We start from the raw sequence: 72,089 nt of genomic DNA on the forward strand, positions 1-72,089 counted from the left end.
CTACTGATGAAGATATTAGAAACTTTATGGAACCATTAGAACTCCTTAAACTGACGACTGAGCAAAAAAATTCTCTTGATTCTGAGATAACCTTAGAGGAGCTTGGCGAGGTAATTAAAGTCTTGCCTACAGGCAAGGCTCTGGGACCAGATGGCTTTGCCGCTGAGTTTTTTAGATCTTATGCTACAGGATTGGCTCCACTTTTGCTAGAAGATTATATGGAATCATTAAAGAATGGAAAGCTTCCGCCAACCATGACACAAACCCGGATCAGTCTGATTCTTAAAAACGACAAAGATCCAAGTGAGTGTAAGAGTTACCGTCCAATTTCCCTGATATGGAGTTAATTAACAGAGGTTCGGGAGGAGCATGTTAATTTTAATCTGACAAATCACAGCCCACGAGCAGGAGTATATAAGCCGCTGCTTACCTGCTTCCTGTGACAAATCTCCTGACATGAGAATCTTTCCGGCATTCAGCCCCACCCTTTTCCCCATGAACAGACCCAGGCAGACAGATCATCGGATGCAACTTCCCTGCAAAGCATTCGGCTCCACCAGAACAGCTCTTCCATCCAAACAGTCTAGTTATTCAACAGAAGCTGCTACAGCAGCTCTTTGTTTTTTAACAGTATTGACGGCTGCCATGTTAAGTGTTATATATATATATATTTATATATTTTTTTATCCTGTCTGTCTTTCTATGCTCCATTCGATGAAGCAGTTTATAGCGCGAAGTTGCTGCCACAAACTGGCTGCTCCTGCACTTTAAAAAATGTGAAACAGCTCTCTATGACTGCTCATATGTTCTGTTATCTAAACTTTCCACACAGAAAGCAGTGCCAGCTGCCTCCACGAATGGGTGCGGTTCCTGCTTCATGCCATTAGAATTCAATTTTATTTGAAAGCGAAAGGAACAAAGATTAACTATTCAGTCCAACCTCCATTTCAACCCCCAGCATTTTTAATCAGGTTCTGCCGCACAGGAGATGCCTGTCAGCCTCATTACCACGCCACAGCTTTTTTAGAGGGCGTGCTTTATTCAGCGATCGTTCCTCATCTTCTAACATGAATATCACGATTGTTTCTCCCTGCAAAGTGCCCTTCGGAGCGTGACTTATTTCATTCTGAACACAGGGACATCATGCAACACAGAACTCCTTTCAATCGACTGATAATCTAATGCACCTGTGGAACAGTCATTAAGACACTAACAGCTTACAGATGGTAGGCAATTAAGGTCACAGTTATAAAAACTTAGGACACTAAAGAGACCGTTCTACTTACTCTGAAAAACACCAAAAGAAAGATGACCAGGCTCCCTGCTCATCTGTGTGAACGTGCCTTAGGCAGGCTGCATGGAGGCATGAGGACTGCAGATGTGGCCAGGGCAATAAATTGCAATGTCCGTAATGTGAGACACCTAAGACAGCAATACAGAGAGACAGGAAGTACAGCTGATCGTCCTCGCAGTGGCAGACCATGTGTAACAACACCTGCACAGGATCAGTACATCCGAATATCACACCTGTGGGACAGGTACAGGATGGCAACAACAACTGCTTGAGTTACACCAAGAACGCACAATCCCTCCATCAGTGCTCAGACTGTCCACCATAGGCGGAGAGAGGCTGGACTGAGGGCTTGAAGGCCTGTTGTAAGGCAGGTCCTTACCAGACATCACTGGCAACAATGCTGCCAATGGGCACAAACCCACCTTTGCTGTACCAGACAGGACTGGCAAAAAGTGCTCTTCACTGACGAGTCGCGGTTTTGTCTCACCAGGGGTGATAGTTGGACTCGCGTTTATCGTCGAAGGAATGAGCGTTACACCGAGGCCTGTACTCTGGAGTGGGATCGATTTGGAGGTGGAGGATCCGTCATGGTCTGGGGCGGTATGTCACAGCATCATCGGACTGAGCTTGTTGTCTTTGCAGGCAATCTCAACGCTGTGCGTTAAAGGGAAGACATCCTCCTCCCTCATGTGGTACCCTTCCTGCAGGCTCATCCTGACATGACCCTCCACCATGTCAATGCCACCAGCCATACTGCTCGTTCTGTGTGTGATTTCCTGCAAGACAGGAATGTCAGTGTTCTGCCATGGCCAGCGAAGAGCCCGGATCTCAATCCCATTGAGCACGTCTGGGACCTGTTGGATCGAAGTGTGAGGGCTAGGGCCATTCCCCCCAGAAATGTCCAGGAAATTGCAAGTGCCTTGGTGGAAGAGTGGGGTAACATCTCACAGCAAGAACTGGCAAATCTGGTGCAGTTCATGAGGAGGAGATGCACTGCAGTACTTAATGCAGCTGGTGGCCACACCAGATACTGACTGTTACTTTTGATTTCGACTCCCCCTTTGTTCAGGGACACATTATTCCATTTCTGTTAGTCACATGTCTGTGAAACTTGTTCAGTTTATGTCTTAGTTGTTGAATCTTTTTATGTTTATACAAATATTTACACATGTTAAGTTTGCTGAAAATAAAAACAGTTGAAAGTGAAAGGACATTTCTTTTTTTGCTGAGTATATATATATACAGGTGAATCTCAATAAATTAGAATGTTGTGGAAATGTTCATTTATTTCAGTAATTCAACTCAAATTGTGAAACTCGTGTATTAAATAAATTCAATGCAAGCAAGTCTTTGGTTCTTTTAATTGTGATGATTTTGGCTCACATTTAACAAAAACCCACCAATTCACTATCTCAAAAAATTAGAATATGGTGACATGCCAATCAGCTAATCAACTCAAAACACCTGCAAAGGTTTCCTGAGCCTTCAAAATGGTCTCTCAGTTTGGTTCACTAGGCTACACAATCATGGGGAAGACTGCTGATCTGACAGTTGTCCAGAAGACAATCATTGACACCCTTCACAAGGAGGGTAAGCCACAAACATTCATTGCCAAAGAAGCTGGCTGTTCACAGAGTGCTGTATCCAAGCATGTTAACAGAAAGTTGAGTGGAAAGAAAAAGTGTGGAAGAAAAAGATGCACAACCAACTGAGAGAACCGTAGCCTTATGAGGACTGTCAAGCAAAATCGATTCAAGAATTTGGGTGAACTTCATAAGGAATGGACTGAGGCTGGGGTCAAGGCATCAAGAGCCACCACACACAGACATGTCAAGTAATTTGGCTACAGTTGTCGTATTCCTCTTGTTAAGCCACTCCTGAACCACAGACAACGTCAGAGGCGTCTTACCTGGGCTAAGGAGAAGAAGAACTGGACTGTTGCCCAGTGGTCCAAAGTCCTCTTTTCAGATGAGAGCAAGTTTTGTATTTCATTTGGAAACCAAGGTCCTAGAGTCTGGAGGAAGGGTGGAGAAGCTCATAGCCCAAGTTGCTTGAAGTCCAGTGTTAAGTTTCCACAGTCTGTGATGATTTGGGGTGCAATGTCATCTGCTGGTGTTGGTCCATTGTGTTTTTTGAAAACCAAAGTCACTGCACCCGTTTACCAAGAAATTTTGGAGCACTTCATGCTTCCTTCTGCTGACCAGCTTTTTAAAGATGCTGATTTCATTTTCCAGCAGGATTTGGCACCTGCCCACACTGCCAAAAGCACCAAAAGTTGGTTAAATGACCATGGTGTTGGTGTGCTTGACTGGCCAGCAAACTCACCAGACCTGAACCCCATAGAGAATCTATGGGGTATTGTCAAGAGGAAAATGAGAAACAAGAGACCAAAAAATGCAGATGAGCTGAAGGCCACTGTCAAAGAAACCTGGGCTTCCACACCACCTCAGCAGTGCCACAAACTGATCACCTCCATGCCACGCCGAATTGAGGCAGTAATTAAAGCAAAAGGAGCCCCTACCAAGTACTGAGTACATATACAGTAAATGAACATACTTTCCAGAAGGCCAACAATTCACTAAAAATGTTTTTTTTATTGGTCTTATGATGCATTCTAATTTTTTGAGATAGTGAATTGGTGGGTTTTTGTTAAATGTGAGCCAAAATCATCACAATTAAAAGAACCAAAGACTTAAACTACTTCAGTCTGTGTGCACTGAATTTATTTAATACACGAGTTTCACAATTTGAGTTGAATTACTGAAATAAATGAACTTTTCCACAACATTCTAATTTATTGAGATGCACCTGTATATATATATGTGTGTGTGTGTGTGTGTGTGTGTGTGTGTGTGTGTGTTGTGTGTGTGTGTGTGTGAATAGTTTCAATATGTGATCAAATAAATTGTTGTGTTCTTTCATAATCAAATGTCCTGTATTCATACACCCTTGGAGGTCGACCGGGGATGGGGTTGTGGGGTGGTGGTGCTTCCTTTCTGAAATTACTTTTTGCAGGGTTGGATGTCTGCATACATGTTGTTGCTTTTGATGCTTCAGTACATTTTGTTAGCTCTTCCCGATCTATAACAGAAAAGGACTGAAGTTGCTCCTGTGGAACACTGTCTTCTGAAGTGCTGTGGCAGACAATTGCATAATTCCAATTTTCTTTCTGATGGTCTCAATTTTATTAATAATAAATTCATAAAGTTGTTACTACTGTGCTGAGAGGGAATATCTGGTTCAGTCAAAGATTTGTTACATGTTAATTTAGCCACAGTACTGAATAAATTCCTAGGATTGTTATGGCTACTTTCTATGAGTTTGCTAAAATATACAGACCTGGCAGCTTTTAGAGCCTGTCTGTAGCTAGAGACACTATCCTTCATGCACCACAAAACACCTCTAATTTTGTGCTCTTCCTCTTGCATTCCATTTTCCGAGCTGCTCACTTAAGAGCATAAGTATGATTATTGTACCATGGTGCAGGGCTTTATCTTTATCTGTCTTTAATTGGGGGGGGGGGCAACACTATCTAGAGTGCTAGAGAAGGCTATATCCATATGTTCTGTGACTACATCAAGTTCTTCTGAACTTTTTGGCATACTGAGTGTTTGAGACAGATCTGGAAGATTATTAGATAAGCTATTTTAAGTGGTTGAAAGAATCGTTCTACCCAATTGATAAAGTGTTTTAGATTGTGACCATAGCTATGTGCAACATGCAAGAGATGAGGTAATGATCTGAGATGTTATCGCTCTGCGGCAGAATTGCTATATCAACCTTAACTCCATAAGACAGAATTAAAACTAGCGTTAGTCCTGTCACATTTTATCTGACTCTAACAGAGTGTAGAATATTGATAAATGCTAATCCCAATGTAACATTTTCACTGTATTTGTGAATGTTGAAGTCATTAACAATTAAAGCTCTAGCCACAGTAACTACTTGATCTGAAAGAAAATCTGCAAAGTCGAGGGGTTTGCATACAGTAGCAAAAGCAAATGACGACAGAGATTTTTTTTTTAACTTATATCGGACAATGTCACATTAAGCACCACTACATGAAAAGAATAAAACACGTATCCTGACCAAGAGTAACACCAATAACATCACTGTAAATTACAGCAACACCTTCTCCTCGACCCTTCAGGAAAGGCACATTTATAAAAATAACCTGGGGGAGTAGACTCATTTAAATGAATATATTCATCTGAATATTACATTTACAATTAGTGTTTTGGATGAAAGAGATCTAATGTTTTGTAGCCTAAATTTATTAGATTTGTATCTTATTTTTTTGGCAAAATCACTTAAAGGGTTAGTTCACCCAAAAATGAATATTCTCTCATCATTTACTTACCCTCATTCATCTAAAATGTGTATAACTTTCTTCTGCAGAACAAAAATGCATGAACAAAAAAAATTCTAAAAGATTTTTAGGTCCATAATGACTAAGGTCAGGCAAGTGAATGGTGATCAGCACTTAAACCTTTTACGACCCCACGTCCACATGCATGGACGTTGTATTTTGACTTTGCTACATGCAACGCATAATTTCAATGAATAAAAAACAATACTGTTCACAAGACTCTAGACTGTCATTTAAAGGGATAAAGTGATGTGACACAACAAGATGACATTGATTTCCTTGAAGTGCTCCTTCGGATGCAGCACCAACAAAAGTGCCTCTCATAAAAAAGCTACGTTTCTTCATTGAAACCTGTTTGGTTGTAAAGAGGAGAGTCTCTAGTTTCATTTGATATACCGCATTACAAAATGTGTTCATTTTTCGTCAGCGCCCTGATAAACATGATGTCCATATACGTGGAAACTGATACCGCATTTCCTCAAAAGTAGAAAAAAAGAGTTATTTTGAATAACTTTAAACTCTAACACATCTGTGGGTCATTTCGCTTCACTTTAATATACATTTTGTTATATTTTATTTTGTTATCATTGAGCAATACAATTCTATTCATTAACATTAGTTAATGCATTCCTATATGTTTTCTATGCATTTTCACATTGAGAATAAATGTGTTCATCCAAAAGCTGAAAAAATGTTGCTTTCAGAGCCTTTATATGGAGTTAGGATGAAAATAAGGTGCATTACAAATTGTTCTGAGACCAGTGAAGACAGACAGCACACTGGAGGTTAAGCCATTCTCTAAATAGGGTGCAAGGGACAGGGTTGGGAGGGTTACTTTTACACTACAGATTACAGAATACATGCTGTAAAATGTAATTTGTAACGTATTCCATTAGATTACTCAAGGTCAGTAATGTATTCTAAATACTTTGGATTACTTCTTCAGCACTGGTAGATTTTTTTCACTTGTTTTGACTATATAAACTCTGCCAGTAATGCAAAATGCAAAGTAATCTCTTCAGTAATCAAAATACTTTTTGAATGTAACTGTATTCTAATTACCAATGATTTAAATTGTAACAGTAGTTGAATACAGTTACTTATATTTTGTATTTTAAATACATAATCCCGTTACATGTATTCCGTTACTCCTGTAAGCAAGGGAACATCCCATAGCTTTCTTTGCAGCTAAGTGCATTCAATCATAAAATCTAACCAAAAGTTCAGTTTCAGGTTGCACATGATGTTTGGACCACTTAACATATGTGGACATACATTTTTAGGAAAACATCATGGTTACTTGTGTAACCTCTGTTCCCTGATGGAGGGAACGAGACCTTGTGTCGATGTAGTGACACTAGGGGTCACTCTTGGGAGCCAGAGACACCTCTGGTCTTTGATAAAAGGCCAATGAAAATTGGCGAGTGGTATTTTCATGCCACTCCCTTGGACATACGGGTATAAAAGGAGCTGGTATGCAACCACTCATTCAGGTTTTATGCTGAGGAGCCGATATAAGGTCCGGCCATTTCAGCGGGTAGTTCAGCGTTGTGGCAGGAGGGACACAACGTCTCGTTCCCTCCATCAGGGAACGGAGGTTACACAAGTAACCATGACGTTCCTTATCTGTCACTCACTCGATGTTGTATCGATGTAGTGACACTAGGGGTCCCTATATGAAATGCCACAATTGGCTGAACTGTGTTACGTGAACTGGCGGTGTGTGGTGGGCGGACTACTGTGTGCCTCATAGCCAGCACACCAGGTCAACACGTAACCTCCCCCAACATAGTTATGAGTGTCGAACGGCACCTTTTGGGGACAAGTCGACTACCCAAAAGATAGAGACAGGCTTAACACAGTTGTGGCCTCTTTTCCCCTTCTCTTTTTTCCACTCCCTAAAAAAGAAGGGGGATTATCCGACTGGGCCGCCAGGTCTAGTCGGGGGGTGTCCCTCCCAAGGGGAAGACACAGCGGAGACCACACCTTGCCCAAAGGGAGGGGGGGATATTTAAGTGGAAGGATATGTCACATGGTCTTTCCAACCATTTGGAGAGTCTTCAAGGTAGAACCTGCCCAATGGGGGAGGAGTTACTACAAACATGAGACTGGGGCAGAGGTGCTCTGCCCAAGGAAGATGCAGTTTGCCAACAGTGAAACGAATTAGCGGAAGATATACATCGCATGGGGTTAGCCTTACAGGGAACCGCCACATGCGGAGCACCTACCCCAGAATAGGACTCTTAGTTACCACGTGTATGGGCCGGCAGCGAATCTCTCTGAAAACTCGACTGCCACAGGGCTCGGAGGAAGTCAACCAGGGAACAAACTTGTGAACACTACTGGGAATTAATGGCGCACGTCTTCAGCTCAAAAGGAGGTGGAAGGCGCTATGTGCAAGCGATACACTTGGCCGGCTATCCCCGGCTTATCCGCTTGTATTGCGTGCCACCCGGAGGTTGTAGAACCTTGCAAAGGTGTTGGGTGTTGCCCAGCCCGCTGCTCTGCAAATGTCTGTTAGAGAGGCACCCCTGGCCAGGGCTCAGGAAGCCGCTACACCCCTGGTAGAATGGGCTCATAGCCCTACTGGGGGCGGCATGTCCTGGGCAACATATGCCATAGTTATGGTGTCAATGAGCCAGTGGGCGATCCTCTGCCTGGAGACAGCGTTTCCTTTCCGCCGTGCACCAAAGCAGACAAAGAGCTGCTCAGAGATTCTAAAGCTCTGCATGTGATCCAAATAGATGCGTAAAGCACACACCGGACACAGCGACGATAGGGCTGGGTCTGCCTCCTCCTGGGGCAGCGCTTGCAGGTTCACCACCTGGTCCCTAAAAGGGGTGGTGGGAACCTTGGGCAAACAGCCCGGTCGGGGTCTCAGGATCACGTGAAAGTAACCCGGACCAAACTTTAGGCATGTTTAGCTGACAGAGAACTCTTGCAGGTCACCTACCCTCTTGATGGAAGTGAGTGCAGTCAGGAGGGCAGTCTTCAAGTAGAGTGCCTTAAGCTCAGCTGACTGCAAAGGCTCAAAGGGGGCTCTCCATAGACCCTGAAGAACTACAGAGAGGTCCCATAAGGGAATGAGGTGCGGTCTGGAGGGATTCAGCCTCCTGACACCTCTTTGGAACCTGAAGATCAGGTCGTGCTTCCCTAAGACTTACCGTCAACTGCATCATGGTGTGCTGCTATGGTGACAAAGTACACCTTCAAGGTGGAGGGGGACAGCCTCCCTTCCAACCTCTCCTGCAGGAAGGAAAGCACTGATCTGACTGCGCATCTCTGGGGGTCTTCGCGTCGGGAAGAACACCACTTAGTGAACAGATGCCACTTAAAGGCATACAGGCGCCTCGTAGAGGGGGCCCTAGCCTGAGTGATCATGTCTACCACTGCAGGTCTGGGCACGGGTGCCAGAGGGTGCACCGTCCCTGAGAAAGAAGGTCCTTCCTCAGGGGAATTCACCAGGGGGGAGCTGTCGCGAGGAGCGTGAGGTCCGAGAACCATGTCTGGGTTGGCCAGTAGGGTGCTACCAGGACAACTTGCTCCTCGTCCTCCCTGACCATGCACAGGGTCTGTGCAAGCAGGCTCACTGGGGGAAACGCATATTTGCGTAGGCCAGGGGGCCAGCTGTGTGCCAGCGCATCTATGCCGAGGGGAGCCTCGGTGAGGGCGTACCAGAGTGGGCAGTGGGAGGATTCTTGGGAGGTGAACAGGTCCACCTGTGCCCGTCCAAATCGACTCCAAATCAGCTGGACCACCTGAGGGTGGAGTCTCCACTCTCCCCTGGGGTGGAACTACCCTCGTTCAGTTCTTTCAACGCCTTGGCTTGGTGGACCTGCAGGAGAACCATGGCATGCAGGGCAGAGGTGGCTTGTCCAGCAGCGCTGTAGGCTTTGGCCGTCAGGGACGACATGAGCCTACAGGGCTTGGACGGGAGCTTAGGGCGTCTGCACCAGGTGGCGGTGCTCTGCGGGTATAGGTGCACCGCGAGCACCTTATTCCTCTGGCCGCCCCGCCATCAAGGGTAGTGAGAGCGGGGGAACTCGGAATCAGGGCCGGGCAGTAAAAGGTGCCTCCCACAACTTCGTAAGCTCCTCGTGCACTTCCGGGAAGAATGGCTGCTTTGAGTGGCGCCGCGAGCCCAGGAACCAACCATCAAGCCGCGAGGGTTCAGGGGAGAGCGGAGGGTTCCACTCTAACCTGACGCTCACGGCCGCCCAGGAAAGCATGTCCAACATTTCGGCATCGGCCTGTGACTGGGCAATCGTCCCTGAAGGGGGAAGCCCAGCTGAGGCTTCTGCGTCCGACTGGACAAGCCTGCTCTCTGATGCTGCGCTCGAGAGCTCATCATCTTTGCGGGCTCCGAACAAGAAGCCAGACTCGCCGTGAGACGAGCTGGCGAACTCATCCGGAAGACCGATTGGGGCAGACGAGTGTGCTGGGGAATGGGAAGGGATACCCAGCGGAGACGATCCCATTGGGGTCCTCCAATCGCCCCCAATGCTAGCCACGCTGGCCTCATATACGTAGGTAGAAGGACCGAGGCGGTTTCTTACGAAAGCAAGCTGCGACCGCAATATTGCCATGGTTATGTTCTCACAGTGAGAACATAAAAATATATTTCTGCGGAAGCGCCCAGGGGTGTTCTCTGCAGTGCACCAGTGCAGAGGAGGGAGAAGCCGCTGAAATGCACCATCAGATCCAGCAGAGGTGAATGAACAGTAGTATTCAGCTCAATGAGCATGACCGTTCGGCTCCGAAGAGAAAATCTGAATGAGTGGTTGCATACCAGCTCCTTTTATACCCGTATGTCCGGGGAAGTGGCATGCAAATACCACTCGTCAATTTTCATTGGCCTTTTATCAAAGACCAGAGGTGTCTCGGGCTCCCAAGAGTGACCCCTATTGTCACTACATCGACACAATGTCGAGTGAGTGACAGATAGGGAACTATTTGCTCTAGATTTTTTTTTCTTATTTATTAGGTGCTACTAGTTACAATTCAAAAAGGGAAGCAAAATGCACACAGCAGTAATGTGGGGGTCTCAGGAGGTTAAAGCTCTAAAAAGCACAGACAGTCATAGTAAAAGTAATCCATATGACTACAGTGGTTTATTTAATGTCTTCAAAAGCATTCCATTTGGGTGAGAACAGACCAAAATATAACTCCTTTACACTGTACATCTTGACAGCAGCCATGATTTCAAGCTCGATTACAATTCCTATAGTGCCATCTTGCGCTCTGGGCATGTGTCAAGTGCTAGGAAGTGTAATAGAGCTTAAAATCATGATGGTGCCTAGAGACTGTAATGGCAAGATGTACAGTGAAAAAAGAGTTATATTTTGGTCTGTTCTCACCCAAAATTAACTGGATCGTTCCAGAAGACATTGAATAAACCACTGGAGTATGGATTACTTTTATGCTGACTTTATCTTAGTTTTGGAGCTTCAAAGGCCTGCATTCCTTTGAATTGTATGGACCTTCAGAGCTGAGATATTCCTCTAAAAATCTTCATTTGTGTTCAGAGAGAGTCGGGAACAAAGAAACCCGAAGTGTGAAGCTGAAGCCTATTTAGTTGTGAAGCTGAAGCCTATTTTGTTGTGAAGCTGAAGTGCCCAAACTGTTGTGAAGCTGAAGTGCATATACTATTATGAAGCTGAAAATCCATTAAAACTTGACTTACCTGGACTGCCACCCCACTTCCCGCTCCCTTCCTTATTCCTGGAACCTTTTACACTGGTGCTGAAACCCGGAAAAATTCTGCAAAAACTGGCCGCAATCGACACCTCACCGCTGGGCGAAGTCATCCGCGCCCTGGCTAGCATCCAGGAGACCCATCACCAAGCTCTGATCGCCCAGGAGCATCGTTTCCAGGAGCTCTTCCAGGCCCAGGCCGAGGACCGGCAGGCTCTACGGAGCTGGCTAGCTCCAGGCAGATCCTCCACCATGACCCCGGAGGCAGCAATGAAGCCGCACCTCCTCCTCACAAAGATGGGCCCTCAGGACAATCCGGAGGCATTCGTGGCCCTCTTTGAGCATTCAGCCACCGCCTCCGGCTGGCCTCAAGCCCAATGGGCCCTCCATTTGCTACCGCTGCTTTCCAGGGAGCGGGAACAACTGCCAGCTGAGGACCGCCTGGACTATGCGAAGCTGAAGACTGCTGTCCTGCAACAGGTGGGCTGTACCCCCGAACAGCACCGCCAGCGGTTCCGCTCCCTTACGCTGAGCGAAGTTGGCTGCCCATTTTTATTTGCCCAACAGCTCCGGAACACCTGCCAAAAATGGGTGCTAGCTGGGGAAGTGTGTGGCATGGAGGATGTAATCGAACTGATAGTGCTATGGAGCATCTGACTGATCGACTACCCAGGAGAACTGCAGAATGGGTCCAGTGGCATCGTCCCACGTCAGTGGATGACACTGTCCAGCTGGTCGAAGCCCACATGGCGGCTTACCCTGAAGCCGGCGAGCAGTCAAAGTCTCCCTCTCTCTCTCTCTTCCTGCTACTCCTCCCCCTCTTGTCCCTCCCTCTCCACCCTATCCACATGTTCCCACCCCCTGGAAACGTGAGCTGCACTACGTGCCAGGCCCCTACCCTACCCCTCTCCGTCGTCCTTCCGCCACCACGGGTGCAGCTGGGGAGCCTGGGCTGGTCTGTTGGAGTTGCGGGGAACCAGGACACATCCAGGACCGGTGCCCGGTAATGGAGGTGGGGACGTGGATCCGGGTCCCCGACACGCCACAGTTCGCCCCCGATCAAGCTGGGACGTATCGCATACCGATAAGGATTAAGGGGCGTACATACCAAGCCCTGGTGGATTTGGGTTGCAACTTAACCTCGATCCACAACAGCTTGGTTCATGACGGTGCTCTGGGTACAAACCACAAGGTGTTGGTGAGGTGTGTGCATGGGGATGTTCACGAATATCTGCTAGTGACTACCATTATTCAATTTTGGGGGGTAAAACTTAGAGTGGAGGCCGCGGTTAATTCCTGCCTCACCGGGTTTAAAAGATTATTAAAAGCATTGTGTGGATGGGTCGTGCAAGCCAAAAACCTTGCATGTGGTGTGTGATGCGATGGCTGGGGAGGCAGAGCCGGGGCTGTCCGCGCCTGCTCAGCATCAGAATGATGCAGGAGGGGAATCCTCCGGCATTCCCGCCCCCTAGGGAATTCCCGGAAGGGGACTTCCCTCTAGAGCAGTCACGTGACAAAACGCTTAGGCATGCCTTTGACCAAGTGATAGTAATCGATGGCCAGCAACTCCAGCCTAATGTCGCCCTCACATATCCGTACTTTTCAATTATTAGGGACAAGTTGTATCGAATGATGCAGGACACTCAAACCCATGAAAATACAACCCAGTTATTAGTCCCGAGGGGCTGTCGGGAAACACTTTTTCAGGCGGCTTACAATAATCCTATGGCGGGTCACTTAGGACAAGAAAGAACAGTACACCGTTTAATGGCCCGCTTTATTGGACGGGCATTCACGGGGATGTACGCAGATGGTGTGCGGCATGCTGTGAATGTCAGCTGGTGAATCCAGCGGCCACCCAAAGAGCGCCATTGCACCCATTACTGTTAATCGAGGCCCCCTTCGAAAGAATTGGCATGGACCTTGTCGAGCCATTCGAACGGTCAGCAAGTGGATATCTGTTTGTATTAGTCCTTGTGGATTATGCAACATGATATCTGGAAGCTGTGCCTTTACGCAACATCTCAGCATGCAGTGTTGCGGAGGCACTCTTCAAAATTATCTCCCGGGTGGGGATTCCGAAAGAAATCCTCACCGAACAAGGCACAACATTTATGTCACGAACACTACACAATCTTTACGAATTGCTGGGGATTAAATAGATTTGCACCAGTATTTATCACCCGCAAATTGATGGGCTGGTGGAACGATGCTAGAAATTGGGACAAATGGCTGGAACCCCTATTATTTGCAGTCAGGGAGGTCCCACAAGCCTCCTCTGGGTTTCCCTCTTCGAGCTCCTGTATGGACGCCGGCCCCACGGGGTGCTTGATGTCATACGGGAGGCGTGGGAGGAAGGACCTTCCCAAAGCAAGAATGAAATGCAATATGTCCTTGATCTTCAAGCAAAGCTACACACACTGGGTCAGCTGTCACAACGGAATTTGCTCCAAGCTCAAGAGACACAAAGCCGGCTGTATAATAGGGGTACCCAGCTACGGGAATTTGCACTGGGAGACAAAGTACTTGTATTACTCCCCATATTGAGCTCAAAACTGGTCACCAAGTAGCAAGGACCCTTTGAGTTTACACGGCGAGTCGGGGATCTCGATTATGAGGTTAAGCGAATGGATAGAGGCGGAGCACGTCAAATTTACTACCTCAACCACCTTAAATTATGGAGAGAGACGGTCCCCGTGTCCATGGCGACGGTAGTTCCGGAGAGGGTGGAGCTCGGTCCGGAGGTGAAGTTCAAAACCAACCCATTCACAATCCACCGTCCCAGCTCGCGGAGGTGGCCAAAGTGCAAAATGAGTTTGCGGACCTGTTCTCTCCTCTTCCCGGTCGTACTAACCTCATACAGCACCATATTGAGACCCCACCGGGAGTGGTAGTGTGTAGTCGGCCGTACCGCTTGCCCGAACATAAGAAAAAAGTGATTTGGGACAAATTAGAGGCAATGCTCGAAATGGGGATAATAGAAGAATCGCACAGCGATTGGGCCAGCCTGGTTGTTCTTGTACCTAAAAGTCAACGCGGTGTCTAAATCTGACATGTACCCAATGCCCCGAATTGACGAATTGCTCGATCGGATGGGTGCGGCTCAATTTCATTCGACACTGGATTTAATTAAGGAATATTGGCAGATCCCCTTAGCTCCACTATCCTGAAACAAAACGGCCTTTTCCATACCATTCGGATTACACCAATTCGTCACTCTTCCATTCGGTTTGTTCAGGGCTCCAGCTACGTTCCAGCGCCTCATGGATAAGATTCTCCAGCCATACGCTGTGTATGCCACCACCTTAGATGATGTCATTATATACAATAATGTGAACCTGGGGTGGTAGACACGATCACTCAGGCTAGGGTCCCCTCTACGAGGCACCTGTATGCCTTGAAATGGCGTCTGTTTGCTAAGTGTTCTTCCCAACGCGAAGACCCCCAGAGATGCGCAGTCGGATCGGTGCTTTCCTTCCTGCAGGAGAGGTTAGAAGGGCAGCAGTCCCCCTCCACCTTGAAGGTGTATGTAGCTGCTATAGCGGCACACCACAACACAGTGGACGGTAAGTCCTTAGGGAAGCATGACCTGATCATCAGGTTCCTGAGAGGTGCCAGGAGGTTGAATCCCTTCAGACTGTGCCTCATTCCCTCATGGGACCTCTCTGTAGTTCTTCAGGGTCAATGGAGAGCCCCCTTTGAGCCTTTGCAGTCAGCTGAGCTTAAGGCACTCTCTTTAAAGACTGCCCTCCTGACTGCGCTCACTTCCATCAAGAGGGTAGGAGACCTGCAAGTGTTCTCTGTCAGCGAAACGTGCCTGGAGTTCGGTCCGGGCTACTCTCACGTGATCTTGAGACCCCGACTGGGCTATGTGCCCAAGGTTCCCACGACCCCTTTTAGGGATCAGGTGGTGAACCTGCAAGCGCTGCCCCAGGAGGAGGCAGACCCAGCCCTGATGTTGCTGTGTCCGGTGCGTGCTTTACGCATCTATTTGGATCGCACGCAGAGCTTTAGAGTCTCTGAGCAGCTCTTTGTCTGCTTTGGTGGACAGCAGAAAGGAAGCACTGTCTCCAAGCAGAGGATCACCCACTGGGTCATTGACGCCATAACAATGGCATATCACGGCCAGGACATGCCGTCCCCGGCAGGGCTACTAGCCCATTCTACCAGGAGTGTGGCGGGCAAATTCTAACAGACATTTGCAGAGCAGCGGGCTGGGCAACACCCAACACATTTGCGAGGTTCCACAATCTCCGGGTGGAACCGGTTTCGTCCCGTGTAGTGGCAGGCACAAGCAGGTAAGTCCGGGACAGCTGGCCGGGTGTATCGCTTGTGCACAGTGCCTTTCACCTCCCCTGAGCAGAAGACATGTGCTGTTGATTCCCAGTAGTGTTCACAAACTGTGTTCCCTGAATGATTTCCTCTGAGCCCTGTGGCAGACGAGTTTGTGGAGAAACTTGCTGCCGGCTCAGTACATGTGCTAACTAAGCCCTGTACTGGGGTAGGTGCTCCGCATGTGTTGGTTCCCCCATAGGTAACCCCATGCGACATATATCTTCCGCTAATTTGTTTCCCTGTTGGTAAACTGCATCTTACTTGGGCAGAGGCCCCTCTGCCCCAGTCACCATGTTTGTAGAAACTCCTCCCCATAGGGTAGGACCTACCATGGGACTTCTCCACATGACATACTTCCAACAAAGCTCGGCAAGACCATGTGACGTATGTCTACTCAAATATCCCCCCCGGGCGTGGTGTGGTCTCCGTGGGGACACCCCCCCAACGTAGACCTGGTGGCCCCAGTCGGTTAACTCTTTTTTGGGGAGAGGAAAAAAGAGAGGATAAGAGGCCACGACTGGGCTAGCCTGTCTCTATCTTTTGGGCAGTTGACTTGTCCCCGAAGGGCTGTTCGACACGCATAACAGCGTTGGGGGAGGTTACGTGTCGGCCTGGTCCACTGGCTACAAGGCACACAGTGGTCTGCCCATCACACACTGCCAGTTCATGTAACACAGTTCAGCCAGTTGTGGCGTTTCGTATAGGGACCCCTAGTGTCACTACATTGACACAACGTCGAGTGAGTGACAGATAGGGAACGTCCTGGTTACTTGCGTAACCTCCGTTCCCTGATGGAGGGAACGAGATGTTGTGTCCTTCCTGCCACAACGCTGGACTACCCGCTGAAATGGCTGGGACCTTGTCTCGGCTCCTCAGCACAAAACCAGAATGAGTGGTTGCATGCCAGCTCCTTTTATACCCGCATGTTTGGGGGAGTGGTATGCAAATATGACACATTGACACAACATCTCGTTCCCTCCATCAGGGAACGGAGGTTACTCAAGTAACCAGGAACTATCGGTTATCTGCAAAAATCCACACCGATAGTTTTCCCCATTGCGTCCGGTTCTGGAGCAGCTGGGAAGTGTCCGCTGTTGTTATGCAGTATGAGAGCAGCCTCTAGAGGCAAAATAAATCACTTCACTGATGCCTTGTGGTGTTTGTTTTGACACATGAGACTACACTCTGCATAGAGCAAAACACTCCATATGTGGATTTAAAACATAAACAACGAAAAGGTATGTATACAGTACACTACAGTACACATTGTCATATCATTATAAAGTAATTCATTTGTTGAATAGATGCTGCATTAGTAGAGAATTAGTAGTTGATGGAGGTCTTTGGCCATTGCGTCTTGCTCTCTTATAAGTGTTCCTCAGATTAAGCAATGAGTTTTTTTAAACGCTTTGTCAGGAAAAATGTTCAACTTGGAAATGTGTGTCTCGAGATCCTCGCGTTCGGTTCCAGTCTGTTGTGTTCGGTCTGTTTGAACAGCCCCTGGCCTGTGCTCATTGTCTGAGCTGCTTCACCACCGAGTTGAGCCGAATACCACTGCTACCTGTGAATATTGCTACTAGGGCTGCACGATAATGGTTAAAATGATAATCACGATTATTTTGCTTAAACTTTTAATCACGATTATTAATCACGATTATTCTGCCCTTTGAAGTTTTATTTATTTATTTATTTTTATTGCAGGGCTGCATGATTTGGACAACAACAACAACAACAAAAAAAACTTTTGCCACAGCATTGATATTTTTTTCTTAAATAAAAAATACAATTACATTAAACAGCAGCTCTCATGCTGAACAAGATGTTAAAACTACAAACAGGTAAATGATTCTTTTTGACCAATATTAAGTCCTGTTTTGCCCATGCTTCACTTCCAATTTAAGGGTTTTCACACTTGTTATCTTTAAAAAATTATTTACTTTTAGTATTAAGAGTCAAGCCCCAAAGGGGCGAAAGACCCCTATTGTTTTCGTTAGTTTTCTTATTACTAGGGGTCAAGCCCCGAACAAGCGAAAGACCCCTATTGTTTTCATTAGTTTTCTTCTTATTAGTGGTAAAGCTCCGAAGGGGTGAAAGACCCCTATTGTTTTTGTTAGTTTTCTTCTTCTTCTTCTTCTTCCACTTTTGAGTCTATGGCCGCCCATAGAACTGTTTGCGGGAAAGTTATGAAATTTGGCACACAGATAGAGGACAGTCTGATGTGTTACTCTACCTCAAACCCTCTAGAGCCACCAGCTGCCCAAATTTACACTCATGTTTACGTTAATAAACTCTGCAACGCTTTGCCAGATTGGGACGAAACTTGGTATGTGTCATCAACATTAGGCCCTGAGGTTACCTGCAGTGTTTTGGTGCACTGCCCATTCTGGTCAGGAGATAGCAAAAACAGATTTTTTTGGCTTATAACTCAAACACTTTTGCCGAAAATAATGAAAATTTTCTCTTTAGATCAAGTGCTACATACTGAGTCGATCGATACCACATTTTCCTATGTCGGTCATTTTGTATGTCTGCCATTTTGAATTTAGTCATAAAATGCTGAATTTTACAAACGACTTGGCATATAATTACGAAACTCAGTATGTGTCTTTGGCACCATGCTCTGAAGGGACTCAAAGTTTCAGGAGAGCGCCATCTTGTGGTAAAAAATTCTAATGCTATTTTTTATAATACTAATAGCTATTGACTCCTTTTGCCTACTGTCATGAGACTGGTCTTGATAGATTTCGTGGTTCATGCCGAGAACAATGAAACCAAATATGTCATGATCGAGCAAACTTCCTGTCCGCCATTTTTAAATGTTTTGAAAACCTACTTTTTCGAACTCCTCCTAGTCTGTTTGTCCAATTTGCACAAAAATTGGCCTGCATCATCTAGAGGCACTCATGACAAACATTTATTCACAGAATTTTGATAAACTATACCGTTTTCGAATGGCGCTTCAACGAATTCCATGAAGAATGTGCAAAATTGAACTTGAGGCTGTATCTCCAAAATGCTTTGAGGGATTGGGACGAAACTTGGTACGTGTTATCACCATTAGGCCCTGAGGTTACCTGCAGTGTTTTGGCGCATTGCTCCCTACTGGACAGGAGATAGAAAAATGGCTATTTTGGCTTATTACTCTTGAACGCTTTCCTGCATGATAACCATCATGCCCAGATACTACCTGAGCAGTTTCAGAACAGTGCTACATACTGGACAAAAATTCTAAGAAGTAGCTATTTTTAGTTATTTTAAAATAAATGGGTTTTTTATGATTGAAAATTTACTTTAACTCCTCATACACTGTTCATCGGACTCTAACCAAAAACATGTCACAAAGCTTCTTTTGCTGCTCACGGTGGCCGATAATTGGCTTGACCCTGGTATCGATGCTTTCAGCTATATTTAGGGGTCAAGTCCCGAAGGGGCGAAAGACCCCTATTGTTTTCGTTAGCTTTCTTATTAGGGGTCAAACCCTGAAGGGGCGAAAGACCCCTTTTGTTTTCATTAGTTTTCTTATTAGGGGTCAAGCCCCGAAGGGGCAAAAGACCCCTATTGTTTTCATTAGTTTTCTTCTTCTTCTTCTTCCGCTTTTGAGTCTATGGCAGCCCATAGAACTGCTTGTGGGAAAGTTATGAAATTTGGCACACAGATAGAGGACAGTCTGATATGTTACCACAGCAAATTTGGCATCTCTACCTCAAACCCTCTAGCGCCACCAACTGCCCAAATTTGCACTCACGTTTATGTTAATAACTTTTGAAATGTGAGTCCTAAAAACAGCTCAAGACGATTCGATTGCACCCTATGACGTCATTTTCCGTCATGAAAATGTTTCCGCCATTTTGAATTTTCTGTAAAACCTACTTTTTCAAACTCTTCCTAGGCAGTTTGGCCAATTTGCACGAAAATCAGCCTGCATCATCTAGAGGCACTCACGACAAAAAGTTATTCACAGAATTTTGATAAACCATACCGTTTTCGAATGGCGCTACAACGAATTCGACTAAGAACACGCAAAATTGAACTTGAGGCTGGAATTAGGACGAAACTTGGTACATGTCATCATCATTAGGCCCTGAGGTTACCTGCAGTGTTTTGGCATACTGCCCCCTACTGGTCACGAGATAAGAAAAAAGAAAATTTTTTGCTTATAACTTCTGAACAGTTTGTCATAAAATCAATTAGTTTGATCTCATTAGATTCAGTGGGGTATAGCGAGTCCAACGATATGAAAAATTCCTATGTCGGCCATTTTGGACATCGGCCATTTAGAATTTTCTGGAAAACCTACTTTTTCGAACTCGTCCTAGGCCATTTGTCCGATTTGCACAAAAATTGGTCTGCATCATCTAGAGGCACTTACGACAAAAATTATTCACATAATTTTGATAAACCATACCGCTGCTTGCAGCTATGTTTATTAATATTATTTCAATGAACAGTAGTAATATATGTCTGTAATAATTTAGCAGGTGGCAATGCTAAACGGTCCCAAGCCTTTACTTTGATGTAAAAAAAGAAACTGAATGAAGTGTGTGTGTTGTTTCTGTTGACAACAGTTTTTGTAGGCTCTGGTGCTCCATCCAAACATGGTGAAATGCTCTTATCTCCTCCTCAACCCACAAAGTCCTGGTGCCATGGGTTTACTTTAGAATTTTTAGACACTTGTTGGCCAAACATACCTGGAATACCGCTTTTAAACACATTTAACACACGTTAGCAATGCTTATGAACCGAACCAAACTCCGAGCACAGCTGCTGGTGTATAATGAGAGCACGAGATGGAATTCATGGCTATTGAGCACAGAACCGTTCTAAAACTGCTGTAACACCTTGCTGCATCCAAAGTTTATCCAGATGACTTGCTGCATAATCAGTTATTGGCTGAACAGAGTTGTTGAATGACTGGTCTCAAAACAGTTTGAAAGGCACCAGATTTTCATCCTACCTCCACATAGTCTTTTTAGTCTCCAGCTTTCTTATGCGAGCCTTGTATCAATCAAAGCGATATATGAACATACTCCTAAACATCTGCGGCTCCATATGTCAGTGCATGCTCGAAACTGAAAAGTGATTGGTCAGATGAGGTGAAAATAGCCTCAAAAGTGCTTGTGATTTGACCTGTCATCTTTAGACACAACCGATTATAAAAATGAGCAACAATTTGCAACTTTAGCTGGCTGATAATTTCTGTTTGCTAGCTCACTAATATCGCAGACGATTATGCTTAATTACCATGAGAGGCAGAAATCGTGATCGCAATTAAAATAAGATCAATTGTGCAGCCCTAATTGCTACTCTACATACAACTGTAATTAATAAAAACAATGTGCTATTTTGTTGTTATTATAGCTGGAGTCTGGGGTAGTATCTTGTGGCATCAGTGCAAGTGTAACACCATGTGAACTGCCTATTGAACTGCCTATATTAATATATATTAATATTTATACACTGCCGGTCAAAAGTTTTGAAACACTTTCCTGAAATGTTTCTCATGATCTTAAAAATCTTTTGATCTGAAGGCGTATGCTTAAATGTTTGAAATTAGTTTTGTAGACAAAAATATAATAGTGCCACCATATTAATTTATTTCATTATAAAACTAAAATTTAATTAAAAAAAAAAAGTTTTTGAAATTGATGACTTGGACCAAATAATAAAGAAAAGCAGCCAATAAGTGCCCAACATAGATGGGAACTCCTTCAGTACTGTTTAAAAAGCATCTCAGGGTGATACCTCAAGAAATTGGTTGAGAAAATGCCAAGAGTACATTTCTGCAAATTCTAAGCAAAGTGTGGCCACTTTGAAGATGCTAAAATATAACATAGTTTTGATTTATTTTGGATTTTTTTTGTTTGTTTTTTTTGTCACAGCATAATTCCCATAGTTCCATTTATGTTATTCCATAGTTTTGATGACTTTACAATTATTCTAAAATGTGGGGAAAAAATGATAATAAAGAATGAGTAAGTGTTTCAAAACTTTTGACTGATAGTGTATATTTATTTCATTTAAAAAAGTACAATACATTTTCAGTACCATTTATTTTTGTAATAAAGTTCAGCATTATTTTACTATGAGTATTATTTTTTCATCCAGTATCAATTTTTAAAACTGTCGGTTGATTAATCTGTTATCGGCAAGTACTGCCCAACTTAGTTTTTGGTATCCGTAAAATCCACTATCGGTCGACCTCTAATATGCTTTCTTCACTGTACTACATCCTGTACAGTTGAAAACAACACAATTTACAACTAGCTTTTGGCACCCCTCTGTGGAAATTTCACCGGCAAAATGGAGATCATGTGGCCATACACCCAGCAACACTTACCGCTTTGGCCACTGGGGGCAGTGTTTTGAATTTCGGCAGCACAGACTAATTTTAGCTAAAGAAAAGTCAACCGTTTCTGATTTCACTGTGAGATCAGTCTGTTAAAGGGCATTTGTAAAAAAAAAAAAATTCTAGTTTAATGTGACCAAAATGTAAGTATTTCTCAATATGGCCAAGTCTCATGTCTGGCAAAATCCAAGTACTGCTCTTTACATGGATAGCAGCTTACATATGTGCCTTTCAGTGTCAGGATTAATCAGGCTAATCAGGATTGAACCTCAACAAAACCCCCTACTAGACTAAAGCTTTTCCTTTCAAAATGATGTAGCAAATTAGCTTAAAAGGGAATTATTTATAATTAATTATAACTGGTTATAATTAATAATAAATATTTAGATTAGATCTTAGAATTAACTGTAGCAGAATCGATATTACAATTACTTGATCTGTCCGTCCAGCGAGCAGACAATATAATTATTTATCAACTCTTGGAAGATTACTTTCCTGGCCAAGGAACAATAGCCTTCCTACTTATACAGTGCTAGCAGTAGTTTAGCATGTAGCAAGGAGCAACATTCAGTGACTTTGAATTGTGAGCGGAACACAGAGACAATCAATCTTGAATATAAGGGATTTAATAAATGAAACTAACATACAAACAAACTAAGCAAAACATACATATATAGAATGAAGGAATGTAAAGAAAAGAGAGAGAAGAGCAAAGAATGGCAGTATTTCACATCAATTAACCACAACCTAAATGAGAATCATCAGAGGCACAATTCACCTTAAAAGGGGTTCAAACTTAAACGCGCATCTAATCAGTTGTAAATGGTTACTTGCATTGGTTTGTTGCTGAATAAGAGTCTTGACGTGGTAGACGAGGTTCTCGACGATTTCTTTAGGAGTGAGTTGAAGAAGTCCACAGGAAATCCACAAAGTTACTTGAAGGTAAACACTGCCAGAAGGTTAAACTCAAGAGAGAGTTTTGGAGTGTGTTGGTCTCAAGAAGAAGAGTTTTTGAGCGATGATTAGTCTGCGCTCTGGAGTTTTGATAGTTCATTGCCGCACCCATTTTGTGGGTGGAGTGGCCAATCAGAGGCATGCATTTTGAGCGGGAGAAACATCCTTTGTCTCCGTTTATGGCCCATTCGCATTTTATTGCTGATCTGGACCGCTAGTGCAGCTTTTAATTCAAAACATAGTAAGAATTGTTCGATGCATTTCACGATCACATGGTGCACATTATTGTGTGAGAAATAAAGGGAAGATCATTTTGATACCAAGAAGGTAACCTCCAGACGATATTAAAGCAGAGATACACTCATACACTTGAATATAGGCATTTAACGTCTAACTAATACAAGTAAAGGGTTTTAACTAAGTTAATATGATAGGGGAATATACATATAACACATGCATATAGCAGATACATTTATAACTGCTTACTATGGCCTAACATACAAATGTCTTTAGGTGTGTGTGTGACGTGTATTGGAATTACTGGAGACAGACAACTGCTCTGGTGCCTGGCATAGGGGTCACCCATTATGGTGTGAGAAATAAAGAGAAGATCATTTTGATACCAAGAAGGTAACCTCCAGACGATATTAAAGCAGAGATACACTCATACACTTGAATATATGCGTTTAACGTCTAACTAATACAAGTAAAGGGTTTTAACCAAGTTAATATAATAGGGGAATATACATACAACACATGCACATAGCAGATACATTTATAACTGCTTACTATGGCCTAAATAGAGAAAATGTCTTTAGGTGTGTGTGTGACGTGTATTGGAATTACTGGAGACAGACAACTGCTCTGGTGCCTGGCACGGGGGGGTCACCCCCCTTTCTGTGGAATGTGTTTGAAGCTTGATGGAGACACTTCAGAGGAGACCTGTTTTAGCATCCTTTTGATAGTGATAAAGACCATCTGCAATTTAGCACCCATATAAATGTAAACGTGGAGGCCAGGTCAGTAATTTAAATGCAAATGTCAAAAGGCTAAAAGGTTTTTTTTCAAACAAAGTGTAATTAGCTATCACTGATCTTACACAGACGTTACAATGACAACCAAGAATATTTGCAACTTAAATCATATTAAATACATTCAAACAATCACAGTGTAGGTTGGAAAAAGTATGTAAACCCTAAGGAAAATGACATCAACAAAAGCTAATTCATGAGTTTTCAAACGTGGCATCCAAATAATGAAACGAGATTGGAGATTTGGGTTAGAGCTACTTTGACTTATAAAAAGTACTCAAACGTTTTGAGTTTTCTATTCACAAAAAGTATCTGCTGACGTGGACCATGCCTCACAAAAAAGAGACCTACAATCAAGAATTGTTGCTTTGCATAAAGCTGGAAAGGGTTACAAAGTTATCTCATGGAGCTTAGATATTCATCTGTCCACAGTTAGATAAATTGTCTATAAATGGAGATGATTTAGTACTGTGGCTAATCTCCCTAGAAGTGGCCTTCCAGCCAATATGACTCAAAGAGCACACTGCAGAATGCTTAATGAGGTAAAAGAAGAACCCTAGAGTGACAGCTAAAGACTTGAAGGAATCACTGTAACTAGTTAACATCTGTTCATGAGTCTGGTATATGGAAAACATTAAACAGGCATGGTATCCATGGCAGGACACCACAAAAGAAGCTGTTGTTTTCCAACAAAAACATTGCAGTGTGCCTAATGTTTTCCAAAGACCACCTTGACACAACCACAATATGTATGTTAGATCCAATACCAGTTAAGCTCTTAAAAGAGGTATTCCCAATTATCTCAGTACCTCTTCTTAATATTATTGTTATTAACAGTTTTTATTGATTCCATACAGAAATCATACAAACATAACATAAAATACGGAATCAATTATATACATTAAACCCCTCCCCCCGAACAGTATGGGACTGTGACAAGGAGGAGGGCATGGCCGGGCTGTGAGGACACATGCCCAGCACTGAATTGTGCTAATCAGCCGGGAGGGGGATAAAAACGAGCCGGAGGCGCCAGTTCGAGAGAGAGAGAGAGAGTGATACACGTGGCCAATGTGTGTCTGTGTGTCTGTGTGTTTATATTTGTTTAAGTTCATTTATGTCATTAAAATTATGTTGACTGTTCTGCCGGTTCCCACCTCCTCCTTGCCCATCCTGTGAACCCCATTACATTGGTGCCGAAACCCAGGAAGGAGGAGTGATGCGCTGTCGTGGAGTCCTCGCAGTTGGCGTCCGCCAGGGGTCGGAGGACTTGCTGCCATCCGCCAGGGGAGGAGCGGCTGTCATCCGCCAGAGGTCAGAGGATTGGCTGAGGACCAGATGACGGCGTCTCCAGGGACCAGCGAGCAAGTTTTTCTCTCTCTCTTTCTCCTCTCTCTCTCCCTCGCTCTTTCCCTCTCCCTCCCCTTGTCTCTTCAAGGGCTCCAGAGAGGTGGGGAAGACCTGCCGGCAGAAGGACGGCTGGAAGGGCAACACCTCCCCTCCATAAAGGGAGTGAAGTATGTCAAGCCGGAGGTTTCCCCTGCCTGAGTCAGGCGGTGGAGGAGTGTGACGAGGAGGAGGACGTGGCCGGGCCGTGAGGATGCACACCCGGTGCTGAATTGTCCTAATCAGCCGGGAGGGGGATAAAGACGAACCGGAGGTGCCAGTTCAAGAGAGAGAGACACACGTGGCCGCTGTGTGTGTGTCTGTGTGTTTATATTTGTTTAAGTTAATTTATGTCATTGAAATGATGTTGACTCTGCCAGTTCCTGCCTCCTCCTTGCCCATCCTGTGAACCCCGTTACAGGGACGGAAGCCGCTGTCTTCCTATGGGACCAGGAAATAACGCCTGTAAAAACCACACTCTGTCTGAGGAGGAATCTCCTCTATTGCTCTCTGTAAGAGGGAATTAAATTCCTGAGTCAAGAACAGGGCTTCCTGAACAAAAATCACTGTAGGAAGTACCCCGTTGAATATTGCTGGTGTCCGTCTGAATTAAATGACATAACCATGATTTATCATACAAATTACCCAATTTGATACCGTCTGTAAATGCTGCCAGGCCAATAGATGGGCAGACAGTGGAATGAATGCATGATTCTCTATTGCACAAAGTCGTTGAGTAACGCATGCCCTGAGACCTTTTGGTTATGGAAGCAGAGGCAATAATCATGTTGAAAATTCTCAATGCTTGTTGACCAGTGCAAATTACGGGGGGAAACTAAGCTAAATTGGGGACTGAGAATGATTCCAGCATATACAGTGGGGGAACAACATGCAGTGCTTGAGACAGTGCTTTGGTACACTGTGGAGAGTTAAGCATGCCCCAAGACACTTGATCAAGTGGGGCAGAGGCAAGATTTTAGTTGAGAATGCTCAATAGTCATTCCACAATGTGATTCACGAGGGGAGACTGAGACACAATAATTTCTAGCATTTGAGGCATGGTAAACATAGAACTTGACTCGATAAAGTCTGGAGGGCAGACAAGGGAGCGACAGGAGCATATGAATGGCTCGTTACATCCATTGAATGGGGGCTCACCTTTTGCTTCATCAATAAACATGTTAGTGAACGTTAGTCAACGTCTCATCTCTCGCAAGAATGCCTTTGTAATTCAAGAAACAGGCAAAAAACAAATTCAAATACTTCGCAGTCTCCTGATAGAATCCCAAGAGAATAATGGCACTGAAGAAGCACTCAGAGCCTTTGTTCACCGGTCCATGTGGGATATCATCTGCCGCGAGACAGTGCTCCGAACAGGGGGGAGAGAGAAAGAGAGGCTGAGACCGCCAGAAAATGGCCGCCGAGCATGTCAGACGGGCGATCTATGGTGCTTTCACCACTGGGGGAGGGCGACAAACGCAGGGAAGAGTCTGCTGTCCATCCGCACTCCATGTTCTCAAGCACAGAGCCAAAATCCAAAATGGCTCCAAGCTCACAGAGCTCCTTTGTTCAGAGGCCGTAGAAGTGGAACAACTGGGGATAGCACCTAGTGGCGAGAAAATCAAAGAAGTAGCATTGTCCCCAACAGTCCTTTACAATACAAAAAGCTGCATAGGAAATTTGCTCTGAAAGTTACGCTGTTTCCAACAACGTCCTTATGTGTTGCCATTCAGAAAGGGAGAAAAATGAACCCTTGCTTCAACGTGAGACGCCAGAAACAACACAGACTGAGACAAGGATAGTACACTAAAGTGAAGAAAATCTGGAGTGATGGCGCCAAGGCAAACCATGACGTAGCTCCTTAGAGGCGTTGCTTAAGCACCTTCAGCCAATAACTTTGCGTGCTTGTAAAGGGCTTCAGACCACATGACAACTTATGTGTTCCCAAGCCATCAAGCATTGCAGCATAGAGTTCCTACAAAATGGACCTTAAACATTAGTTGTGTTAACATGAGACTACTGTGATAAAATCAATTACTAATGTTGTCTGTGAAAAGTTATTTCCAATCCTTCAACTCCTGTCATGGCCATATAAAAATGGTAAGCACAAACAATGCAAGATACCATAAAGGGACTGTTTAGATAACTGTTTAGTGAAAAATCTCTTCAAAGGAAATCACTGGTGGTGCATAACCAGAAGTTCATACATCTAGAAAAGAAGTCCCATCATTAAAAGGGCAATCTACTGCTTTACAGTAAATATGTTTTATTCATTTTTACAAACTATGGGTTCAACATCTCTTTTTGTGATCATAAGCATGTCACAGATCTAAAATATTTTTTTTGGTTTCCTTGTGTGAAAACATGTTTGTCCCTTTGTCATCACAAACATGTGGTCCACAATGTTCCTTCCCATTCAGGATAATTAATGTGTTTTAAAGGCATAGTTCACCCAAAAATGAATTTACTCACCCTTATGCCATTCCAGATGTATATGACTTTCTTTCTTCTGCTGAACACAAATGAAGCTTTTTAGAAGAATATCTCAGCACTGTAGGTCCTTACAATGCAAGTACAGTGCATCCGGAAAGTATTCACAGCGCTTCAGTTTTTCCACATTTTGTTATGTTACAGCCTTATTCCAAAATAGATTAAATTCATTATTTTCCTCAAAATTCTACAAACAATACCTCATAATGACAACGTGAAAGAAGTCTGTTTGAAATCTTTGCAAATTTATTAAAAATAAAAAATGAAAAAAAATCACATGTACATAAGTATTCACAGCCTTTGCCATGACACTGAAAATTGAACTCAGGTGCATCCTGTTTCCACTGATCATCCTTGAGATGTTTCTACAACTTGATTGGAGTCCACCTGTGGTAAATTCAGTTGATTGGACATGATTTGGAAAGGCACACACCTGTCTATATAAGGTCCCACAGTTAACAATGCATGTCAGAGAACAAACCAAGCCATGAAGTCCAAGGAATTGTCTGTAGACCTCCGAGACAGGATTGTATCGAGGCACAGATCTGGGGAAGGGTACAGAAAAATTTCTGAAGCATTGAAGGTCTCAATGAGCAAAGTGGCCTCCATCATCCATAAATGGAAGAAGTTTGGAACCACCAGGACTCTTCCTAGAACTGGCCGCCTGGCCAAACTGAGTGATCAGGGGAGAAGGGCCTTAGTCAGGGAGGTGACCAAGAACCCGATGGTCACTCTGACAGAGCTCCAGCATTTCTCTGTGGAGAGAAGAGAACCTTCCAGAAGAACAACCATCTCTGCAGCACTCCACCAATCAGGCCTGTATGGTAGAGTGGCCAGACGGAAGCCACTCCTCAGTAAAAGGCACATGACAGCCTGCCTGGAGTTTGCCAAAAGGCACCTGAAGGACTCTCAGACCATGAGAAACAAAGACTGATCTCTTTGGCCTGAATGGCTAGCATCATGTCTGGAGGAAACCAGGCATCGCTCATCACCGGCAGCATTATGCTGTGGGGATGTTTATCAGCGGCAGGAACTGGGAGACTAGTCAGGATCGAGGGAAAGATGAATGCAGCAATGTACAGAGACATCCTTGATGAAAACCTGCTCCAGAGCACTCTGGACCTCAGACTGGGGCGAAGGTTCATCTTCCAACAGGACAAAGACCCTAAGCACACAGCCAAGATAACAAAGGAGTGGCTACGGGACAACTCTGTGAATGTCCTTGAGTGGCCCAGCCTGAGCCCAGACTTGAATCCGATTGAACATCTCTGGAGAGATCTGAAAATGGCTGTGCACCGAAGCTCCCCATCCAACCTGATGGAGCTTGAGAGGTCCTGCAAAGAAGAACAGGAGAAACTGCCCAAAAATAGGTGTACCAAGCTTGTAGCATCATACTCAAAAAGACTTGAGGCTGTAATTGATGCCAAAGGTACTTCAACAAAGTATTGAGCAAAGGCTGTGAATACTTATGTACATGTGATTTTCTTTCTTTTTTTTATTTTTAATACATTTGCAGAGATTTCAAACAAACTTCTTCCATGCTGTCATTATGGGGTACTGTTTGTAGAATTTTAAGGAAAATAATGAATTTAATCCATTTTGGAATAAGGCTGTAACATAACAAAATGTGGAAAAAGTGAAGCGCTGTGAATACTTTCCGGATGCACTGTATATGGTGGCCAGACCTTTGTAGCTCCAAAAATCCCAAAAAGGAAACATAAAAAAGATCTTATGGCTTCAGTGGTTAAATGTATATCTTCAGAAGAGATATGATAGGTGTGGGTGAGAAAAAGAAAAATATGTGTCCTTTTTTCTCTAAATCTCCACATTCACTTTCAGATGTGAAAGTTAAACTAAACCGGCACCACATGTGACTTTCAGAGGTAAAAGTGAAAGTGGAGATTTTGAGTAAAAAAATACTTTTGGTCTGTTGTCAGATAAAGTGTGAGACAGAGACCCAATAGCAGAGGAACAGCTCAAAGAATTTATTCACAATAAATGTCAACTTAAACTGTGCTGGTGCAATATGAAGAAGCCAGCACTGGCTGCAGTAGCAAGGGGAGAAATCTGTGGATCCTTGTGCGTTGTAGCCACGCAGTGGGCAGATAGAAAAAGTGTGTTCGTAGACAAGTGTATGTGTTGCGGAAGTCAGGAGCAGATCCGTAGAAAGTCTCTGTTGAAATAAAGTGAGGTGCAGAGAACCCCAGATGATTAGGAGGCAGTCATATTCCCAACACAGGGGCCGACAAGGAATCCTCCACTGGCGATTTGTGGGTGGCGAGCACAAGCGTACAGCAAGCTGGAAGGTAACCACACTCCCGACATGCGGGCAGAGACAGGCAACCAAACAAATACACGAGACAAACTAGACAAAGAGTGCAAGGTTAGTGGCTTGACACCAAACACATTCAGCATTAGCTAGACTACATTCAACACTGAAATACATTAAATGATCCACCCAAGAACACGACACATGAGGGAATTTAAATAAGCAGGAAACAAACAAGGGACAGGTGCCGCTCACCAGCTAAATGTTGGCATGATCAGCATTCCCATGGAAACACTCGGTTCCCATGGAATCGCTGATTCCGTGTGCCAGAGGCACCTGATACACATGAGGGAGAATAGTAAACACGCTTTGACCAAATTAAACAGAACATGGAGCATATGTCCGGATCCTGACACAGATCGAAACCGAACCATAACAGGAAGTCAGGATCCAGACACCATGCTCCGGACGTGACACAAGACCGGGCGAAGAATGCACGGCGGTAACTCACAACCGGACCGGTGCGCTCAGCACAAAGACAGGACATGGGGTGATGATGTCACGGTCCATCAGACAAAAACCCAATCTGACAAGGTGACATGACCGTGACAAGGGACACAGGTATGGTTGGCGGCTGCTGGACAGGGGGCAGTGAACTGGGTGGCAGCTGCTGGACAGGGTTCATGAGGGAGTGGCTCACAGGGCAGAGCCATGGATGGCTCAGGCATGGGCGCTGATTGTGGCAGGGGAATGGCCTTCGTGGCTGTGGACGCTGGCCACGACAGGGTAATGGCCTCCACAGCCATGAGCACTGGCAGCTGCAACTGGGGAGCAGCCTCCGTGGATGTGGGCACAGACAGAGACTGGGAAACAGCCTCCGTGGCCGTGAAGACCAACATGGACTGGAAAACAGCCTTCATGGCTGTGAGCACAGGCAGTGATCAGGGAACGGCCTCCATGAATGAGAGCACTGGCATGGGCAGGTCAACAGCCTCCATGGCTGTGAGTACAGGTAGTGATTGGGGAACAGCTTCCACGGCTGTGAGCACAGGCAGTGACAAGGGAACGACCTCTATGGTCGAGAGCACAGACAGTGACAGGGGAATGACCTCCGTGGTTGTGGGCACTGGCATTGACAGGGAAACGCCCTCCGTGGTCACGAGCACAGGCAGTGACAGGGAAACGACCTCCATGGTCGCGAGCACAGGCAGCGACAGAGAAATGACCTCTGTGGTCGTGAGGGCAGGCAGGGAAGAGGAAACGATCTCCGTAGTCGGGAGCACAGGCAGGTTAGGGGAAATGGCCTCCATGGCCATGGGCACAGATAGTGACAAGGGAACGACCTCCGTGGTCGTGGGCACTGGCAGTGACAGGAAAACGACCTCCGTGGTCGTGAGCACTGGCAGGGAGCAAGAAGAGTGCATGGCGGTAGCTCACACCCGGACCCGTGCGCTCAGCACAAAGACAGGACATGGGGCGATGATGTCACAGTCCATCAGACAAAAACCCAACCCGACAAGGTGACAGGACCGTGACGTTTTTTACTCACACCTATCATATTGCTTCTGAAGATATACATACATTTAACCACTGAAGTCATGTGGATTACTGTTTTGTTTCCTTTATGTGAATTTTGGAGCTACAAAGGTCTTGCCACCATTCACTTGCATTGTAAGGACCTACAGAGCCAAGATATTCTCAAAAAATGTTTGTTTGTGTTCTGCTGAAAAAAAAAAAAGTCATACACATCTGGGATGGCATGAGGGTGAGTAAATGATTAGAGAATTTTCATTTTTGGGTGAACTATCCCTTTAAAAACCTTTTACCATTATAACAACATTACTTCCTGATAATAATACTAATAATAACTGTACATAATGTTTTAAGGACTGTACTCTGCAGCAAAGCTCTGCATATTTCTTCATACAATTTATAGATCTTGCTAATTCCCTGCTGATTAAGGAGGTGGATTAGATTGACTACTTTTCAATGCATGGGGTTATTGAAATTAGAATCTAATGTATGAGCACAGTTCTAACTTTAAATAAATAAAAAAGATTCAATATGAACATTTATAAGTACAGTTGGGAGAATTCAAGAAATTATTAATCAGTTTAAAATATCAATGAAGGCAGGACTCAAATCCAGATGATGGGTAACAAAGTAACTAACAATGATGGGTCATATCGTGTATATTTTTATTTATTTATAATTATTTTACCTGAGATCTACATATGTCAATGTCTCTGACTGTTAGAATGAAACATCTACTGTATGTAAACACCCTGTTTGCATGTGAAATGAGTAACATCATTTTGACGCACTCACACACAAGCTGCAGGTTTGCTGCTGAGCCCAATATAGTTTGTAACTGCCCCATCCTTCAATAACAGCCTTTTTGCAAAGTCGGCATTAAAATTTGACAGATTCACAAAACAATGTGCTGAAATATGCTACACAAACTGTTAAGGTCAGAAAGAAAACATCAGGGATCTTGTTAAAAATAAACTTAAGACACTTGTTTCTAATGTTGTGATTCTTTAGGAGGATCTACAGAGCAGCAGGTGCTAGACAGCCAGAAACAGCTCAAGTTTTAACAGACTGTGGCAGGGCGGATGGCGGGGCTGGGACGTGATTCCGCACACCCGGCCCCTAATTAGGCTGATTAAGCTTGATAGGGATAAGGCCGACTGGAGACGGCAGTGCGACAGAGAGAGAGTTACGGACAGCTGTCCGACACCTGTGTGTTTGTCTTTTTGGTTAAGTTTATCGTTAAATTATCATTTATATTGTCAAGCCGGTTCTCGCCTCCTCCTTTCCATTTAACTGTTTTACACAGACTTTAGCACATTTTACTCTTCATTACCCTTCACATCATTAGCTCTATTGGCATTTAGGAATAATAGTATTTATCCTACTTCCTTCATATTTCCTCACCATTACAGGGTGGGCCAAGTTTCTCATCAACCAATTGATGTCACAAGTTCATAGGCTCTATTTTCATAAGCGCACAAAGCACAACGCTATGTGCTATGACCGGTTGCAACGTCTTATCCAATTTCCGTGAGAACGCTAACTCTACGTCTAAGTGTTTGCACTAACTGTGGGTGTATGCCTGCAAACTGTGGGTGTATTGTATGGTAATGAAGTAGTGCAAAATGCAATTTGCTATTTTCATGAGAAATAGGTCTTTGCGCTAAGACTAGGGCTGTCAGGATTATGAAATTTGGCTGACGATTAATTTTCAAACAAATAATTGCAATTATGATGATTGTCTGTTTTAGGTCGTTCACGAATATGAAGATTAATTGTCATATAAATTGTTAAACTTCTTAAAGTGTATGTGTGCTTCATACACCTTAGGAAGTCATTAATTCACATTTAACTTGGAATTTGATAAAATAGGGCTGTATGATTTACTTTAAGGTTTTTAAAAACTTATGAATGACATAAAACAATATATATTTTAAATATCAAAATATTTCCAAATACTTAAAATATGTCTCTCTTTTTGGACAAATTTAGTCTTGGTCCATTTTACATTTACACTGTTGTTTTTGGAACCCAGTCAACCTGAATAGCTATTATATTGCCTATTATATTATGCAATGTCCTAGTTTCTTCACTTTCACACATTATTTTAAGGCTCTCAGATTAAACCCCAGAGCCCTTATTTCTCATGAAGACTGAAGGAAAATGTATTTGAAAATTTGTTTCTTTATTCTATCATCTCCACAGAAATAGAGCGGGCGTCTCCTCCTCTGTGTCACTGTGTGTCATTAACACTGCGTGTATGAACTCATAATGACCACAAACATTCGACATTACATGATCGTTAAATTAAAAATGCTTTGTGTTCACTATCAAAATCCTCATTTATATTTTCGCAAGAGTTTGGCACGGATGTCCGCAGAGATTTAAGAAGCGGTTCATCTTCACGGGTTCTTCAGGAGCTGCTCATGCGGTACTTTGTGGGTAAATTAGACGATCAGAGTTCATTTGGAGTGCTCACATAATGGAATAACACTGGAAAACAAGACACAAATGCACCATTCATCATATATTCACTTAAAATTTCATCATTTGGACAGTAAAATGTGATTGAAATTTGAAGTGCACAATAGTCGTGGTTATCTCAAATAACTGCCATCAGAAGGTTATTTAATAATCGTGATAGGCCTAGCTAAGACGTTTCAATACCACATCTGTTTTCAGCACAAAGTCCAAATTCAGTTCCTGCATTTGCAGTTTGGAGATTCCACCAGGAGGTGGTAATAAAGTTCATGTCCAAACTCTGAAAATATGGTTGAACATGTTATGACCCTGACAATAGCCTTTTTATGAAACAAAAATTAACGACATTTGCGTTTATCTATAGGTCATGTTTTATTTTTAAATTGTTATTATTATTTTTATTATTATGTTTATATTTACAATTGTATTTATGATCTAACTTGTATTGTTATTTTTACACGTTGTTGTAGAGTGATTTTTAAGTCACCACAAAAGGGGCAGGTGGAAGAAGTTGGAGAGAGTACAATGTTTGGATTTGGTATGATTTTTTTTTTTTGTTTTTTTTTTTGACCATTTCGATATTTTGATTATATTTTCATTTGAAGTGTAATTTGAATTTAGAAATATTTTTGGTTAATTTTTTTTGTTTCAATAAATGAATTTAATTTGTCAAAACCTAAATCGAGTGGTAGAAGTGCGTTTTGATACAATTGCTGTTAATACTAGCCATGATTTATGTGTCAGTATATGAAAACTATTAATTATACTTACATTCTCTATGATTTATCGGAGCTTATATCATATCCTAAACCACATTTTCCATGCGTATAAAAGGAGCATGACCCTTTTAACAAGGACACAGTTAATGCACAAACAATGTAAGTCCATAGTTCTATTCTTCGAATTCATTGCATACAGTCAATTTACACTACAAACTTCTTATGAATGTGCTGTCTTTGTTTATATCACTGGTGCTTAAGGATGATGACTATATATATATACAGTATATACATATATTGACTATATAATAGAATGCAGACATTACAATAATGGAGAAGAACCTCCAAATTACATTGCACTTACATTAGCACCTTGCGTGTGCGATTTCGCCAAACCCACTTGCACCTAGACTTGCTTGCACAAAAATACCAAAACTTCATGGCCATGCCCATTGACTTTGCAGTTATGACTTATGGCATAACGCTGTGCTTAGCGCTAGTGCACGCAAAATAGGGCCCATGTGTTAATGCATTCATCTATCTGACATCAGAAACTTACAGAAGTTCAGACCAAGATGTTCCTGCAGCTTAGTTTTAGCTTCTTCTTTTTTTCCCACTGGGAAGTTCTTAATGTTACAGAATGTTTTCATAGTAAATACAGTTAAATGAAATCTTTTGTCTCAAAAATAAAATTGGATTCCTCATGATATGACTCCTTAAACCCTTTCGCACATGAGTTTCTCCTGTACTGACTAATGCCCCAGCATGAGTTCTTTAATGTGAGTTGTAATAAAAAAAATGTCACCTTACACTTCACAGCAGATGCACTGGAGTACAAATTAAATATTATTAAATATATAATGTGATTTTTAGTTGTTTATAATGATTGATTATGATAGATAAGATGCACGCCACCATGTTGTTTACGTCGCATTGCAGCATGGGATTCTGAGTTCATCAAGCATAGATGGTTCTAAAAACCTATTCCTTCCACTTGTTGTGCCGGAAGTGGTGAGAATAAGTGACGAATGAAATGGGAGAAGGCTCAAGCAGACTAACTAGTTTATTTTTTATCAGATTATACAGTTGTGCTCAAACGTTTGCATAACCTTGGAGAATTGGTAATATATGTACGATTTTTAAAGAAAAGATGAGCGAGCAGGAAAAACACATTTATTTTATTTCTTATGGGATTCATATTCAACTGTACGTTATAACAGAATGGCACAATCATAAAACAAAACATGGCAACAAAGAAAAAAATGAAATCACCCCTGTTCAAAAGTCTGCACACCCTTAGTTCTTAATACTGTGTATTGCCCCCTTTAGCATCAATGACAGTGTGCAGTCTTTTGTAATAGTTGTCTATGAGGCCACAAATTCTTGCAGGTGGTATAGCTGCCCATTCGTCTTGCCAAAATGCCTCCAGGTCATGCAAAGTCTTTAGTCGACTTGCATGAACCGCAAGTTTGAGATCTCCCCAGAGTGGCTCGATGATATTAAGGTCAAGAGACAGTGATGGCCTCTCCAGAACCTTCACCTTTTTGTGCTGTAACCACTGGAGGGTCAACTTTGCCTTGTGCTTAGGGTCATTGTCGTGCTGGAAAGTCCAAGAGCATCCCATGCGCAGCTTTCGTGCAGAAGAATGCAAATTGTCTGCCAGTATTTTCTGATAACATGCTGCATTCATCTTGCCATCGTTTTTCACAAGATTCCCCGTGCCTTTAGAGCTCACACACCCCCAAAACATCAGTGAGCCACCACCATGATTCACAGTGGGGATGGTACTCTTTTCACTATAGGCCTTGTTGACCCCTCTCCAAACATAGCGCTTATGGTTGTGACCATAAAGCTCTATTTTGGTCTCGTCACTTCAAATTACAATTTGCCAGAAGCTGTGAGGCATGTCAAGGTGTTGTCAGGCATATTGTAACCAGGCTTTTTTGTGGCACTGGCGGAGTAAAGGCTTCTTTCTGGCAACTCGACCATGCAGCTCATTTTTTTCATGTATCGTCGTATTGTGCTCCTTGAAACAACCACACCATCTTTTTCCAGAGCAGCCTGTATTTCTCCTGAGGTTACCTGTGGGTTTTTCTTTGTATCCCAAACAATTCTTCTGGCAGTTGTGGCTGAAATCTTTCTTGGTCTACCTAACCTTGGCTTGGTATCAAAAGATCCCTGAATTTTCCACTTCTTAATAAGTGATTTAACAATACTGACTGGCATTTTCAAGGCTTTGGATATCTTTTTATATCCTTTTCCATCTTTATAAAGTTCCATTATCTTGTTACGCAGGTCTTTTGACAGTTCTTTTCTGCTCCCCATGGCTCAGTATCTAGCTTGCTCAGTGTATCCACATGAGAGCTAACAAACTCATTGACTATTTATACACAGACACTAATTGCAATTTAAAAGGCCAAAGGTGTGGGAAATTAAACTTTAATTGCCATTTAAACCTGTGTGTGTCACCTTGTGTGTCTGTAACAAGGCCAAACATTCAAGGGTATGTAAACTTTTGATCAGGGCCATTTGGGTGATTTCTGTTATCATTATTATTTAAAAAGGAGCCAAACAACTATGCGATAATAAATGGCTTCATATGATCACTATCCTTAAATAAAAGACGATCAGTCATATTTTCAAAATCAATGCCAAAATGTCACAATTTCTGGCGGGGTATGCAAACTTTTGAGCACAAATGTATCACTGCACCAAAACAGTCAGCTCTGATGGTTTACTTTGTGATTATTTGAATGTTTATAACATAAAAATAAAGATATTGTGATGTTGAAAAGACTGTTTGAGCCGCTAGTTCATTATGACAATGGCTTCAGTCCCTCTCTGCTGGTAAAAAGCAGCATGAGCCCAGCCTTTGATCATACCTGGGTTAAATAGACACAACAGCTTAAATAAATGAAAACAAACTTTTCTTTAAGAGTGTTTAAAGAGATAGTGCACCAACAAATGAAAATTCGGTCATAATTTACTCATGTTCCAAACCCATATGACTTTCTTTTTTATATAGAGAACACAAAAGGAGAAATTATAATTCATATTCTGGTCCTTATTTACAGTACAATAGCTGCTGATAGTGACTTACTTTAATGCTTTAGTGCAAGCCTCTGGTCTTTAGTGACTCGGGACCTCATTTCACCCCCTCTACCTCATCCATTATTTGGAGTTATGCACACACCTCTTGAGTATTCTTCGATGCTTCTCTTTTAAATAGTGTACATAGCAGTTTTTTATAACTGCTTGGTTACCAAAAGTGTATAAGACCCTAGATATGTAAAAATGTTGTTGTTTTTTGCACTTCCATAAATTATATTTTTATGATTATTTCATATCTATATAAGTTTACTATCACAGGATTTATATTTCTTTGTTTATTACAAGACAAATGAGTACTATATTCATAGAAATGAAAATTACATCACGTTGATTTACTGGCTAAATTGACAAGGAACAAACCTTTGTCTAAACCAGATATTCCATCGCAGCACAGTATTAATAACTTCATGAATTTCTTTGCTGATAAAATTGAAATCATCAGAAACAAAATTGGAATTATGCAACCATCTGCCACAGCACCTCAGAAGACAGTGTCTCATATTATTAACTACAAGCAACTTCAGTCCTTCACTGTCATAGGTCAGGAAGAGCTAACAAAACTTATTAAAACATCAAAAGCAACAATGTGTATGCTAGATCCAATACATACTAAGCTCCTAAAATTTTAGGTTTTTCCTGTTATTTCAGAACATCTTATTGATATTATTAACTCCTTTCTATCTTTAGTGCATGTCCCAAGAAACTTTAAGCTGGCTGTTATCAAACCCCTTATAAAGAAACCATAGCTTAATCCTGGAGAGTTGGCTAATTATAGACCAATCTTTTAAAAAATTTTTACAGAGAACTGGTATATGTGAAGAACTTCCCCATCATAGTATAGAGAGTTACAAATTACTTGCTCTTCTCATCTGATCTGTCACATATTCCCTGTTGTTTGTATTGACTTTTATGTTGAAATTCTGGTTTAGTTCCCTGTTCCTGTTTCCTGTTAATTTTGTAGTCCTTTGTAGTTTCTTTTCATGATTGGTTTTACCCTGATTGTTTCCCCAGGTGTTCCTCGTTCCCTTTTTTTATCCTTGTGCATTTAAGCCCTTGTTTTCCCCTGTTTTTTTTTTTTCAGTCTTCATCTGTATTATGCTGTTCTTTATTCCCTGTGTTTTGTTTCATTATGTTCTGAGTTACCTGGTTTGCTTTTGTTTTATTAAAAAAGGCTGCATTTAGATCCTCATTCCTCTCCTGCCTCGTCACAGAAAGACTGACCAAGAAATGGATCTAGCGGCCGTCAGGATTCTACTCCTTCAGCAAGGGGACCGTCCAGTTGAGGATCACGCCCGTGAGTTTTTAGAGCTGGCAAATTTAGTGCACTATCCAGACCGCTCTCTGGTGGTTTTCTTCTGGGCCAGTCTGAATAGTGCACTGAGGGAACTCATGTCTCCGGCTGATCCTCACTGGACACTCAGCGATTATGGGGAGAAGGCTCTGGAACTTAGCGGTTCCCCTTATACAGAGGATTATGGCGGGAACCCCGGGCCAAAACCTGCGTCCACGGCCCCTGTCTCGAAGCCTTCCACGGCATCTGTCTCCAAGTTGTATGATCTGCCACTGATGTCGGTGCGTAGGTCCATGAAGACCCTACCTCAAAAATTGTCTGCGGCCACGCCTGCCACGGTCAACGAGCCAGCGCCCACGCCTGCCACGGTCAACGAGCCAGCGCCCACGCCTGCCACGGCCAACGAGTTGCCAGCCTCGCCCCTCCCAGAGCCAGCATCGCCAGCCTCGCCCCTCCCAGAGCCAGCGTTGCCAACTTCGGCTATCCAGAGGAGGAGGAGGAAGAGAAGAAATGTTTCCATTCTTGAGTCTCTGCCCAGGCCCACGACGACGGAGGCCGTTCCCGGGTCTCTGCCCAGGCCCACGACGACGGAGGCCGTTCCCGGGTCTCTGCCCAGGCCCACGACGACGGAGGCCGTTCCCGGGTCTCTGCCCAGGCCCACGACGACGGAGGCCGTTCCCGGGTCTCTGCCCAGGCCCACGACGACGGAGGCCGTTCCCGGGTCTCTGCCCAGGCCCACGACGACGGAGGCCGTTCCCGGGTCTCTGCCCAGGCCCACGACGACGGAGGCCGTTCCCGGGTCTCTGCCCAGGCCCACGACGACGGAGGCCGTTCCCGGGTCTCTGCCCAGGCCCACGACGACGGAGGCCATTCCCGGGTCTCTGCCCAGGCCCACGACGACGGAGGCCGCTCCCGAGTCTCTGCCCACGCTCACGCCCACGGAGGCCGCTCCCGAGTCTCTGCCCACGGAGGCCGCTCCCGAGTCTCTGCCCACGGAGGCCGCTCCCGAGTCTCTGCCCACGGAGGCCGCTCCCGAGTCTCTGCCCACGCTCACGCCCACGGAGGCCGCTCCCGAGTCTCTGCCCACATTCATGACCACGGAGGTCATTTCCGAGTCTCTGCCCATGCCCACAGTGCATTTATTTGTTGGAGTAACGCTAGTTATTTCTGGAAAAAATTATATGACCATCGGCGTTCATCGGACAGGCAGCTAGCCTCTATTTTTAAGCAAATTTCTGTGAAACTTGCTAATTAAACGTTGGCTAGCAATACTATGTACATTTTTAGCTAACTATCAATAACTTTTTTGGCCAATTTTGTCACTTGTGACAAATCCACCTGAAGTAAAGTGAGGCAGAGAGCAGACGCTGTTCAGAATAAAAAAAAAAAATGCTGTTCAGACCTGCCTGGAAACTGGCCTGCTAGTTAGATAAGTTATCTAGCTTGTTGATTTTTCCCATGTAATAAAAAAAAAGGTAGATATCTCTCTATAATTTAGCAGATAGCCTTACCCATCCATCACACAGACATGATTTAGATTGTGTGTAGCTTCCTGTTTACAAGGAAAGTGTGAGAGGGCTGTCTGCAGTTGGACATTCTGCTTAGTCTGCAAGCCTTTGGTGACTATTCAGTGTATGGTTTTGTGAAGAACACACTGCTGGCTACCAATTGTTGTACTTTTTCAGTTGAAGAGATGAATAGAGACTATGGCTCCCTGCTCAGCACCCTCAAAAGGAGGAGGCAGCTGACTGCTGATGAGTTTAGATTCATAGCAGAGGAGGACATGGCTTATGAGGGCATGAGCACACAGGAGGAAGATCTGCTGGACCAGGAACTACTGCAGGAAGACCCGGACCACGAGGAGATTGAGGATGAGATGGAACCTTATCCCCGGCCAAGACCATCAACTGGGTGTATATGAATGTGTATGTATTGTTTGTTTCTATTTCTCATATGACTGATACTAGATTCATATGAATTTATATATATTTTGTTCATGCACTCTTTATTAAAAATTTATTTACTGTAGATAGTTCGAAAGTTTGATTTTGTATGTTTTGCTGTGTAATTTGTGTGTAAATCTAATGTTAAAATTAAATAGTGTGTGTTTTATTGAACACAATGTATATTTCAGTGTTTGTGTCCTTCAATTTCAGATGCAACCTCAATTTATTATTACAGGTGCTCAAAAGGAGTATTTGAGGAGTGGTCATGTAAAATGTATCTTAACATTCTAAATGTTTGTTTTATTCCATTTTCCCACTAATCACTAGAATGGTCATAACTTTTAAACAATAGATTATATTTCTAATCTGTCTGCTATTCTACATTACCCACAAAATATAATTTCATACACTCTAAGTTTCCCTCTAGCTTGTAATTAAAATGGTTGAAAATGCAGTTGTCTGAAGTATGGTGGCTGGAGAAGATTTTTGTTATAATTGCTGTGTGAAATCTTATTGATAAAGGATGATTAGCCTTAAATAATCATACATGTATAATTTGAAAGCCCTAGTTCTTCCTTCAATATGGTATATACAGTTCAGGTGTGTGATGTAATATGGATATGAATATCATATTCTGGCACAGAATGGAATTTTTTGAATTTTTGGGCTCAGGCTTTAAAGGGTTAAGCCGCTATTTTTAAGCCGTTGTATGAATGGGACATTTAAAAACTCACACCTGTAAGTAAATGCGGTTGTTAAACCCAAACACTGACTGTGTGAACATAGCCTATAAGACTATATTATTGTATGCCTCTACTGGTAGGATGTCCTTCAGGTTCAATAAGTAACCTTCAATTGTTTCAAAATGAAACAGCTAGAGTGATTACTAGAACGAAGAAATATGATCACATCATTCCCATTTTATCGTTGATACATTGGCTACCTGTTTTATTCCATATTAATTGTAAAATTCAAATCACTTTTATTGTCACACAACCATATACACAAGAGCAATAGTGTTTGAAATTCTTGGGTGCAGTTCCGAGCAACATAGTAGTCATGATGAGACATATACCAATTTACAATAAACATCAGATTTACACAGCACAATTTAAAATCTAATATACACATAATTACACACAACACAATATACAAATAATAACATACAATGTACAGTATACAATATAGAATACACATTATACAATAAAAATGGTATATATAGTATATATAAAATGTACAGTAGGTTGTATTGTACTGTATTGACATTCAGGCTGTTGGTTGATAGTAAGTTGCCAGTGTGTTGTTAAGAGAGAATATAATTTATGACAGTCCGGTGTGAGATATAAGAGTAATAAAGTGCTGATGTATTTTGATCGTGGGAGATCAAGAGTTCAAAAGTCTGATTGCTTGGGGGAAGAAGCTGTCATGTAGTCGGCTGGTGCGGGTCCTGATGCTGCGATACCGCCTGCCTGATGGTAGCAGTGAGAGCAGCCCATGGCTTGGGTGGCTGGAGTCTCTGATGATCCTCCAAGCTTTTTTCACACACTGCCTGGTATATATGTCCTGGAGGGAGGGAAGCTCACCTCCGATGAAGTGTTTGGCAGTTTGCACCACCCTTTGCAGGGCTTTGCGGTTGTGGGCGGTGCTATTGCCGTACCAGGTGGAGATGCAGCCAGTCAGGGTGCTCTCTACAGTGCTGGTGTAGAACCGTGTGAGGATGTGGTGGTTCATTCCAAACTTCCTCAGCCGTCTCAGGAAGAAGAGGCGCTGATGAGCCTTCTTCACAATGGCCTCAGTGTGGACAAACCATGTGAGTTCCTCAGTGATGTGGACACCCAGGAACTTGAAGCTGCTGACTATCTCCACTGGTGCTCCATTGATGTTGATGGGACTGTGTTCTCTATCTCTTCTCCTGAAGTCCACCACAAGTTCCTTTGTCTTACTGAAGTTGAGGGAGAGGTTGTACTCCTGACACCAGTGTGTCAGAGTGTGCACCTCCAATCTGTAGGCTGTTTCATCATTGTCAATGATCAGACCTACCACCGTCGTATCATCAGCAAACTTAATGATGGCATTGGAGCTGTGTGTTGCCTCACATCATGTGTGTACAGAGAATACAGGAGTGGGCTGAGAACACAGCCCTGCGGGGCTCCAATGTTGAGGGTCAGTGATGAGGAGATGTTGCTGCCCATTCTAACCACCTGGCATCTGCTTGACAGGAAGTCCAGGATCCAGCTGCACAGTGAGCTTTTTAAGCCAAGAGCCCGGAGTTTCTCATCAAGCTTGGAGGGCACTATGGTGTTGAATGCTGAGCTGTAGTCTACAAACAACATTCTCACATAAGTGTTCTTTTTTTCCAGGTGGGAGAGAGCAGTGTGTATTGTAGATGCACTGGCATCATCATTGGAGCGGTTGTTGCAGTAAGCAAACTGCAATGGGTCCAGTGATGGAGGCAGCACAGAGCAGATGTAATCTCTGATTAGTCTCTCAAACATTTGCTGATGATGGGGGTCAGTGCAACAGGACGCCAGTCATATAAGCAAGTGATTTTGGATTGCTTTGGAATAGGCACAATGGTGGACATTTTAAAGCATGTGGGGACTACAGACAAAGAGAGGGAAAGGTTGAAAATGTCCGTAGAAACACCAGCCAGTTGGTTCGTGCACGCTCTGATGATGCGGCCCGGAATGCTGTCTGGACCCACGGCTTTGCGGATATTCACCCGTCGGAAGGATCGGGTTACATCCGCTACAATGGAGAGTGAACTAACCTCTGTAGTTTCGGCCGCGAGAGCTCTCTCCGCGAGGGCTGTGTTATTTCCCTCGAAACGAGCATAAAAAGTATTTAGCTCATCCGGGAGAGAGGCAGCGGTGTTCATGGTGGAGTTTTTATTCCCTTTAAAGTCTGTGATGATGTTAATTTCCTGCCACATGCTTCTAGAGTTGGTGGTGTTAAACTGTCCTTCAATCTTCTTCCTGTTCTGACATTTTGCTGTTCTGATAACTGGCTTGTTTATGCTCCTCCGCGTTCCTGGAATTAAAAGCGGAGGTCCGCGCATCAAGTGTGGCGCGAACATCGCTATTAATCCAAGGTTTCTGGTTCGGGTAGGTCTGTATTGTTTTGCTTGGAACAATGTCCTCTACGCACTTTCTGATGAAACACGTTACGCTATCAGCGTAAAGCTCGATGTCATCATCAGAGGCGGACCGGAACATCTCCCAGTCCGCGTGATCAAAACAGTCTTGTAGTATAGAGTCTGATTGGTCCGACCAGCACTGGATCGTTCTGAGGGTGGGTGCTTCCTGTTTCAGTTTCTGCCTGTAAGCGGGCAGAAGCAGAATGGAAGAGTGGTCCGATTTGCCAAATGGTGTGCGGGGGAGGGATTTGTAGCCGTCCAAAGGGAGAGTAGCAATGGTCCAAAACCCGGTCCCTCATGTGTTAAAACTAATCTGTTGGTGGTATTTTGGTGCGACTGATTTGAGATTGGCTTTGTTAAAGTCCCCGGTCATAATGAACGCGGCATCAGGGTGCGTGATTTCCTGCTTGCTTATAATCCCATATAGTTCCTTGAGTGCCTGGTCTGTGTCGGCTTGTGGTGGGATGTACACAGCTGTGATAATGACCGCTGTGAATTTCCTCGGTAGCCAGAATGGTCGACACAGAAGCATGAGAAATTCCAGATCAGGAGAGCAGAAAGACTTGATAGAATGTACGTTCCTCTGATTACACCAGGATTTGTTGATAATAAAACATACACCACCACCTCTGCTTTTACCTGAGAGGTCTTTCGCTCTGTCCGCTCGGTGCACGGAGAACCCCACGGGTTCAATGGTTGAGTCTGGAATCTCCGCAGACATCCAAGTTTCTGTAAGGCAGATAATGCAGCAGTCCCTCATCTCTTGTTGGAAAGAGTTCCGTGCTCTCAGCTCACAGAAATTGTTGTCCAGAGACTGAACATTTGCCAGTAGAATACTGGGTAGCGGGGGACGATTTGCGCGACGTCTTACTCTGATGAGAATGCTGGCTCTGTTTCCCCTTTTCCTTTATCGTTTCCGCGGCCGGGCAGCCCAGACAAAGGGCTCCACTGGTGTGTTTGTAAACAGCGGGTCGGCATTGAGGAATTTGAAGTCCGGTTTATGGTGTGTAATTGCAGAACCAATGTCCAAAAGTGTTTGTCTGTCATAGGCAATAAGGCAGACAGCATCCAAGACAAAAAACATAAGAATTGTAAACAAAACAAACAAAACACTACAATGTTGTGTAGGAGCTCGCAAGCAGCAGCCATACTTGGTGCCATCTTGAGTCCACTTCTGTTAATTACTTAAAAAGCTTTGAATTGTCAAGCCATTACGTTCACTGCGATTGCAAATTTCCAGCCTGTTAATAATACCTAGAATATCAAAATCCACAAAAGGAAGTTAATCCTTTTCTTATTTGGCTCCTAAACTTTGGAATAGTCTTCCTAGCATTGTTTGGGACCCTGACACTCTCAATCAATTTAAATCAAGACTAAAGACTCTTTTCAGCCAGGCATATGCCTAATTTATCCCTCAACTCATAATTATGCTGAATTAGTCAGGTTTGCTGGAACCGGAAACACTTCTCATATTCTATAACTCTGCATTAAAGTGAATGCCATCTATGCTAATATTATTCTATATGTTCCCCTCTCTGAACATCGGGATACATATCCTGAGGTTACCAGAGCCAACCAGATCCAGCTCTGGTCCTGCCTGATGTCTAACTCCTACTGTTACGTGTCACTGAATAATGATGACTAACTGCAGCCTGTGCCAGCCAGACAGCACTTCAGTCTACTACGATGGACTTCACAGAGGATGAACTGCTGCCAACTCCAACCGTAAACATGGTATACTTCACTGGCCACTGCCTGAACCTTGGACTTAGGATGGACTTCACCGGAAATTAATTGCCACAAGCTTCTAACCGGACAGTGATACCCCTCACTGACCTCTACCTGCATCTTGGTCAAATGATGGACTACACTTTCTGAAAATGGAATACATGGACAATTAATGAATTGCCAACTAAAGCCTACATCAGCCAAATAACAAAAGACAATGCATCTGTGTGCAATTTTGCAATTAATTTCAGAATGGACTTCAAAGACTTTTAGTCATTAATCTTACAGTTTATAATTTTTTTTCACATCATTCTACTCTTTATTAAAAAGAAAAATACTAAGGTATTAGTATTAAGGTGCATCCCATTTCTCTGGATCATATTTTAGAGGTTTCTACACTTTGATTGGAGTACACCTGTGGCAAATTCAATTGATTGGACATGATTTGAAAAAGCACACCTGTCTTTATAATGTCTCACATCTGATCTGTTCAGAGACAGGATTGTGTTGAGGCACAGATCTGGGGAAGCCTACAAAAAATGCAGCTATACTGGAGGTTCCCAAGAGCACAGTGGCCTCCTTAATTCTTAAATGGAAGATGTTTGGAACAACCAAGACTCTTCCTAGAGCTGGCCACCCAGCCAAACTGAGCAATCAGGGGAGAAGGGTAAGAGAGGTGACCAAGGACCCGATGATCACTCTGGTTGAGCTCCAGAGATCATGTGTGGAGATGGAAGAAACTTGCAGAAGGACAACCATCAATGCAACACTCCACCTATCTGGGCTTTATGGCAGAGTGGCCAGACGGAAGCCTTTCCTCAGTGTAAGACAAATAAAAAAGCACCTAAATGACTCTCAGACTGTGAGAAACAAGATTCTCTGGTCTGATGAAACAAAGATTGAACTGTTTGGCCTCAATTCCAAGCATCATGTCTGGAGGAAACCAGGCACTGCTCATCATCTGCGCAATACCATTCCAACGGTGAAGCATGGTGGTGGTAGCATCATGCTATCGGTGGTGTTTTTCTGCGGCAGAGACTGGGGGACTGGTCAGGGTTGAAGGAAAGATGAACGCAGCAAAATCCTTAATGAAAACATGGTCCAGAGCACTCAGGACCTCAGACTGGGCGGAAGGTTCAACTTCCAACAGGACAATGATCCTAAGCAGTGATGCCATCATCTCCAGAGCCCGTTTAGATGCGAAGATTTTATCCTGCTGACGTCCCAGTAAAGCTCCCTGCTGACAGAGGGCAGAGCGAAGAGTAGACTCCACCACTGGGTCCATACTTGGCTAGATTGTCCTGGCAGGACAGTGATAGTGAGACAAAGAGACCCAAGAGCAGAGGAACAGTTCAAAGGATTTATCAACAATAAATATTCACTTCAACTGTGCCGGCGAAGACTGAGGATCCCGGCACTGGCTGCAGTAGCGGGGAGAAGTTTGTGGATGCGTGCATGCCGTGGCCGTACAATTGGAAAATCCATGAATAGTGTGTTCGTAGGCGAGTGTGTGCATCGTGGAAGTCAGGAGCAGATTCATAGGAATCATCTATTGAAGCGTAGTGAGTTGCAGAGAACAGCGCACAGCAGACTGGAAGACAATCACTCTCCCCACATGCGGGCAAAGATGAGGAATCCTCTGTTGAAGATTTGTGAGAGCAGAGAACAAGCGTACAGCAAACTGGAAGACAACCACACTCCCGACATGCGGGCAGAGACAGGCAACCAAACAGATTCATGAGACAGGACCAACTAGGCAGATAGAGTGAGGTAAGTTACTTCACACCAAACAACAATCTAGCAAAGATATTGAGAACACGAAGGGATTGAGTAGGGAGTGAATCAGTGGAGAACCAAGTGCTGCTAGCACACTAATTAGTGGCATGATCAGCATTCCCCTGGGAACAATCAATGTTTCCCATGGAAACACTGATCATACATGCCGGCAGCGCCTGCAAAATATGAGGGAGAGAGAATAACAAAACACACAGAACAAACTGACAAACTCACCGGAGCCATGACAGAGGATACTTTACAGATACAGTAGAATAACTATTAATCCTGCTTGATATTTAATGATATATGAGAATCAATAGAGGATTACTACAAACCTTCCCTTGAATTTTAAATAATTATATTTGTACTAAACACTAATATAAGCAGCCTTTTTATACATGAGTTATCAGGTGTGTCTCATTCCAGCCCGGCCCCGCCCTCCTCGGCTCTACACACACTTACACTCCCATTTTAAACCTGTTAACTATCACTGGCCAACAGTTGGGCTGTTTGAGTGTGGCTATAAAACAAATGCTTTGTTTTATATCACAAACTTCATCAATGTTCACTTGGTATCAAATTAAAGCTTAAAAACTCAACTTTCATCTTCTGCAGTCTATTTTGCAATTAGAACATTACAGTGTAAACATATTAAAAGATGTTAAAAGAGTGCATTTTTAAAACATGTGACATGTGAGCGACAGTACTTATGTTTCATGTTCTCTGCTTATGATCTGATCAAATGATTGACCACATATGTCAAAAATACTCCCGCGAGAGCGAGGCGGCCGAAGTTGTAGCAGGCAGGTGGTGCTGTTGCTTTTTCCGAGCACTGCGAACTGCAAGCACGATGGGAACACGGCTTAATGCTCATTGGCTTAAACAACCCTGATGTTTTGTTCTATTTTAAAATGTTTGATTTTTTTTTATTTTATTTTTTTATCTCCAATATCATGTTTTTATGTGTATAAATTATGTGAATATTCCCAACATTCTGACAGTGCAATTTCTGTATGGGATATGTGATTGTTATCATATTTCTGAAATATCTAAAATACGTGTCTTTATTCAACTAAAAATATATGGAAAGACACAGTCTTATGGGGGAATTAAATAACAGGTACATTGAGTGTTTTGTTCATCATATTTATTTTTTATTTACAAGCAACAGAATTTAAACTGCATCCACTTTATTAACAACAAAGCACTTGAAAGTGAATCATGTGAAATCTGCCTCTGATCTCGTAGTGGCTAATCCACTATAGTGAGAACTGTCTGACTTGACAGCTCTTATTTTACTCCTCCCATGACTGCACCAGCCTGCTCTCTCTTTTTTTGAAGCTTTATTATAACAGTTCACATAACAGAAGTAAAGGAAAAAAAGAAACAAGCAAAGAAAGAGAAAGAGAAAAACGAAAACATATAAATAACTATGCACAAAGGGGTATTAGAATATTCAAGAGCCGTAGATGCAGGGGTGTCTAAGATGGGTAAAAGTTCAAGGCTCTACAGCATTCCAGAGTCTTTGTTGCCTTGGTGTTCCTTACAACCTCCAATGTATCAAGATACTGACAGAGCTCAAACTAAAGTTTCCAAAATGTGGTATTTTATTTGACCATCTACATTTATGGATATACTGTTTACTCAACATAATAAATAGGTTAAGGGCATAACAGATTTTCTTTTCCAAAGGTTTATCATAAAAAAAATAAAACATTCTTAACTTCCAAAGTAATCTCAATGCCAATGATCTCCTGCACCAACCTGCTCTCATCTAATTTCAAGGCGATGCATTTGACATCTCAAACGAGCCTAACATGAGGGTCCACTGATTTTATCCAAAACATGGATGCGGAAAAAACCTGACTGATCCTCTATTTTTATGTTAACATAAAACAAAATTTCTAATTTCAATAAAATATTGATACTAATTAATTTTTATGCTATCAAAATCGGTGTCTCCCCTATTCTGTGGACTCTTACGAGTATTTTGAGCCCACCCACACCTTGATCTGTAATTCACAGCCAGAGCTCTCATTCAACACAGATCAGACACACTGTGGTATTACCAAATGCGCATTGGTTATTTACCTAGATCAGTCCAGCCAATAGATCTCTAGTAATGGTTTGACTGGAAGATCATGTAGGCAATAGAGTGAGGTTTCCATAGTTATATGGGCTGGCCTTTCTCAGTTTCTTTTGAGTGATCCAGAGCAATTATGTTGTATAATTTATGGCAGAAAAAACCTATATTTGTTATAAATTAAAATAGTTGCTGGCTCCAGCTGCTAATAGTACTTACATTGTAATAGGGCTGGGTGATATGGACCAAAAGTCATATCTCTGTATTTTTAGGCTGAATGGCAATGCACAATATATATCTCTGTATTTTCTACAAAGTGAGTTTAATGTTCAGTTGTAAGTCAAAGCCACATGTGAGATGGTAAATGAAGCTTGCATTGCACGTTGTTTCGGGGCAGAAGACTTTTCGGGTTGCAGCAGCACAAAGTTTAACACACTCTTCATACTGCAGTTTATGGTGCTGTTGTAAATGGTGGAAGAAACCTGAAGTACTTCCTCTTTTGGATGCAAACTGTTTATGGCATTCTCTACAGATGACATGCAGGGCTCAACATTAAGCATTATGATGTGCTTGTTCTTCGGACAAGTATATTGGTCATTCAGTTGTCCGAGTAAAAAGTTACTTGTCCAGAGAAAAAAAAAAAAGGACATGTATTAGTTTCATGCTCAAGGAACATGTCAGAGTTTCTGTTGTATGTTTTCTAAAATTACGACATGGCCAACCTAATAGTATTATAACTATACAATCAACTAGATTATCTGGGACAAAAATGTAAACTGCTCTGGGTAGAGGATGTTATTTTATGTTACATGTACAAATGGTAGTCAAATAATGGAAAGCCTCCATCACCAACATTTACAGCAGGAGTGCTCACACTTCTACTTTTCCATCATGTTATAGCAGCAAGATACCATACAAAATATATACATGTACCAAAATATAAAAATGTCAGTAGTCTTTACTGAAATGTGATGATTTTTGATACCAGCTTCAATACCCCAACAAATAATAGCCTAAAAATAATTAACTTAATTATAAAATAATTAAGTTCTCAAGTTATTATAAACTATAGTAAACAATAAAATAACAAAAGAAAAGCAATGAATAGAAGAAAAAAAAAAAACACCATTGACCAAACAAAAATACAAATTAAGAAAACAATGCTTTATAACAGCTTTAAAAAAAAAAAAAAAAAAAAAAAAAAACAGTATCGATATTCAATTAAACATTGGTCTTGACATAAAATCACTACTGATCTTCCCTGTATGAATAATATTTTACTAGTATAATTCTAGTATAAACATATTAAAATTATCCAGCTAATAGCAGTGAGTGGTTTGGTCATTTTCTTGTTATTGTTGTTTGATTAACATTAATGAACCAATGATACACTAGACAGCGGCAGGTCTATTAGGTTACATTTAAACTTAAAGTAAACTTTTTTAAAAGTCGATAGTTTCGATAAAAATCAGCTTTTCTCCTAATGTTTACGTTTAGACTTCACTCTCTGTATGTACATGAACACCTTACCAAGACAAGCATTTTGGCGGATTTTTTAAAAGTATTTTAAATGTATTTGACCGTGTAGGTACGAGCATTCTCGGAGCACACGCGCAAGTGAGGGCGTTTTCACACCTGGCTCGTTTGGAGAGTTTGTTTTGGAACCTAGCGCATTTTCTACCTTGGCTCGGTTCGTTTAGGCATACATGAACACGGCAATCACTCTCGGATCCGCACCAAGATTGCAAACGATCTCTGGAGCGGTTTGCTTGTGGTGAGAAAGTAATACGACCCAACAGACCAATGAACCAATTAAATCCTATAAAAACCATGAGCATACTTGACGGATCTGCGGAGAAGAAATCTATAGGTCAGCACGTCGCTGTAATTCATAATCAAAATGTGGATAGAGCCTTTTGGCGACTATATATTTGACATAACTGCACGTTTAAAATTGCACTATTTACCTCAGGAATTATAAAATATCTGCTGTCACTTCTCTCTTTTGGATATAGCGGCAAAACAAACACAGTAGGACAGGCGTTAGCAACTTTATGACAGACGAAAAACATCTTTACTGTACGTGGCATCACTCTTTCTGATGTGTGTTTGTGTGTGTGCACGGGAGAGAGAGAGAGAGCACCGTGTCCATGAGAACAGGCACTTTTCTATATGGAAATAATGCAAAAGCAGCTAATGACAGATACATTAACCATTACGGAAGAAACGGGGTTGTGTAGCGCAGCATCAAATTATATCTATATAAATGGTATTGTCTCATCCTATTTCTCGTTTGAAAATATATCGATATACCTTGAAAAGTGATATACATACCCAGCCCTACATTGTACCTAGTTATTTTATAAGTTATTTTAATATTTCTCATCTTGTAAACGTTTTATATAATGTTGTGCAATAAAATATTGTCACTTCACGTGTGGTTTGAGGGGTGTTTCTAACATTAGTTGTGTTTAGATCCCTAACTTTATATATCTTCTGTCCCAACTTTATGGCATTTTATGAAAAAATAAATAAATAAATAAAAAATAAAAAAAAATAAATAAATAAAATAAGACTTGTCCTTAGAAAAAGCTTTCATATAACTGATTTTTTGTTTTGTTTTATTGTTCTCAAATTCATATTGTGTTTTTATGCCACTTCCTGCCAAGGTGGTCTTTAGGGAATCATTCACCAATGGAGCCTGGCTGTCCTCTACTGGACATTTCTGATACTGCGTCTGAGCACAGTGCCACTCAACCTAAAATTTAGAACAGAACTGGCTTTGATTTTCTAGTATTTTTACATTTCAGTTGATATTTTTATTATATTTTATTTGTATAAAAAATTAAATGTTGTTGCAGTACATTTCATTTCAATAAACTTCTAAAGCTTTTTTTTAATTTTTTTTTTAATTTTTTATTTTTTTTTACTTTAAAAACTGCTTTCACTTGCACAATTTCACTTGCACTGCCATGGCAACAGTATTTAAGATATCAAATATCCCTTTACAATTTTACATCAGCAGTGTCTTGAGATTATTCTAAAGAATTTTGGAGCAATTCATGTAAACATAAGAGGGCTATTTCAAAGTCTGTTAAAATTGCCTTCCTTCCTGCTGCCAGTTGGTGGCACTATACCGTGACCCATAATAGCCGCATAAATGTGATCAGCCCCCATTACCAAATATAGAGTTGAATTTTCATCATGATCATACAATTCACACAGAAGATATAAGGAACTTCCTGTTTCACATTTTTGCCCTTAAGTTTTTTGCCTCGCCATGGCAACACTGTTCAATATATCAAAAATCAGTTTGTAATTTTGCATCTTCAATGTCTTGGCATAATATTGCCTAAATTTGGTGACAATCACATTAATCCCCTAGAAGGATTATTCAAAAGTTAAGGGCCAACTTCCTGTTTGGCGGAGCTAATGATTGTAATTTTGAAAGTTGTCTGGCTTGATGAGAACAATATATGTAGTAAGTCTGGTGACCGTAGAAGAAACTGACCCCACCACTTTTGTCAAAAGGTGGTGCTACAGAGCTCCCCAGACATGCCCATGTGTTGGAGGCCCAATTGTTCTTCTGAGGATTATTTATTAGGGCTCAAGCACTGAAAGTGTGGAGGCCCTATTGTTCTTCTAAGGATTATTAGGGCCCAAGCACTGAAAGTGTGGAGACCCTATTGTTCTTTTAAGGATTATTAGAGGTGCTAAAGCCCTTTTGTTTTTGGAATATTTTTTCACAATTATTTTAAATTTTCACACATTCACCCATTTTTTAGCCATTCATCATGCTTGAAAACTCAAGAAACTTGGCACACACATCAGACCAGTGTAAAATCAAAAAGTTATGTAGTGTTTAGGCTTGGGTGTGGTCGAGGAGCTCTACAGCGCCTCCAAACAAAGGCAACGGTTGGGATGAAGTTGCTCAAATGTGCACAAGATTTGGTATGGTTACTGCTCTCATCATGTTAGACAAAGTTCACTTGGTTGTATCTGAATGTTGGATTTTCAAATTTTCCCACTGTGTTTTGAGGGGCTTATGAAGGGTGAAAATTTATGAAAGTTTACTGATTTGATATTGCAATTCAGCATAGACGTGCCTCATCGGTTCCACAGCGCCCCCTAGTTTGTAAATGCATATTTCATGCATTTGGATTACTCGAAAACTCTTGAAATTTGGCACACCCATCAAAGTTTGGCAAGATTTTATAATTCTTTTGTCATTTGTCTTGGGTGTGGCCAGTGGACTCCATAGCACCCCGTAACATTTCTGAATGAGTTTATGTTGCCACAGAGTTTGTCTGATATTCACAAGTTTTAGTGAGGACATTGATCTCTCCATGACAGACATATTTCCCATTGGCTTGTATTAGCTCCACCCAACAGGAAGTCGGCCATTTTGGTTTGTTTGAAAAAATGCATGCTCTGGAATTTGAAATATTCCTCCAAAGGATTTCATGTTACAGGTACCAGATGTGGGTGACATCATGCCAAGACATTGCCGATGCTAAATTGTGAACAGATATTTTTATTTATTGAACTGTGTTGCCATGGCGACTCGATAAATTAACGTCAAAATTGAAAAAAGCAAGTGTCTTAAATCTTCTGCGTGCATAGTGTGATTTACATAAAAATTTAGCCAAATGTTTGTCCTTGCAGGCTGATAACATTGATGTGGCTATTGTGGGTGACAGTCGTAGAGCCACCAACTGGCAGAAGGAAGTGTGGCACTTTTAACAGATTATGAAATATACCTCTTATATTTACATGAACTGCATACAATTTTTAAAGAATAATATCAAGACAGTGCAGATTTAAAATTCTGAAGGGATTCTTTATATCTTAAATACTGTTGCCATGGCAAAGCATTAAATGTTATTATTCCATTTTTGAGGTACATATATAGTTCTCATCAAGACAGTTTTCAAAATTACAGTCATTAGCTCCACCCCATAGGAAGTTGGCTATTTTTGATTGAATGTGCATATTTGAAAATCGCAGGCCCTGAATTTTGAATACCCCTCCTAGGAGATTCATGTGACTGGCATCAAACTTAGGCAATATTATGCCAAGACATTGAAGATGCTGAATTGCACACATATTTTTGATATCTTGAACGGTGTTGCCATGGCGAGGCAATACATTTATGGTGAAAAAAAGGGAAATATGAAGTTTCTCATATCTTCTGTATGAGACAGATTTAGATCAAATTTGAGCAGTATGTTTGGTCATGTCGGCTAATTGCATTGATGTACAATCTTTTTTTTTTTTTTTTTGCAAAGTCACACTTTTTTTTTTTACCCATTTTGTGTGTGTTCAATGTTTACACATCAGGCCCCTGGAAAAAAGGTTTTAGGATTTTAGAAAAATAGTTGTTATAATACAAGATAGTATGCACCATTTCTAGGTTGCTAATGTACTGTAAGAAAATTTGTGACCATATTAACTTCTTTGAACAAAAGATCAGATTTCCATGCTTACAGTAGCTAGGTTTCCATTCAACTATTTTTACGTGCATTTTGAAATTGCAAAATCCATAAGAAATCCTGAAAAGAATATGTGATTAAAATTTGCATAATATTTAATGCGCAAGGCAGAGGTACATTTTCTAGAGTTTCGCATTTGTTAAAATGCGCATTAAGGTGATGGCCAAACGATGATGTGTTTTGACCATTTGTACACGTGTTATGAGTGTGCGATAGATTGATGTGACTGGCCCAAGGTCCGACCTCGACACACAATTCTTCAAAAACAGCCCTTGACATTCGGCAGTGTTTAACCCGCAGCTGGTCATTGAAGTGGGTCCTCACAATCCACCAGAACAGTTTTGAGAACGGGTGCTCCAGGTATGCGGAGGCTGGCGGCGTATGGGCATCACAGCCATTTCAGCCCTCATTTTATCAGATATTACACTTATTCTGCAGCGTCTCCTGGCAGCATATAATAAACCGAGGTAAAAATTGCTCCAGTCCTACAAATAAAACTTTCTAAGCTGCTCCATCATGACAATTTGGCTCCCTCAAGCGCATGACATAGTAGATGGAACCACGCGACATTTCGTATTTTCTTTAGTCTGATTTTTAGAAATGCGCTTAAAAATGCAAAACATTTAGATGGAAGCCATTACAGCACACAAGATGCTCTTTGGAACATTCTCAAATCATGCTGGATAATGTGATCATCAGGTTTTGCACAAATGTTTGGAGCCTGCAGTGTTTTCACAGGTAGGGTTCTTGTGAGCTCTGTTGTCAGAAAGATGGTCTTTTTGAGGCACACTAAAGAACAAATATAACCTGCAGAAATATACTAACCAAGAAAAAAGAGGTATTAAAGAGATGGTAAGAGCAAAGTGGGGAAGTGAGGAAAACAAAAAGACTATAAACCCGAATTAGTAATAGCAGTTAATTAGGTAATTAGTTACATAAAAAAATTATAAGGTAATAAACTCTGTTTAACTTAGTAGAACTTTCAGAACTTTTAATTTTATCAAATTAACATTACAAATAATAATGTATTGGAGCTGTAGTGTTGTCACGGACAACAGTAAATAGGGCCACTTGAGCATCCTCAAAGTTGATTAATGGATCATCAGGCTGAAAGAGAAATGAGAGAACATTAGAACACTATTATTATTGGACCACTACCACTTTAATCACTTACTAGTATTAGTTACCTATCTGTCACTCACTCGACGTTGTGTCGATGTAGTGACACTAGGGGTCACTCTTGGGAGCCCGAGACACCTCTGGTCTTTGATAAAAGGTCAATGAAAATTGGCGAGTGGTATTTGCATACCACTACCCTGGACATACGGGTATAAAAGGAGCTGGAATGCAACCACTCATTCAGATTTTCTCTTCGGAGCCGAACGGTCGATGTTTACTGAGCTGAATGTTCATTCACATCTGACGGTGCATTTCAGCGGCTTCTCCCTCCTCTGCACTGGTGCACTGCAGAGAATGCACCCGGGTGCTTTGGCAGAAAAAAGAGAGTATATTTTTCTAAAAGAGTATATTTCTCCAAATGAGTGGCACACACGGAACGTCTTTTTAAAGACACATCTTTTTAAAGATGCTTTTCCGTTTGTGTGTTATTCCTGGTTGCGGTCATTACCTCTCAACTTCTGATGGTCATGATTGCTGTCTTTCGTGTCTGGGCGCGACCCACGTGGAGACAGCGTTCGTGGATGGATCATGTACTCACTGCGAGAACATGATCATAGCAATGTTGTGGTCACGGCTTGCTTTCATAAGAAAGCAAGCCACCTCAGCAGCTCCCCGCCTTGGTCTTTCTACCTACAGGTATGAGGCCAGCGTGGCTAGCGCTGGGGGTGATTTGGGGACCCCAATGGGACCACCTCCGCCGGGTATCCTCCCATGGACCTCCCATTCCCCAGCTCGCTCATCTACCCTGATCAGGTTTCCGGATGAGTCCGCCGGCTCGTCTCACGGCAAGTTCGACCTCTTGTTCGGAGCCCGCGAAGCTGATGAGCTTTCGAGTGCAGCATCGGAGAGCGGGCTCGTCCAGTCGGACACAGAAGCCTCAGCTGGGCTCCCCCCCTCAGGTACGGTTGCCCAGTCACAGGCTGATGCGGAAATGATGGACATGCTTTCCCGGGCAGCTATGAGCGACGGGCTAGAGTGGAACCCTCCGCTCTCCCCTGAACCCTCGCGGCTCGATGATTGGTTCCTGGGCTCGCGGCACTGCTCAAAGCAGCCATGCCCCGCTCCAGTCCCTTTCTTACAGGAAGTGCATGAGGAGCTGACAAAATTGTGGGAGGCACCTTTTACTGCCTGGTCCCGATCTTTCAGCTCCCCCGCCCTCACTACCCTCGATGGCGGGGCGGCCAGGGGCTATTCGGCGATTCCCCCGGTGGATAAGGTGCTCGCGGTGCATCTATGCCCGCAGAGCGCCGCCACCTGGCGCAGACGCCCAAAGCTCCCGTCCAAGGCCTGTAGGTTTACATCATCCCTGATGGCCAAAGCCTACAGTGCTGCTGGACAAGCCACCTCCGCCCCGCACGCCATGGCTCTCCTGCAAGTCCACCAAGCCAAGGTGCTAAAGGAACTGCACAAGGGTAGTTCCGCCCCAGATTTGATGCAGGAGCTGCGCTTGGCGACTGACCTCGCTCTCCGGGCAACAAAGGTCATGGCGCGGTCTCTCGAGTGGGCGATGTCCACCTTAGCGGTCCAGGAGCGCCACGTGGTCGAGATGGGTGAGACCGACAAGGCATGGTTCCTTGCTGCCCCCATTACCCAGGTTGGGCTATTTGGCGACACCGTCGAGGACTTTGTCCAATAGTTCTCGACGGCGAAGCAGCAGACGGAGGCTATCTGGCACATCCTGCCCCAGTGTGGCTCAAGATCCCGCACCCCGCCTGCTCATCGCCAAGGGCATCCCCCTGTGATGACTGCACCGGCTCTGCTGCAGCCCGCCCCTTCGGCCCGGCCCCAGCATGGAGCCTACCGCAGGAAGCAAACGCCACCTGTCTCACGGCCGGCCGCTAAGAATCCACGGAAGGCTTCGAAGCGCCCCTGAGACGGGTGACACAGGGATGACGAAACCCACCTTGGAGCTGGTAAGCCGACCACTCCATCCCCCGGTGGAGGGCTGGGAGGAGAATCTTTTGTTGCTTTTTCATTTAATTTCCCAAGTGGCTGCGGTACCCAACAGTTCAGCAAAAGAGCGGTTTCCTCATTCCCTGGGTCACGTACCCAGTGTGCATGGCCGTCATCATGATCACCATCCACCTTTTCATCCTTGCAGGTTTGGCGCTCCAGCGGTGGTCTCCCTGCCCCTGCACGCCCAGCTGTGGCACAAATCTGCCCCCGATGTGACCGTCTCCACGGGTCACAAGGACAGGCCTCTTCCTCCCCCGTCCCAGGCTGTTCCGGGGTGGTCACAAGGAGCCAGGTAAGTGTTTCGATGTCCCTGAACTCAACACGGCCACAACATGTCGTGGATCCTCAGGCTCTGCTCCGCCGCGAGGCCCAACCTACCGGTACGTCTGACAAGATTGTCCCCTTGGTGCCCCTTGCCCGGAGCTGGGATGCATGGCTTGCACTTTCCAATCCATTGCAATGGCTGATCCGGACCATCCGACTCGGCTATGTGATTCAGTTCACCAGGCGTACACCCAGGTTCAGAGGCATCCACTTCACCTTGGTGAAGGGTGAGAACGCTGCTACCTTGCGTGCGGAGATCGCTACCCTCCTACAGAAGGATGCGATAGAGCCTGTCCCTCTGGCTGAGATGAAGAAGGGGTTTTACATCCGCTACTTCATAGTACCGAAAAAAGGCTGTGGGTTGCGACCAATCTTGGACCTGCGAGTACTGAACCGGGCTTTACACAGACTCCCGTTCAAGATGCTGACACAAAAACGCATTCTGGCAAGCGTCCGGCATCAAGATTGGTTCACGGCGGTAGACCTGAAGGATGCGTACTTCCACGTCTCGATTCTACATCAACACAGACCCTTCCTGCGGTTTGCATTTGAGGGTCGGGCGTATCAGTACATGGTCCTCCCTTTCGGTCTATCCTTGTCCCCTTGTGTCTTCACGAAGGTCGCAGAGGCAGCTCTTGCCCCGTTAAGGAAAGTGGGCATTCGCATTCTCAACTATCTAGCTTAATGATCATAGCTCACTCTCGGGATGTGTTGTGTGCATACAGGGACCTGATGCTCTCGCACCTCAGCCGACTAGGACTTCGGGTCAACTGGGAAAAGAGCAAGCTCCTCCCGATTCAGAGCTCAGATCTCTTTTCTCGGTTTGGACTCAGTCTCATTGACGGCGCGCCTCACGAACGAGTGTGCACAGTCAGTGCTGACCTGTTTGAAAGCTTTCAAACAGAAAACAGCTGTTCCACTGAAACTCTTTAAGAGGCTCCTGGGGCATATGGCATCCTCAGCGGTGGCCACTCCGCTCGGGTTGATGCATATGAGACTGCTTCAGCACTGGCTTCAGACTCGAGTCCCGAGATGGGCATGGCGCCACGGGACACATCGCGTGGCCATCACGCCGATCTGTCACTGCCTCTTCAGCCCTTGGACCGACCTCACGTTTCTACGGGCAGGCGTTCCCCTAGAGCAGGTCTCCAAGTGCTTCGTGGTTACGACAGATGCCTCCAAAACGGGCTGGGGTGCTGTTTGCAATGGGCACGTAGCCGCAGGCTTATGTGGAGGCCCGCAGCTGCGTTGGCACATAAACTGCCTCGAGTTGCTGACAATTCTGCTCGCCCTGTGGAGGTTCTGGCCATTGATCCAGGGCAAGCATGTGTTAGTTCAGACAGACAATACAGCAACGGTAGCATATGTCAACCGTCAAGGTGGTCTGCGCTCCCGTTGTATGTCACAACTCGTCCGCCGTCTCCTCCTCTGGAGTCAGCAGCACCTCAAGTTGCTGCCAGCCACTCATATCCAGAGCGACCTCAACACTGCAGCGGATGTGCTGTCACGGCAGGTTACCCTCAGGGGAGAGTGGAGACTCCACCCTCAGGTGGTCCAGCTGATCTGGAGTCGATTCAAACAGGCACAGGTAGACCTGTTCGCCTCACAAGAATCCTCCCACTGCCCGCTCTGGTACGCCCTGACCAAGGCACCTCTTGGTATAGACACGCTGGCACACAGCTGACCCCCTGGACTTTCCCCCAGAGAGCCTACTTGCACAGACCCTGTGCAAGATCAGGGAGGATGAGGAGCAGATTGTCCTGGTAGCACCCTACTGGCCCAGCCAGACGTGGTACTCAGACCTCACGCATCTCACGACACCCCCCCCGGCAAATTCCTCTGAGGAAGGACCTTCTTTCTCAGGGACGGGGCACCATCTGGCACCCACGACCAGACCTCTGGAATCTCCATGTCTGGCCCCTGGATGGGACACGGAAGACCTAAGCGGTTTGCCACCCGTGGTGGTAGACATGATCGCTCAGGCTAGGGCCCCTTCTACGAGATGCCTGTATGCCTTGAAGTGGCGTCTGTTCGCTAAGTGGTGTTCTTCCCGACGCGAAGACCCCCAGAGATGCGCAGTTGGATCGGTGCTTTCTTTCCTGCAGGAGAGGTTGGAAGGGCGGCTGTCCCCCTCCACCTTGAAGATGTATGTAGCTGCTATAGCGGCACACCATGACACAGTAGACAGTAAGTCCTTAGGGAAGCACGACCTGATCTTCAGGTTCCTGAGAGGCACCAGGAGGTTGAATCCCTTCAGACCGCGCCTCGTTCCCTCATGGGACCTCTCTGTAGTTCTTCAGGGTCTACGGAGAGCCCCCTTTGAGCCCTTGCAGTCAGCTGAGCTTAAGGCACTCTCTTTGAAGACTGCCCTCCTGACTGCGCTCACTTCCATCAAGTGGGTTGGAGACCTGAAAGCGTTCTCTGTCAGTGAAACGTGCCTGGAGTTTGGTCTGGGCTACTCTCACGTGATCCTGAGACCCCAACCGGGCTATGTGCCCAAGGTTCCCATGACCCCTTTTAGGGACCAGGTGGTGGTGAACCTGCAAGCACTGCCCCAGGAGGAGGCAGACCCAGCCCTGACGTTGCTGTGTCCGGTGCGCGCTTTACGCATCTATTTGGATCGCACGCAGAGCTTTAGAGTCTCTGAGCAGCTCTTTGTCTGCTTTGGTAGACAGCGGAAAGGAAGCGCTGTCTCCAAAGCAGAGGATCGCCCACTGGCTCATTGATGCCATAACAATGGCATATCATGTCCAGGACGTGCCTCCCCCGGCAGGGCTATGAGCCCATTCTGCCAGGGGTGTAGCGGCCTCCTGGGCCTTGACCAGTGGCGCCTCTCTAACAGACATTTGCACCTTTGGGAGGTTCTACAATCTCCGGGTGGAACCAGTTTCGTCCCGTGTAGTGGCAGGCACAAGCAGGTAAGTCCGGGACAGCTGGCCAGGTGTATCGCTTGTGCATAGTGCCTTTCACCTCCCCTGAGCTGAAGACGTGCGCTGTTGACTCCCAGTAGTGTTCACAAACTGTGTTCCCTGGATGATTTCCTCCGAGCCCTGTGGCATACGAGTTCACCGAGAAACTCACTGCCGGCTCAGTACATGTGCTAACTAAGCCCTGTACTGGGGTAGGTGCTCTGCATGTGGTGGTTCCCCATAGGTAACCCCATGCAACGTATATCTTCCACTAATTTGTTTCCCTGTTAGTAAACTGCGTCTTCCTAGGCCAGAGGCCCCAGTCACCATGTTTGTAGAAACTCCTCCCCTGTAGGGTAGGACCTACCATGGGACTTCTCCACATGACATACTTCCGACAAAGCTCGGCAAGACCATGTGACATATTTCCACTCAAAATACCCCCCCCCCCCCATCTCTCTGGGCAGGGTGTGGTCTCCGCGGTGTCTTCCCCTTGGGAGTGACACCCCCCTGACTAGACCTGGTGGCCACAGTCAGTCAATTCCTTTTTTTGGGGGGGGAGAAGGAAAAAAAAGAGGATAAGAGGCCACGACTGGGCTAGCCTGTCTCTATCTTTTGGGCAGTCGACTTGTCCCCAAAGGGCCGTTCGACACTCATAACAGCGTTGGGGGAGGTTATGTGTTGGCCTGGTGCGCTGGCTACGACGCACACAGTGGTCTGCCCGTCACACACCACCAGTTCATGTAACACAGTTCAGCCAGTTGCGCCGTTTCGTATAGGGACCCCTAGTGTCACTACATTGACACAACATCGAGTGAGTGACAAGACAGGGAACATCCTGGCAACTTGCGTAACCTCCGTTCCCTGATGGAGGGAACGAGATGTTGTGTCCCTCCTGCCACAATACTGAACTACCCGCTGAAATGGCCGGGACCTTGTCTTGGCTCCTCAGCACAAAACCTGAATCAGTGGTTGCATACCAGCTCCTTTTATACCCATATGTCTGGGGGAGTGGCATGCAAATACCACTCGCCAATTTTCATTGGCCTTTTATCAAAGACCAGAGGTGTTTCGGGCTCCCAAGAGTGACCCCTAGTGTCACTACATCGACACAACATCTCGTTCCCTCCATCAGGGAATGGAGGTTATGCAAGTAACCAGGACGATTTCGACCATGGCATGCATGTTGGTGCCAGATGGGATGTTTTGAATATTTCTGTAACTGCTGATCTCCTGGTATTTTCACACACAACAGCCTCTAGAGTTTACTCCGAATGGTGCAAAAACAAAAAACATCCAGTGAGCAGAAGTTCTGCAGACGGAAATACCTTGTTGATGAGAGAGGTCAACGGAGAATGGTCAGACTGGTTCAATCTGACAGAAAGGCTATGGTAACTCAGATAACCACTCTGTACAATTGTAGAGAGCAGAATAGCATCTCAGAATGCACAAAACATCAAACCTTGAGGCAGGTGGGCTACAACAGCTGAAGACCACGTCGGGCACTTTTTTAGGTCCATAGTGTTCCTAATATAGTGCTCAGTGAGTTTATATTTTAGTACATAATAGTATATTTTTAGATTTCATGCACTCCTACGATCTTGGAAGAGGAAAGGCATGGCAGCAAAACATTTGACTACACATTAAATACTATTGTCAATAAATGCAGGTCAGCTTTGAGCTACATTGTGCATTAAGAGATGCTGAATATGTTGTGTATCAGAGGGTTAACAGCAGCAAGGGTCAAATCTTCAACAGTGGAACAGGCTTAATAGTAAGAAAAACTATCAAAAAGACTTACGTACTAGGGAGGTCCTGCAAAATCCCAAGTCTTTGACATGCAGCAAGTTGGGAATAGCTCAAATAGCAGTGGTACACCGTGAGTTGACGTTATGTAGTTCTTGCAAACAAGTTACATAAAACTAGATAATGACACAAGCTGCATCACAAAGTACGTAATGTTGTGCCAATAATAACTGCCTTTTGCCGCACTAAATACTTTCTTATCATGAACTTTCAAAACATTTGTCAGGGCTTCTGCTTTCTTGCCTGTCCTAGATGCTTTTTGCTGAAAAATGGTCATTAAACAAGACAAGTGGTGGTCCAGCTGTGCATAGAATTTGTGGGGCAAGGTCTCGTTTGTGATACGCACGAACTCTGCAAACACCTTTCATTATATAAAACTAACTCAAAACAAGTGATACATTATAAATACAAAATAAAATTTATGGAAAGAATTTGTTTTATTTAACTCATATATTATGCGCAGTGCTGGCCAGAGATGGAGAAGCTTTCTGGTGTTCACTATGATCTACCATCATAGAGCAAATGTGGTCTGCATTTTTTTTTTTTTTTTTTTTGCTTATGACATTAGAATTTTGTTCCATCTTCTCTACCTCTAGGGGATTCTAACCTGTGTCAGACTGCTTAGAACATTGTGCTGACCATTGTGCTGTGAAAAAAAGGAGGGAACATTACTAACAATAACTCATCAATGCAGTCACACCGTCTCAAACTTACAGATCTGTGTCTTCTCACAGGCTATAAAATTTATAAATACATTTTAACTAGGGAAAGGTAGATCTTTGTACATACCTTGCATTTCCAGTCAATCTCGTTTCAAACCTAAACAATACAAAGCAACCATTTACACTGTTATTGTTTGCATTTCAAACAGTTACAGGCAAGTTGAATGTAAGACTATTCTAAGCATTACATTACACTTTTCATTTGCATAATTGCTTTACCCATCGGTTAACATTACGGAGCCACTGAATTTCCTAAAGCTAACAGCCTTACATTAGCTAGTTTGCAAATATATATCAGTTCAGTTTCGTGCATATACCTAAAAAGTCCATGGTTAATACAATAGCAGTCATTTTGAATTATCAGATGATGTTTGCCACAATTACACTTTATACTGTAGCAGGGTGAGCAAGTGACAGAGGCATTTATTTAAAATAATAAACAACATAAAAGTCCAAAACAGGGAAAATAAAGTGTCCTTGGGGGAAAGTGTCCAAAAGAAAGGGGGAAATTTGATGTCCTTGCAGTGAGATGGGGGCTTTGTGTTGGTCGGGGTGTGCCAGTGGGATGGCCAAGGATGTAGGTGAGGTCAGACGGCCACACGGGCTCACCTCCTGGTTCCGAGGCGCGAGGGTTGGTGACATCCTTGGTGGCCCAAGACCCCTGAACCTGCCCCTGATGATAATCCAAGGGAGGGGCATTTCGTTCTGCAAAAATACAAGTGTTATATTGGGATTTTTAAGGTGGGGGACCCGTTTTTTATTTTAGTTGATCTTCCGCGATGCTTCATGGGATTGTATTTCATTCCCTTCTTAAAGACATTAAGAACAAGGTCTTGTATCTTTGTCTTCTTGTCTGATTTCAAACATATTTTGCTTTAAATCAAAGTTTATGATGCTGTTATTCACCTTGGAGCTAGTAGGTTTGGTTCATGGCTTAGAACTCTTTGATAAAGGATTTTATGAAATCCCTATGGAAAACATTTATGGGAAATATACTTCTGGAATCAAGATGGCTGAAAAAGCGGATGGGCACTGTTGTGCTCTATTATGAAAAATTAAGTCTAAATACAAAGGAGTGAATTCGCTGAACAGTTGCGCCACATTTGCACATTATATTGCGGCGCTGAAAACCTGCTCACACTAACCACATACAATGCAGTTTAAGCAGGTAATATCTACACTGGTATAGCACTGTGCAATGCATACTTCAATCAAGTCATTGTAATTATTTTCTGTGCAAACACGCCGCAGATTATGCTTTATTCACAAAAGTCAGTGCTGACGATATTTAATATTATACTATTACCACTCACGATAAAAGCAGTTGGTGAGAGTATTTTTTTTTTAGAGATTTGTTTACAATTTGTATGCAATTCTTAACATTTTCTGCATCCAATGATGCAGAAGAGCATTACAACTGGACATATATTCTGACAGGCTGTGCAGTCGAGCACACTTTCAGTAGTTTGAAGAGCTGATTCAGGTGTCTGTGTAGCACCCTCACCGCCTGATGAGAGGAGATATAAGTTTTAAAAGAATGACACTAGACAAGGAGCTGCTTCACTGCCAGTCTCATTATTGTCTGATTAAAGATAAATCATTAAAAGCATATTAAACATATATATATATTTGGTCAAATGAATCAATATGGGACACAGAAAAGTGACAGAGCATTATTTTTAGATTAAATGACAACATTAGAATTATGTAACTTCACACACATAAGGTTTTTCTTCAGAATTCTTTTTTTTTCACCCAATTTGGAATGCCCAATTCCCAGTGTGCTTTTAAGTCCTGGTGGTCGCGTAGTGATTTGCCTCAATCCGGGTGGCGGAGGATGAATCCCAGAGACCATCAACCCACGCATCTTATCACGTGGCTTGTTGAGCGCGTTGCCACGGAGACATAGCGTGTGTGGAGGCTTCACGCCATCCACCGCGGCATCTGCGCTCAACTCACCACGTGCCCCACCGAGAACGAACCACATTATAGCGACCATGAGGATGTTACCCCATGTGACTCTACCCTCCCTAGCAACCGGGCCAATTTGGTTGCTTAGGAGACCTGGCTGGAGTCACTCAGCAGGCCCTGGGATTCGAACTAGCGAACTAGCGAACTCCAGGGGTGGTAGCCTCTTCAGAATTCTTTTAAACAAAATAAATATACAATAATTTCAGAATTTCACATCTTACTTAAATGTTTAAACTCTCCTTTTAATGTATTTTTAGATTTACATTAACTTTATATGTTCGCATTTTTAATATAATAACTCTTTTATGTGCATAAAATTAAACTCATGCACTCTTATTATATTTCACTTTAATCCCACATTTGACGCTATTTGCATTTTTATACAGGGATGCATATGAAACTCCATTTAATTAACTCTTTAAGAACACTCATTTTGTACCTTATAACCTGTATTTGTCACATTATTTCCCAAAAAGATATCATTAGTAAAGAGCGTGTAAATGTGACTAGCACGATTAGTGTGTACACTGAACTTGAAACAAACTTTGATAAACATCACTTCTTAAACACTCTAAATCATGACATTTACCAATCTAATACCTTCAACAATTCACAAGTATGAATATATTTCACAAATATTTCATACCTGATGAGGGGAGATAAAAGTGTTAAAAGAATGACACTAGACACGGAGCTGCTGCTTCACTGCCAGTCTCTGTATTGTCTGAGCAGCAAAGATGAACACTCCCAAGGGAAAAGCAATCGTTACTCCTTTGGACCACATTGAACAGGAATAATCAAACAATTAACAATAACACAAACAGATTATTTTATACCTGTTTGAACAGAAATATATTGTATAACCAGCAAGACATTTCAATCAGGATAGTAAATATACATTTGTCTATTTATATAAATAGTTTTTCTTTTATTATTTAATTTTTATGACTACAAAACTTGGTCTTCTAAGAGTCAACCCTGTGTTCTTTGGAAATAGACAAAGCGCATTTTCTGCTGTACCAAAGTTACCTTGTCTGCTGCCGTGATCCTCAATAAGTCACCATTCTTTGTCATACTGTCCCTGAGCTTATGAGCTTGACATCAGAATTATCTTTCCAGTCCATGAAGTCCCCTGGGTGTTAAAATAGAGGAGAGTTATTGCCCTCTGAGAAGGGACCAGTTAACAGCTTACTTATTCATGCATGTTACTGTAGCATCACAGAATTCAAGGTTATGCCAAGTGACATATTTCTCCAGCACACAGGTGAGTTTGTTTGAGGGTTTGTTTTTGAGCGAGAGGTCATTATTCAGACAGAGGGCTGATTCAGCTCAAAAATATTTGCCATATGGGGCTGAAATATGCCAAAATGACACAACAGAGAAGCTGACCAGTCTTTTGGAATTTAATTATTAGTCTTCTGTTTAACACAACATTGTACCCGAGTCATAAGCCTGGAGACACCTACTCATTCTTTATTGTTACTATTTTCCACATTTTAGAATAAAATTCACCAAAAATATGAACTAACATAAAATATAAGAAGTAGGTAGTGACCAAAAACCAAACAAGCTTACATTTTAGATTCTTCAAAGTCTTAATTCTTTTTCTAGATTCCAGCTTTGCACACTTTGTTTATTCTCTCAAGCAATTTCATGAGCTACATCCTGAGATGCTTTTTAAACTGTATTAATTTAGATTTTTGTCAAGAATTTAAAGGTGCACTCAGTGTAAGTTTTTGTTCATGTCGACTCATCTTAGGCTTACACTGACACCTAGTGGTCTGGATGCAGCATCATTCAAACACAATAGTTTTCAGTTACAGATGCCAATGTAAAAATTCACAATTCACAGTCAGACATCATTCATTTAATTATTTTTACATTTAATTAAGGATGTCCCGATACCAATACTGGTATTGGAATCAGTATTGCGCTCATGTACACATACTCGTAAAAATGCACCGATACCAAACACCGATACCATCTGACATAATTATGTCATTACATAAACACTCAGCACACAAATTAAAATTACATTATGTCCAACTGAATTTTTTTATCCGCAAAAGCTGCAATTTAATTAGATAAATAAATAGTTTGTATGTGTGGTGTGCTTCAAATTTGAGCACTTGCGAATGTATGGAGACAGTGTTCTGCCGACATAATGACACAAAGTGCTCATACCTTTTAAAGCTCCTACTTGGCTCATACACAAAAAACACCATCATGAGCATCACAGGCTCTATTTGTAGCAGATGGCATTGAACAGAGTGCAAATTCATGTTGTAGCATGAGGCACAAACTAATTAAATAATTAATTAATTAAATAGCAGCTGTTTGTGGTTTAACAATCACTTTGTGTCACTTAGCAGTTGGCTTTTCTGGACTGAAAAGCTATCTTCCCTATCTGTCACTCACTCGATGTTGTGTTGATGTAGTGACACTAGGGGTCACTCTAGGGAGCCCGAAACACCTCTGGTCTTTGATAAAAGGCCAATGAAAATTGGCGAGTGGTATTTGCATGCCACTCCCCCGGACATACAGGTATAAAAGGAGCTGGTATGCAACCACTCATTCAGATTTTCTCTTCGGAGCCGAACGGTCATGCTCAATGAGCTGAATTCCCACGACTGTTCATTCACCTCTGATGGATCTGACGGCGCATTTCAGTGGCTTCTCCCCCCTTTGCACTTAAATACCCACCCCCCCCCCCTCTCTGGGCGAGGTGTGGTCTCCACGGTGTCCTCCCCTTGGGAGGGACACCCCCCCGACTAGACCTGGTCGGCCCAGTCGGTTAATCCCCCTTTTTTTGGGGGGAGTGGAAAAAAAAAGGAATAAGAGGCCACGACTGGGCTAGCCCGTCTCTATCTTTTGGGTAGTCGACTTGTCCCAAAGGGCCGTTCAACACTCATAACAATGTTGGGGGAGGTTACGTATTGGCCGGGTGCACTGGCTACAAGGCACACAGTGGTCTGCCCGTCACACACCGCCAGTTCACGTAACACAGTTCAGCCAGTTGTGGCGTTTTGTATAGGGACCCCTAGTGTCACTACATTGACACAACGTCGAGTGAGTGACAGATGGGGAATGTCCTGGTGGGGAATGTCCTCGTAACCTCCGTTCCCTGATGGAGGGAACAAGATGTTGTGTCCCTCCTGCCACAACGCTAAACTACCCGCTGAAATGGCCGGGACCTTGTCTCGGCTCCTCAGCATAAAACCTGAATGAGTTATTGCATACCAGCTCCTTTTATACCCGTATGTCCGGTGGAGTGGTATGCAAATACCACTTGCCAATTTTCATTGGCCTTTTATCAAAGACCTGAGGTGTCTCGGGCTCCCAAGAGTGACCCCTAGTATCACTACATCGACACAACGTCTCATTCCCTCCATCAGGGAACGGAGGTTACGCAAGTAACCAGGACGATCATAACACAGAAACACTTCAAAATAAAAGCTCTGTCAAATTAAAAGCTCAATTTAAATGAAAAAAGTATGACAGAAATGTGTCACTACTGTATAGTTATGTAATATTCACTGTATTACTACTACTAATAAATTAATATTAATTGTATGATATTTAAGCAATATCTCACATCTGTGATGCTTTGTTATGTAGCACTTTATTTGACAAAATATAACTCCAATGCTGTATTTTGGATTGTGCTTTGAGGTTCTATATAAAAGCACTTCATTTGATTAAAAAAAACAAAATAAAAATACAATATTATGTTGAAAATTAATTGTTATTTTTCATTTGATTAAAATTTTAATGAATTAATTTATTTAAACAGCATTTTGATGATAGATATGTTAAACACTTGATATGAATAATAATTTTAAAAAAAGGTATCGGACTCTGTATCAGCATGCACCAAAAAGGGTATCGGGACATCCCTAAATTTAATCCAGAAGTGAAAGTGTCCAATAACAGGGTGGTTACTGAGATTAAGCGTAGTATTCGGCTGGTCATGGGATTCTAACATGGCAGCCCCCATGAGGGGACCCTTTCCATGTAGAATAAAACAGCTTTTTATTAGGTTACTGTTGTGACTGGAGTTTTTAATCTCATGTGAGTGAACAGTTACACTTCATTTCTTATGGAGTACAGCTTTTTTTAATGAGGAAAATATTACTGAGTGCACCTTTAAGCAAAAACCTTTAGATCAAAAGGTTTTTAAAATCTTGAGATATAAATATATAAAAATAAATATATACATAATAAATTCACTAAAATGTGTCCAAATTTTGACTGGCAGTGTACATTACAAAGGTTTTACCCAATCAGAATTCATATCATTAGTGCAGACTGATCTCAAAGTGAAATAGAATCTATGCACAGTTGCTTTGGCATTTAGCCTCGGTGGCCACCACAACTTCCGGTGCAGCACCAGAAGCGATCTTTGCCTACCGTTTCAATGAGTGCTGTCAATATGGATTTTAGGGTGGTTTCACCTATAGTCCATTTTAAATTAACTAAATCCAGTTTAGTTAAAGTGAACCAAAAAAGGAACCAGCTGCAAATGACCTCAGTGCTTTTGGTGTTCACAATGTAAGCGGACTTAAAAAAGGACCCAGTTTCTTTTTGGGTCCTTTTAGCATTGATGTGGTCTCCTTCAGGACTCATAGCAGTGACGATTGTGTCATTTGGCTAACAATAAATCGGCATACATATAATTGTGATTATGATGATAAATTGTCATACTTAAGGTGAATGTGTGCTGAATAAACATTCACCTTAAGTAGAAATGTACCAGAGGTCCCGCAAGCCTCCACAGGGTTTCCCCCATTTGAGCTACTGTATGGGTGTCGGCCGCGTGGCGTGCTCAACGTCATATGGGAGGCTTGGGAGGAAGGACCTTCGAATAGTAAGAACCAAATTCAATACATTCTTGACCTTAGAGCAAAACTCCACACTTTGGGGCAGGTAACACAGGAGAATTTGCTCCAAGCGCAAGAACGGCAATGCTGACTGTACGACAGGAGCACTCGACTACGTGAATTCGCACAGGGAGATAAAGTGCTTGTATTACTGCCCACTTTGAGCTTCAAATTACTCACCATGTGGCAAGAACCCTTTCAGGTCACACGATGAGTTGGAGATCTCGATTACGAGGTTAGGTGAATGGATAGGGGATGGGCACGTTAAATCTACCACCTCAACCTCCTCAAACCATGGAGGGAGGCAGTGCCTGTAACCTTGGCGACGGTAGTTCCGGAAAGGGCGGAGCTCGGGTCAGAGGTGACTCTCAAACCAAATTCGTTCACCCTGGTCCCTTATGGAGTCCACATCTCACCATCACAGCTTACAGACATTGCTCGGTTGCAAGCGGAATTCGCGGACATGTTTTCACCCCTTCCCGGTCACACAAACCTTGTAGAACACCATATTGAGACTACCCTGGGGGTGGTGATTCGTAGCCAGAAAGTGAACGCGGTGTCCAAATATGACGCTTATCCAATGCTCCAAATGGGGGGGGGGGGGATTAGGGACACCTGGGAGGCAAAAGGTACATAATTAGGGATATACACACATTTCTGTATGGAAACGGCTAAAGGGCAGATTTATTTTACAATAAACCAAAACTTATGCGACAAAGTGTTTTTTTGAAGTATGACGTCATCACGCACAGCATTTTTATCGATAAAAGGCCATTAGAATGGAAACAGGCAGAAAACTGTAAATTTCGCAAACGTTTTTTTATGCATTTTCACTTTGTCGATAACAAAACAGTGCGTAAAGTGGATGGAAACTAGGTTAC

This window comes from Myxocyprinus asiaticus, chromosome 38 (genome assembly GCF_019703515.2).
Source record: "Myxocyprinus asiaticus isolate MX2 ecotype Aquarium Trade chromosome 38, UBuf_Myxa_2, whole genome shotgun sequence".
NCBI lineage: Eukaryota > Metazoa > Chordata > Actinopteri > Cypriniformes > Catostomidae > Myxocyprinus > Myxocyprinus asiaticus.